Below are 60948 nucleotides of genomic sequence, written 5' to 3'. Positions count from 1 at the left end.
AAAAGGTGATATTGATATTTAGAAGATACATTCATGTGAAAATTTAGCAGATCTATTCACTAAAACGCTTCCAACTACAACATTCAAGAAGCTGGTGCACAACATTTGAATGCGTCAACTAAATGATCTTCAGGGTTAAACTAATGAGGGGAAGCAATTGATCAAAGAGGTATTGACATGCTGTACTCTTTTTCCTTCGTCCAGGTTTTGTCCCTGGGTTTTTCTGGCAAAGTTTTAATGAGACAGTTTTAAACTATGCAATACCATTTTTAGATACACAAGGATACTGTATTCTTTTTCCTTCGCTAAGGTTTTGTCCCACTGGGTTTTCCTTAGCAAGGTTTTAACGAGGCATATTCTTAGTGTAATTCAGTGGACCCCAAGGGGGGTGTTGTATATATATTTTGGTATGAGGTCCACTTGCAATAAGTATATATGTTATCATTTTATGTGTCAATATTATCAACAATAAACATATGTGCCAGTTGTCAGAGCAAAATGAACCACACATGGCAATGCAGCTTATGCAAGAAGCTGCTTGTTGTTCACGACAGCCACGCCTATAAATAGGTTTGCAATGTATACAATTTATGGTGTAGTGAAAATTAATAAAATTATCAGCTCTCCCACTCTCTTTCTTAGCACTCTCTTTCTAATCTGTTCATTTTGTCGTAGTTGTTTGTATCAATTTCAATATCATAATTCATATCAGTTAAGAAATTCTTACAATTTTAGAATAGCATATATAGATATAGATATAGATTAATGAATTTTTATATATATATAAAAAAAATTAAAGTGTTAAAGAAATTCCTTAAACTTTTAGAATACTATGTATAGATTATATATAGATATAGATAGACATAGATAAGATACAGGACGACCATACGATCCATACCCTCCATCTATAGTTTTGGAGGTGATTCAATGTTATATTGAAGGCTAATTTTAGATTATAGGGTATGGTCGTTTACAAACTTGAACAATGAGACCCCATTCTATAAAAAAAAAGCCAAACACAGCTTTAATTGACATGAAATATCTAATATGTATATATTTTAATTCTCTCATAAATGACCAAACTACCCTCTTTTTATCTTTCTCTTTTCAATACTATTTTTGCCAAACACGAATTCTCGTCCCTCTCTTTCAACCCTTTTATCTCGCTCTAAATTTTCTTTGTGCAACTTCACATACATGTCAAGAATGGTGAGATATTCAAGGTTATTCCATATGCTCGCCATGGCTTTGTAAAGATCCAGAGGGTTCATGCCCGGTATTTGACCTAGTCTCACCACTTTAACCTCTTTTTAGTAAAGCCCTCTCTCGTTAGTCGCAATGCTTGTTCCAAATAGATTTCTTGGACATAGGGCTGCAACTCGAGCGGGCCCAACCAGGAATAACCCAAGCCCAGCCCGAAAATTTGTGGGCTTGGACAATGTTTGTCTAATTTCGGTTTGGCCCTGGGCTATATATTTTGAGCTCGAATTCAATTCGGACTGGGCTTAGGTTGATATGGAAGAAGCCTGAAGCCCAACCCGAGCCCAAAAATATTATATATATATTGATAATCATACTTAAGTCGCAAGAGTGGAGTAGTCAAGTTGGTAGTGTGGTTGAAATTTATGTTGAAAGTTTTAGGTTTAAGTCATTGGTGTAGCATTAATTGATTTTTTTTTTTACACAAATTCTTCTGAGGTGGGCTTAGTGTGGGCTCGGACTGGACAAATTATATATGGGCCGGGCTCGGGCAGCTCAGTTCGGGCTAAGCTTGGGCTGAATATTTTCTATATGGGCCTAACCTGAGATGAGTGCCAAGCCCGCTTAACCCACCCGAATTGCAGCCCTACTTGGATATGAGGTGTTTTGCTTCTCTTATTTGGTCGGGGATTGTAGATATAATTTTCTGATCTCTATCTCAAATCACTCAACATTATAAGCTAGCATTATTCCTTCTCTAAAAACAAGAGACGGATCATATTGCGTCTTACCGACCACTGTGTTTGGCTCCTTTTTTTATAGAATGAGGTGTCATTATTCAAGTTTACAAACCTGAGGGTGTCATTGTCACAAAAATGGTCCAGTTGTATTTTTTAATCAAACCTAAGGGAGTTATCACTGCAATTTAGCCTTAAAAGGATCACTAATTCAATTCCCTTTCCTTCCAAAGCTATCCCTCCAAATAGTTCGTAATCCTTTCTTTCCTCCTAAATTCCTATCATCCAAACACAACCTTCCTTTATCATTTTTTTTTGGGTAAATTACACCGACACCCCCTGAGATTGGGTCATATTTCAGCTAGATGAAGATTTTGATTTTAACTTTCACTTAGACCCCAATCATGCGAATTGACCATTTTACCCTCAAAATTTTAATACAAAATATATATAATCGTAAATGACAAAAAAACCCCTATCCCTATCCCACACCACCGCCACCAGTTCTTGATGAAATAACTGGTGCAAATGCGCCGCCGAAATAGTCGGGAAATTGCATAAATTGTATATCCTGCTGCGATTCATAAGAAGCCTACACAAACCATAACGGAATTCAAATTTTTGAACACAACAAACGCAAAATTGAATTCAAATACAATTTCAAACAACAGATCAGAGTCCACCGAATCAAATTGATACAATATAGAGAGAGAATCGTAAACTCACATATATTTCATCAAGAAAAACAGAAAGAATTAATTAAAGAAAAAAAACTTATCAAAAAAGAAAAACAGAAAGATCAGAGGCATTGATCTTCACGCTGCATCGGATACAGAAAACTTTGGTTTCTTCGGCTTCAACTTCTTCGTCATTGTACCGCCATTTTCAACGCTGTCGGAGACTTCGACATCATTGCCGTCTTCTCAGCCGTCTTCGCCGTTTGATTTGACAAATTGTCGTCATCGGTGAATCAATCCCTTCCGTCTCTCCCGCCGTCACAGCAACCACTTCTACCACCGCTGCGACTGTAGCTGCCTCTCTCCATTTTCTCAAACCCTCGACGAAGGATCTGTGTGTGAGGGTTTGTGACCTGTGAGAGTGGGGCTTCTTCGGCTTCAACTTCTTCGCCTTTGTACCACCATTTTCAACGCCGCCGGAGGCTTCGACATCATTGTCGTCTTTTTCGCTGTCGTCGCCGTTTGATTTGACAAACTGTCGTCATCGGCGAATCAATCACTTCCATCTTTCTCGCCGCCACCGCAACCACCTTCACCACGACCTCTTTCACCACCGCCGCCACTGTAGCTACCTCTCTCCATTTTCTCAAACCCTCAACAAAGGATCTGTGTGTAAGGGTTTGTGACCTGTGAAAGAAGGGGTTTTTTATATAGGGGAAAAGAGCTGTGGGGGTAAAAAATGAGGAGGAGGAGGAGGAGGAGGAGGGAGAGGGAGAAGGAGAAGGGAAATAGAGGCAAAAAAGAGAGGCAGAGAGGGAAAGAGGAAGGTTTACAGAGAGAGGGGCGGTGGTGAATGTGATGGGTAGTTTGGTCACAAAAAAATAGTCAATATGAGGTCAAAGGGTAATATAATCCTTTAACACCTTAGAGTACTCTGACCCAGTCAAAAATTGACATTTGGGGTGTGAGTAAAATGTTAAACCACTAATTTAAATATATGTGAAATCTAAAACCAAAATATTAATATAGGTATAATATGACCTAATTACGTGGGGTGTAAGTGTAATTTACTCTTTTTTTTCTTCTTTTCTTTCCGTATTCCCTGAATCCTCCCATCCAAAGGAGGCCTAAGAAAAAAGGGGGGCGCCTTCCCAATAGTCAAGACGAAATCCTAACACGATAACAAGATCGATTGTGGGTTACAAGTTACAACCGATTTATAAAAAATTGTCTCATTGTTTAGCAATCCGCGTATCCTCCACTCAAAGAGTCACTTTCTCAGCAGATTTTTTCTGCCTTTTCTTTCCTTGATCGAGCAGTTTTTCTGAGCACCGATTATAATAGGTGAATTATCTTCCTCGTTATACTCAAAATATCACTCGGTCCCTTACTTAATGACAGATTATATTTACTTTTTAATTATTATTTTTCTGTGTTTGATGTTTCTTTATTTCTCATTGTGCACGTTTCAGTCGACGATTTAGGGCTCTCTTTCTCTGGTCTGCGACTGCGATTCCAGACTTCCAGCGGCAATCCAACTTCTCTCTGGTATGTTCTCTCTCCTCTCTTCTTCTCCTACAATTTAGGGCTGTTTTTTTTCCCTCTTTTCTTCTTCACAGATTCTTTTTTTCCCAGTTTTCCTCTCTCTTTTCCCCCTTTCTTTTTCCTCTCTCATTTTCTTCCCCGTAGGCAGTTTCCTATAAACCTTTCACTTTCCGGCAACATCTCCGTCCAAATGCATCTCCTATTATGTTTGTTGTTGTTTGATGAAAATTCGTCAGGAAGAAAACAAACAGATTTTTATGTAAAGAGATGGATAGATAGATGCACATGGTTATTTGGTTAATCTGTGCTTAATTTGCTCATCAATTTTATTGGAAAATTGATCAGCCTAGATTATGTATCGACGATAGAGTTAGTTTTGTTTAATTTAGTTAAATAATTGCATTTGAAATTGGACTGGTGTTTCGTTATTGCATGTTTCATTCTCGTCTGGACAATTCTAATAGAGGGTTGTTTGGTTTTCTCTTTTACATGGTTTGTTTTGACAAATCAGTGAAAAAATGTCTACATCGGAAGAAGAGATCACGCGGCTTTATAGAATCCGGAAAACGGTAATGCAAATGCTGAGGGACCGAGGGTACTTTGTGACGGATTATGAGATAGAGATGACTAAACCACAGTTTGTTCAGAAATATGGTGAAAACATGAAAAGAGAGGACCTTGTCATCAGCAAAAACAAGCGCACCGAAAGCGGTGATCAGGTTTATTTATTTAGATATCTTTAAGTTTAAAGGAATATTATTTTCATCTCAATTGTTCCTTTTTTTTTATTTTATTTTATTTAATTTTATTTATTTTGGAAGTTGAATTAATTGTATTGATTTATAGTAAATGTACAGGGCCTATAAAAAGAGGCAAAAAAGGGGCCTGAGGACATACAAAAACAGGTCCTAGCAGTAAAAGCCAATATCTAATTCATGAAACAAATGAGGCCCAAGATCAAACCATTTTAAAATTGAAAGCCAATATCTTAGGGTGCCTTTGGTTTTGTGGAATTGGAATCAAAATGGAATTTTATTGGAATTGGAATATAACGAATTCAATTCCTAGTCTGTTGTTGGGATCAACTTTGGAAATAATTTATAATTGAATTCCAATTCAAATTCTTTTGTTTGGTTAACCCATATATTTGGGTATTGAAATTAGAAATAATTGTCATATAAATGAATATTTATATATGACTAGTAAATATTCACGTAATTAAAAAGCATAATCTTAAAACGTGATTTCTGTGAAACATAAATTTATATATATATATATATATATATATATATATTAATATCTATATGTATTAAGAGTGAAGATTCACGGATTTTACTTTTTAGTAAACGACGATGAAATTAAAGAAAGATTGAAAAGTTATTTTGAGAAGTGCTAAATGAAAACCATATAGGAAGTCTAGGTTTAGAAGAATATGTTAGAGAGAACATATTTTTACGTAGGGTCAAGGAGTGAGAGGTTAGGAATGCCTTAAGGGAGATGAAATCGTGGAGTTCTTTAGGACCCGATGGCATTGAGATGTAGAAGTGTTTAGGGGAAGTTGGCTTGCCTTGGTTAACAAAATTGTTTAATTAGATAATAACAATTAGGTGAATGTCGGATGAGTGGTGCCAAAGTATTCTAATCCCTATATATAAAAATTAAGGAGATGTACAAAGCTGTAATAATTACCGTGGTTTTAAATTAGAGATTCACGCTATGAAACTTTGGGAGAGAGTGATTGAACAACGTCTGAGATGAGAGACAAAAGTGTCGGAGAGTCAATTTGAATTCACGCTGGATAGGTCAACGATGGAGGCTTTTTACGTATTGAGGAGACTAATGGAAAAATAAAGAGAGTAGAAGATAGATCTCCATATACATTTTGTTGATTTGGAGCAAGCCTATCATAGAGTACCTAGAGACCTAATAGTGAGGGTTTTAGAAAAGAATGGAGTCACAAAGGGATGCATTGACACACTAAAAGACTTGTATGATGGTTGTGTGACTAAAGGCAGAACGCCTATAGGGGAAACAAATGAATACTCAATTACCTTGTGCTTACACCAAGGGTTAGCATTAAGTCCATACTTTCTTACCTTCGTTATGGATTGATCTAACAAGACACATCCAAGATGAGATTTCGTATTAATGATATTTTTTTAGTTGATGAGATTAGAGAAAGTGCCAAATTGGAGATTTGGGGAGAAGCTTCAGAACTAAAAGGGTTTAAGATAAATTGAAATAATGCTCTGCATATACGGATAGTAACTTTAGTAAATCTTGAAAGACAAATGAGGATCTAGTGAGGATTGAGAATCAAGAGATACAAAAAAGTGAACATATTTAGGCTCAATTATTCATAATGAGGGAGAAATTGGAGATGACGTTAATAATAGAATCAAGACAGGATGAGTTAAATGGAGAATTGCATCTGGTATATTGTTTGATAGGTAAACGGCGGTTGGAACAAAGACACATTTGAAAGGGGATCTCTATTGAACAATTATAGACCAACCATACTTCATGGTACTGAAAGTTGGGCAGCTAGGAAACAACATTTGCATACAGTGAATGTGGCGGAAATGCGAATGTTGAGATGGATGTGTTGTAAGACTTGAAAGGACACAATTATAAATTATCACAGTTATAGTAGCACCAATTGTAGATAAATTGAGAGAAAATTGGATGACAAGTGCAAAGAACTTTAAGTGCGCCGGTTATGAAAAGTGACATAGTCCACATTGAGGGTAACACTAGGGAAAGAAGATAGTTAACGTGTGTAGAGTTGTTAAAGAAAAATATGATAACATGTGGATTTATTGAGATTATGACCTCAAACAGAGCGGAATGGAAACATGTGATTCATATAGTCGACCCCAAGTAATTGGGAAAGGTAGTTGTTGTGTGTGTATATATGTATATTAACAGATGCTTTTCAACCAATAATCAATTTTAGGAGGGCTGCCTCAATATAGTTGGAGGCATAAGGCAAAAATCTCAAACTAAAGGCCTTTAATAATTACACGCAAGTCTATGATTCAAACCCCTTGTTTTCTAAACTTTCATGTATTTTATTTCCCATCTTCTCAATAATAAAAAAATCATAAAACATATACAAGAGGTTGATTATACATATCAAGCATATATCTTTTATTTCACTTGAATGGTTTTTATCAAATTATTAGATTTTAATTATTTAATAGCTTGTAAACTTATTAGATTTCATAGCAGAGAACAAAACATGAGAACTTATGGCAGATTTGGCTCCTCATATATTGAAAACATAATGCTATGATTCGTAATATTTTTATTTCAACCTTCGCACAGTTGCATTGAAAACATAGGAAATTTGCATTTGGTCTATCCTCCTGTTTAGTCTATTAAGAATTTGGATGTTACCTTAGGGCTTTAAAGTTTTTCTTGCTGGTGCAAATAAATTGTTATTTCATTGTGGAGTTGAGTTTGTGTTTTGTGGTTTACGAGAATAAGTGCAAAATAGAAAAGGGAAAAAGAGAAAAAAAAATTATTACAACTTTCTTCCCCATGGTATTGGATGCCGAGATGATGTTCTTTTGTTGGATATCTGCACTGAAACTACAATCCAATAAACAGTGAATTATTCATTCCCTGACAGAATTTTGTGGACCAGTGTATATACAGTTATCAGACGGAACAGTTTAACACACCATGTCTTCTCTTGTCATTTTAAGGAACTATATATTTTGATTATTGACTTTGACACTGAACCCTATAATCCTTAACATTAAGGTATTTATACTCTCAACTGTCAGTTCATCTTCCCATTTCAATGTTACATGGAAAATTTAGTAATTTTTCGTCTATAGAGAGAAGTCCTTAAATCTGATTTATCATGTCACAAAGGCAATTACTTGTCTTTTGAAATTGAGTTTGAACTCTATTCCGAAAGTGATAAAATTATATTTAGAAATAGAGAAGGGCAAAGGGATTGAATTCTAAATTTGAAATGGTTTCAGTTAGCGAGACCATCTTTCTTTTGTGAAGAGTCCTTTCATGGCAAATGGCAATCGGTGCCAGTGGCACGAGTTCTCCCTCCCGAGGACCATCCCATGGCAAGACCATAACAGGTTAATATTCCTTTATTTTAGGAGAAGCTAGGAGAAAAAAAATAAATAATAAAAATCCCAAACCGACATAACAAGAACCAATTAAGGGCGAATTAATCCTGTATGGCCTTCCATCAATGTTTCCAGCGAGTGAGAACCCTTCTTGGCTAAAGATTCTGTCTCTGCAATTGCAGAGCAAAGCAATGGGCTGTATGAATGAATATACCCTTGTTTCTGAACTAATCAATAACCTAATTGAGGGAGAGTATAGGGATGGCAACCATACTTCTTTCTGATAAAATATAGAGTTATTATAAAGTTGAATAAGGACATTGTGCCATTCTGGCACGAGTGTCTTGTGCTGAATATTACATGTCTTATCGCCATCCTCTTAATACTTGCCTCACATTCTCGACCAAAAGACTTGCACTATAATGATTTCGCCTTGCATTAATAATTTTCTTTGGAAATAGTTAATTCGGTTTCAAATTTTCAATATTGATTCTGGAGGATATTGATTCTGGAGGCTATCTGTATGGATATCAATCAATTTCACATACCATTTTATTTATTTATTTTATAATTAATCAATTTAACATACCTTGGGGCATATCCTGATGCCATATCCTTTGACATAATATTTTACTTCTCAATATAGTCATAGATGAGGACTATTTCATTTTATTTTTCATTTATTTTCCTTTCTGTATGGAAAGTATGCCACATGATACATGCCTATTCCACATTACGTTCTTTGGTTTGTTCACTTATTGTATTTTCTCCCCCCATCCCCCGATCAGATTTATGTTTTTTTCCCTGAGGAACCGAAGGTTGGTGTAAAGACAATGAAGACTTATACCAATCGCATGAAATCAGAGAATGTTTTTCGAGCAATCTTGGTCGTTCAACAGAATCTGACTCCTTTTGCTCGTACGTGCATAAGCGAAATATCTGCAAAATTCCACTTAGAGGTTTTCCAGGTATTTTAATGCTTGCATGATATATACTCTTCATCTTTCTTTTAGCCAATTTATAGACCAAATTAAAAGACGAAGTGAAAAGCTGTCATCATTTTACTGAATGTCTTTTTGAAGCAAGTAATATTGCACCAACTTAAAAGGAGTCTCTTGGGATGGGAAAGTTCAAATCAAATGCATGTAATTGTTTGTTAATATTGATATTAATGTTGATTAAACTGGGATGGTTTAATTTGTGGCAGCCATGGTTGAACTCTGTGTGTGAAATCGGTACTAAAACAAAATAATAATTTTCAAATATTGATATTCATTTAACTTATTCAAGATAGTTTTAGTTTAGCAAAGTCGTTTGGTGCTCTGTTGAAAGTTGGAATTAAGCATTTGGTCTGTTATGGGTTTATGAAAAGTTTTACTTTCAATAAGTTGTAATCTAAGAAGCACGGACATTGACACGGGATACGGGTACGATACGACACTGATATGGCGATACGTCAAATTTCAAAAAAATAGGACACGGATACGGCGATACATCAAATTTCAAAAAAATAGGACACAGACACGTCAAGGATACAACAATAAAATAAAATAATTAATTATTATATATATATATAAATAATACTAGTAATTGTGTTTTTTCAATTTCTCCGCTATTTTTAACCCTTTTAAATTAGGCTCACTAAATATTTCGATTCTAAAGCCCAAATTCTATTAATATATAAACAAAGAAATAAATATCTGTATATTCAAAAGGGCTAAGTTTTTTCCGTAACCAAACAAGGGATAAAAGTAGATAAGGTTTACCTTTTATTCTTATCCACTCTCTCCTTTACTCTCTTTATCTCTCTTCAGCCGTTCTTTTCCCATAACACCACTCTTCTCATCTTCTCCTTTCTTTCCGATCCTCTCACTGGTAGTCATCCTCGACTCATCCCTATGTTATAACCTTATACGTCTCTGCATCAAGTGATTTTAAAGAGTCATCTACCGAAAATTTCAGATCAGGTGTGTCCGACACTGTTACGTTGTACCTTGGTAACGTGTCGGTGCTTCCTTGGTTGTAATGCTGTACTAGATGGTGGCATTAATGGCTAACTCTTTATGGTATCCTTATTTTATTTTGGATTCATCAGTAAATGTCAGATGTCAGTGGGATGATTTCTTTTTTTTAACCCACTCCATTGATACAGGAGGCAGAGTTGTTGGTCAACATTAAAGAACATGTTCTTGTTCCCGAGCACCAGATGCTCACAGATGAAGAGAAGAAGACTCTGTTGAAGAGATATACTGTGAAAGAAACACAGGTCAAGTATCAGCAATTTTGATGTTTAGATTTGTTATATTAAAATATTTAAATTCTTGATCAACGCATCATGTTTATAATTTTAGTTGTTTATGATTATATTTAATTTTACATATTGCCACCTTACCTAGAAACAATCCAATATCCAATTATAGAAATATTTCTGTTTAATATAATTATTAAAATGCTGGAATAGAAGAAAAAGGGGGGTGGGGGGGTTCACAGCTTCATTCGAAATAAATGAAAGCCTCTGTGATTCATACTAGGGTAGGGAATGAGCATAACTGAACCTATCTCTTTGGTCCCACAAAATAAGAGCAAAAGTGTTATTCTTTATTATATAAACATATAATTGTGAAATAAACAACTTCGCTTTCCTTTGGGAGGGAAAGTCAGATTCCCTTTGTCAGGGATATTTTTTCAGTTAACTTTTTCCTTCTAGTTTGGATGTTTGAACCAGTGCTTTGTTAACTTGTGGCGACGACATTGCTTTGTGGACTCATTGTTATACTTGCTGTTAATGATTTGGTGTTATTGTAGTTTAGAATGTCAGCATTGTGCATGAATTTATCATTTTGCTTTTTTTACTGTGAATCATACATGATACTGAAGTTCTAATGTTTTTGCTATCATTCGATGGATGGAGTCCAGCTACCTCGAATACAAGTGACTGATCCAATCGCCAGGTATTATGGGATGAAGCGCGGACAAGTTGTGAAGATTATCCGGCCAAGTGAGACTGCTGGCCGTTACGTCACTTACAGATATGTTGTTTGATTTTATTTCATATCATATTTTGTTTTATGAAACTCTTAGGAAACTGGGCTTTTTGATTTTTGTTTTTGGTGTTATGTGTTTGTCAATTATCTTGAGACTCTGTAATTGAGGGGCTGATACATTTCTCAGTTACTGAAATTTTGAATTCATTTGGGTTTAAGTTAAAACTGTTGTGCCCTAATGATGCATGAGGCTAACTTCTCCGTGGACAATTTTAATACCAAAGGATGCTGAGTAATCTACATTTTCAGTAGTGTTCTAATAGTATTTCAACGAGCTTCTTGATGGGATAATATGCTGTTTGAATTCAGATGGGGCTTAGGCTTGGTCATCCAAGCTCAACACTGTTTCAAGTATTTGGGATTCAGAATCTAGGCATGCGCCGGAAAATATCTTGTTATCTGCATGCAGCGGCTCAATTGAACTCAGGTCTTTAACAACCTTTTTAGTGCAATGACGAATTTTGTAAAATTGAGACTATTGCCAGACTTTTGACTTCTTATACCAAATATAGAGTTATTAGCGTTAGTGTTTTGACAAAAAAAATACACCACAGGTTCCACAGGCCATCCCAACAATTTAGATTTCGGGCAAGCCTTCCCGAACATGGCTACAATTGTGTTGAGTTCTGTCAAGTAGAATTGATTCTTTTGTCTTTTATTTTCATCTAAAGGATAAGCAAGGATGGGTGAATGAAAATGGGGGCCAAGCTCAAGGAGACTTGAAGATGGCATATGACCATGAATTGCTTAATTCATACAACCAGTGCTGAGACTGCATCTAGGGATGTCCAAGATGCATTGGCCATTGTCTTTCATTTTTTCAAGTCAATTATGTCCAGGTCATGCAGAAGGGAGCAAAATCTGATGGAAAAGTTGCGCAGATTTAAAAGTAAAAATTGGAGACCATGACAATGATTATATAAAATAATGAATAATGATACGCGAGTCGAAAGTTGGATGTATCATGTGATTCGTGGTGTGGGTTTTCCCTTATTAACTGTTTTATGGAGACGGAGAACTTAAATTTTGCCTTCAAATGTAAGATATAATATGGAACTAAGTAGCAATGGTTCGTATACATATGAAGGAAGAACACGTCTGGTTTGATCATATTTTTTCCCAGTTCACTTCCCCACTTTCTGATTAACACAAATAAATAGAGGTGAAAGAATATGAATTAGTACCATGTAATTATTTATTCTACTATCTTTTTAACAAAATAGAATTTGTTTTTCTTTTCGTTTTTCCTCTCTTTTGTGAACTCCAGCATATTAAAAAGGGAGTTTTACATTTAAATATTAAATTATTTATTTGACCTTTCATATATGTTAAAAAATTGTCTTAATTTGTAGAGAGCTCGTGACCCAACATTACTCTTTTAAGGCTACGTGAGAAAAAAAAAAAAAAATACTAATAACATGTATTTATATCTGAATAAATTATTAAGAAAATAATAAAATTTTTATTTGGAAAAGATGAAAAAAAAAAAATTTTAACTAATTTACGATAACACTCTGAGAGCATCTCCATTCATTGTGTATATATATATTTTGTGTAAATCTGATGTGTCATAATTGATTTAGACAAAAAATTTGAATTATTTATTTTTAGCTCCAATGGTTGTTTTATATCATTTTTGTAAAACATATTCCTTAATAACAATCAACCACGTGTCATACCAGGATCCACATAATTTTTACAAACTTACTTAATATAGGGTTAATTATTTAATGAAATGAGAGAGAAGGAGAATAAAAGAAATATGCTGATGTGGCGGTGTAAAAAGGTTGTGTAACACTATAATTTTATACATTTGTGTATCTTAACAGACTGCTGAAAATAAAAAAAAATTTATACATATGTGAACTGTTTATATTTTATACAAAAGAATATTTTAACATCTCCATTGAGACTAATATTAAAAAAGAGCTTAAATGTCTTTTTAAAATTTTTTCACTAAAATATTAAAATTATTTTTAGAAAGTACCACTTATTTTTATAAAATCCTTACCACGCTGAATCACCTAATCAAATAGACCTTTTATAAAAGAATTTGAGTATTTTCTCACTTGTTTTTTTTCCTTTCAATTCCATCAACCCAAACGAACGTAACAAATTCTTTTCTACTCGGTAAGAACTAACTCTTCTCTTTCTTTTCGTGTTCTTTTTTCGCTTCCACACTTTGAATCTTTTTTTTTTATTTATACACTATAAAATTATGCAAACAAAAACAAGACGTTGACAAAATATATAAGGTTATATGGTAAATTCCAGTATATACCATTAATTATGGAATTAGGGCTTTAGAAAGAAATCCTTCCTTTTCAAACTGATTCTCTCTCGTCCGAGGATTCCCAACTGAAGATGAAGCTCAAGCAATTAGAAAGCCTCCTTGGCAGTCTTCAACAGTTCTCTAGCCCAAAGGTCTCTTTCATATATATATATGTATGTATATATAACTTATAGCGTCTATGTTAGATTCTCTAACTGAATTGGATGTTATGGTGTGCTATTACTACAGATTGAACTAGAACAATATCCAACTGGTCCCCACATCGCTTCTCGGATGTTATATACAGTATAATTCTCTTTACCCCATATTTTCCCTTTCCTTTTCCTTCTTACTAGTTGTGTTTGGTATTTGATTGTGATAGTTTGTTTATTCCATCGTCTTCTGCATTTGTGAAAACTTGGTTTTGAAATGAATAAGGCTGCGAATACGTTTGGGGATGTGAACAACAAGGTTGTGGCAGATTTTGGTTGTGGTTGTGGTACATTAGGTCTTGCAGCTACTCTATTGGATGCAGAGTGAGTTCTCCCTTTTGTTTGTTTCTACTTATTACACATTGTTTCTTCAAATCCAACTAATTCTTCTTACTTTATACATAATACATAGGTCGTCAATTCAGCATTGGATAAAAAGGGGTGAAATAACCATTTTTCCAATAAATGGTTCAAATCATTTTATCGATTTGAGTGTTCTAGACCAAAAAAATATTCATTTTGAAACCATCTCTGTATTAACATAGTGGTAGAAAGAGTACCATGCTGCGTTTAGACTTTGTTGTTAAACTTCAGCTAGAAGTTATAATAATTCAATTTCATCTCTCTACTGATGAATAATTATTGGCTTCTTAGAATATATGGATTTCCATAGATATATGTATATCTATAATATACATCCAAACACGTTTTTCTAAATTTAGTATTGTATTTCTCTTGCTTGGTTTGAACAGGCATGTAATTGGCCTTGATATTGATCCCCAATCTCTTGAAATTGCAGCAATAAACGCTGAGGATCTTGAGGTACTTCCTTATATTGATTACCACCAATTACTGTTTCTATTTTGGAAAACTATTCTCAAGCCGATTCAGCTTGAGCCGAGTGGAAACAAACTTCATGGTTTCCACTTGGCTCAGGCTGAATTTGGTCCGAAAAGCTTGGTCCTTCTATTAAAGAACTTCTTTCGTTGGCTTGGTTAATGTGTGAATCCGAGTGTTTTTTCATAAAAAAATTTCAGTTATCATATATATTGTTTTCTTTTTGGAACTATCAAATGCATGTGATTAAGGACTCGATGTGTTGATCATTCCATGTGTTAATGGTGGTTAATTGATGTATTGTTGCTTTGATTGATAATTGCACATGCAGGTTGACTTGAATCTAGTGCAGTGTGACATCAGGAACTTAGGATGGAGAGGTAATCTCTCTCTCTTTCTCAAAATGAGAAGTCACCTAATGTCCCTCTGTTTCTATTGCAATAAGCCTCCAGCTGAACTTCACAATCTCTAAGCGTATTTGCTGTGCTCGTAATACATTGGATCAACATAAGCACAAATCTCTCTCTCTGTCTCTCTCACACACACACACACACATGAACACGCGCAAACGCATGTTCAGTATGCTTCTTTTTTTTTTTTCTAGTTGGTACTCACACACGTATGCCTCCACTGAACCTGACCTCCCTTTGGGAAGTAGGGGCCTAGTACCGCTAGGCCACAGGCCTGTTGGTTGTTTAGTATGCTTGTATTATATGCAGTTCTATTATATGCAGTTAGAAGCAGGGCTCCACTCAAGAATTTGTAATTATAAACCTTATCAAAAGAAAAAAAAAAAAGAATTTGTAATTATAACGTTGAGTGATTTTCCTTCACTGAAATTCACCTCTCAAATACTGAAGAAATATGTGGGCTTCCTTATATTCTCTGTTAAATGTGATAATCAGGCATGGTAGGAACTTATACTGAGGAGAGCTTTTGAACTACTAATTGTGCTATATGAGACATCACTATGTAATGAAGGTGCCTGAGGAGAGCTGGACTAGCTTGAAAAAATGTTTTTTTTATTGAAGGAATTCCTGGGCCATTGAACTTCCATTTTATTGTTTTTCACTTTTCAGTGAGTATTGAATGGATGTATGCAAGGAATGGTTCTTCTTTCTTCGTGATGTTTGATTGAGATTCAATAATTGGCCCATCAATTTTCTTTTAAGGCATATTTCAAGTTCCTATGTTTACGTAGGTTTTGGAGGAATTCTCTTTCTAGGTGATGTATGGGTGCTAGTTTATCTGTTGGGTGCTTATACAGAGTGATAAACAGCATGGATGTAACTTTTGACGTATTTGTTTGTCTACTGAAGTAGTGATCTTGATACTTTTATAGGTCCAATCATTGATACTGTTGTCATGAATCCTCCATTTGGAACCCGGAAAAAGGGGGCTGACATGGATTTTCTTTTTGTAGCTCTGAAGGTAAGATGTTAACTATGTTTAGACATTTTGAATGTGTGTGTCCTGTCTTTTTTGTTCTAATAAATATCTATTTTCTCAGGTCGCTTCTCAAGCAGTTTATTCCTTGCACAAGACAACAACAAGAGATGTAAGTCGTTTGGCCTTGGAAGCTACAACCCTTGGGCATTTTAAAAAAAGAAAAAGAAAAAGAAAAAGGGTGATGGTAACATTAAAATGGCTTAATTAGATTTTCTTTTCAGTTTTCACTATCATCTTTCACAATGTGCCAATGTTCTTCTAAAGATGCTAAATCACAAACTACCAAGTGAATCATTATATTTCTTATACAAGAATTTTAGATCTCTTACAGAGGTTTGGGTAGTTGTGGTACTATTTTTGGCAGGTCATTCTAGGGCATGTGAAGAGCTTATTAGTGCAAACATTTCTTCAATATTTCCTCCCTCACATGCATGTTGGACAACTTGTCATCTGTAGCTAGTTTTGCAACACGAAGTACTTGAATTGACACTCAAATGCCAATAATAGATTTGTAAAATGCTCTAGTTACATTTGACATGCTTGTGAGTAGAGGAGTCAAAGCATGGCAAGCCTTATTTGTGATATTGTCATTGCTGAAACATCTTCGTCAACTAATTTTGGACCATATGATTTGCTATATTGGGTTCTCTTAGAAGTCTTTTCCTTAGTTCAGAGTTCATGTTTAATTGTCTCCGTCTCGAATTCATAATAGGTAGATATCTGTTCTGTGACATGTTTATTTCTAGCTCTAGATTTTCATTAGCAGTAGTTAATTAAATTAGAGTAGTTACGGAGCTTTAGGTCCTTGTGTATTAATTCATCTTTAGCCCGGGTTTCATCTTTTAAGATTTTGTTGCTTAATGTTCTTATTTTGTCTGATATTGCGGGCATTAATTCAGTCTTACTTCTTGTTGGATTGTATTGAGCTTGAGAAGCTCTTTCCAATTGTTCCTTTTTGGTTCCTTTTAGTGCAAAGGCATGTTGTTTGCCTCGTTTATGTTATTCACCTAGTAATTATGCTTCCAATGAATGGCTTGGAGGATGTTTATTGTGGGCTTGTGATTACAGCATGTGAAAAGGACAGCCTTGCGGGATTACAATGCTAGCAGTGCTGAGGTTATATGTGAGGTACCTGAGGTCTTTTTAGTATTATGTATGTGTACTACGTTTCTCCATGCCAAATTGCTCTCACTACTGTATTCTAAGTTTTATTGCTTCAATTTTTGTTACATTGATAGTGTATTGAGTGAGCACGATTTGGTTGCATAGATATTTTGGATTTTCTATCCACACAGATCTTCCGCAGTTTGGTTCCTTAACATATCCCCATTTTTTTTACCAGCTTCGATTTGATGTCCCACAACTGTACAAATTTCATAAGAAAAGGGAGGTGGATATTGCTGTGGACTTATGGCGTTTTGTTCCGCGGAGAAATCAAGGAAAGTGTTTATGACAGCATATCAAGACTGTGTGTATTAAAAGTGAGCGAATTCATGTGATATTTAGCGAAATGGAACTGTATCTTTTCGGCATAGTGGAGTAAATCCGTGATCGATTCCTACCTGTTCTCAGGTCTGAATAATTAATTATGGGCAAGTATAGCCATGTCATGTCCTACTTTTTCAATCACATTTACAGCGATTCCAGTGCATTGATTATTAGCGATTCTACCTACTGGTATCAGTGCGAATATATATCATTGGGTAAAAACGGTGACAGATGGTACTTGTGGAGGAAAAGGCAACTTTTTTTCAGTTTTGGCGATTTGTTGCAAAAGAACTATGCTCAACTGACTTTTACGACGAAATATGGTCGTCATAAAAATTTATATACGGAAAATAGCTGGTCGTAAAAACATTATATATATAACTGATTTTGTTACAAAAGTATTTGTGTAATTAGTTACTTGCGACAAAGCAAAAACTTTATATATATAACTGATTTTGCCACGAAACTATTTGTGTAATTAGTTACTTGCGGCAAAAATTATATATATAACAGATTTTGCCATGAAACTATTTGTGTAATTAGTTACTTGCCGCAAAAATTAATTCATCGCAAAAAAATTAACTTGCTAGTTTTTTCCCCCACAAGCCACGTGCATGGGCAGGTCAAGGGCTACACCTGACTAGAACTTAACCCTGGGTATTCTCATTGAGACACCAAGGCCTAAGTTTTCACCCGTCAAAAGCATCATTTTGCTATAACCATTTAAAATTTATCCCATAAACCTCAATTGCTAATTTATATTGATATTACCATCAAAAGAGCCCCTGCTAATCTATATTACAATAAGTTTATCATGAACTTAATGAAGGATTTGAGGCTCAGGCTCAAGCCCAGTGGGCTTTGACAAGTCAATGAATCAGACTGGCTAAGAAGATGCAAAGCCTAGGCCCGGCCCTTGTGGCGTTGTTATTCGTCTTACAGCCTAATTTGGGCTGGGCTTGGGCCAGCAATTCAGGTTTCATTCGAGTCCGTTTTAGGCTTGATTAAGATGTCTTGTACTAATAACACTATCCTTTTTATGTTTCCATTCCTTTCCCTCCAGTCTACTCAAATGCACCGTCAGTTTGACAATTTGTTTCAAAGCGACCTTATAGTGCTGAAATTTTATTTGGTTTCTAGAATTAATTGCAGATCTTGTAAAAACATTAGATATCTAACCCTTTTTTTTTTAATTAATTTTTCTTTTGATTTTTTCTTTAAATCGACCTCCCCAGTAACCACTTCATGGGCAAAAAGCAATATAATATCCACTTCTACATCAACCCCACCTGATCACCTTAAGATGACTAGCTCTGTTCTCATTCACAACGCCTATTGATGCATAATTGCATATAAGTGCCATTTATTATTCCGAACATGTCAAATATTGTTCGATACCCTGTCAATATTGGCTAAATAAAGGAAATGATTACCTGAAAATATTTCCCAAAATTGTTTTTTTTCTTCATCTTTCCATTTTACAGAATATAACATGAACAGCCAAAGGTAAATACCCTACATTTGCTATAGGAGACAATATAACACAAGTCAATCTACATAAAATAATCTAACTTGCTTTCACCACAACAAAAAGAATTAGATTATATTATAATCGAAAAATGGCTTTAGCCTCAACAGATTTGCCATTTTTTAGCAGCTTCTATTCAAAATAACGCCCTCATTTGATCCTATGCACCTCCTCAAGTCCTTGCTTTTCTTGTGACTCATGCTTCACTTTCTGTTTTTGCACTCTCAATTGTCTCCCCAAGAGTAAATCGGATGAACCTCCTAACTTTTATGTTCTCCCCTAGAGCAGCAACAGTTTGCGTTACCAGTTCCTTCACCAAAATGCTATCGTTTTTAATGAAGGGCTGCTCCAAAAGAGCAAGTTCTCCAAGCCTCTTGGAGATTCTTCCCTCGACAATTCTCTCTCTTATATTCTCAGGTTTGGACAGAAGGTCCTCCCTCTGCATCTCCAGTTCTTTTTCCTTGCTCACAATGGTCTCTGGAATATCCTCAATGGATACATACTGCACCTGTGGACTGGCCACAACTTGCATTGCAAGATCATCAACCAACTCCTTGAATTTTTCACTTCTACCAACAAAGTCAGTTTCACAGTTGACTTCAATTAGAACTCCAATGCGGGAATCATGGATGTAGGATCCAATCCTGCCTTCAGCTGCAAGCCGGCTGGACTTTTTGTCAGCAGCTGAAAGACCCTTCTTCCTGAGGTACTCTTGTGCCTTCTCAAGATCACCCCCAGTTTCAGATAAAGCTTTCTTGCAGTCCATCATGCCAGCTCCAGTTTCTTCCCGCAGTTGTTTAACCAATGCAGCTGAAACTGTTGCTTTCGGTCTGTAAATAGAGGTTGAACATATTAATCACCAGCAAGATGCCCATCCATGTATGTATGCAAGACACAATCATAAAGCTGTAATAAAAATGTGCATAAAAACAAACAAGATATTTTTGCTTCTTGAGGGGATTAAACTATTTCAGGACATGGACAAATAGTCAAAGGACATTTAAATTGTCGTGGACAGGAACTTAAATAATATTTATTTTTGAAATTTCTTTATGCTCTGCGTGTCTCTACTGCTATAATACAACAGGCGTAAAGATATCACTAATAATGGCAACGATTAACGAAATATGCAACTAATATATTCTATACATATATATATATATTTTTTCACTTACTGAAAAGTCTAAATTATCAACAGGTAAAGACATATTAGTGGCGAAGATACCCTGGAGAAGCAGACAATTTAATTATGTTAAAAGAGTATTGTTTAATATGTTAAGTACTGTTTACCCAGCTCCCACTGGTACCAAACCAACATATTGACTTTGAAACCGTGTTAATTATGCAAAAGTACTGCCCAATTTACCATCCTTCTAATTCATACGAAAGCATTTGCCACTATGATAATAATTCAACAAAGCAGTAACTTACTTTTCAACAGTTTCCTTGGCTTCAACTGCAGCGGGCTGATTCCCTGTAGCAGAGACTGCTTTTGCAGCAGTTTGGGCAGCCACCTCTGCAGCAAAATCCTGGCTTTTCTTTTCTAAGCCTTCTCCAAGGTTGTAGCGCACAAACCTTTTCACTTTTATGTTTTCTCCAATGGTTGCAATTGTCTGCTTCACCCAGTCCTTCACCACCATCTTATCATTTTTAATGTAAGGCTGCTCAAGCAATGCCACCTCCTCAAGCCTCTTCCTGATCCGTCCTTCAACAATCTTGGACCTGATCTGCTCTGGTTTTGACAAGAGATCTTCCTTCTGCATTTCAATCTCTCTTTCCTTGTCCACAATTTCGTGGGGGACATCTTCTGTAACAAGATACTGTACTTGAGGGCATGCAGCTACTTGCATGGCTAGATCATCAACCAGCTCCTTGAAAATGTCACCTCGAGATACAAAATCTGTCTCACAGTTCACCTCCAATAGGACACCAATCCTACTATCGTGAATGTATGAACCAATTCTTCCTTCAGCTGTTGCCCTACTGGCCTTCTTATCTGCACTTGCCAACCCTTTCTTCCTGAGGAACTCCTGAGCTTTAACTATGTCCCCTCCAGCTTCCGAGAGAGCTTTCTTGCAATCCATCATTCCAGCACCTGTTTCTTCACGCAGCTGCTTCACAAGAGCTGGTGATATGGCAGCTGTAGTCCACACAGAAGTAAAAATCAGTATTGAAAGAACTATATTCAGTTAAGGATCACAAATGATCACATATTTAGGGATGTCAACGGGGCGGAGTTGGGACGGATTTGGCTAAACCCTACTTCGCCCGTTAGAAAATCTATCACACCAACTCCGCCCTTACACCGAAACAAGTTTGTAATTGTTATACCATCTCCGCCCCTACTTCGATAGACAAAGTACCGACTCCGCCCCCATGTACTCCGTTTAATTGCGGGGCGCGGCGTGGGCTGGCCGGGTTATGCCACTTTATTACGTAGTAAAAAAAAAACTAGCCCAATGTGCTCAAATTGGACTGATAAATAAGTTAGCCCAACTTTTAAATTACTAAGTAGTAAATATTAATATATTAATTGATACTTCCAGCAAAGTAACAAGAGTCTTAAAAATATAAAATATATATTTTACATATATAAAAAAAAATTAAAAGGTACATATATAATCGGGGAGGGGTCATCACTAAATCCGCCCCCCCAAACCCGCTGCGGGTTTTCAATTATTTTACCATACCAGTCCCAAATCCATTTAGGGGCCACTAAATCCACCCCATTAGGGGCGGGGGTGGGGCAAAAACCCACCGGGTCGGAGGAAATTGCCATCCCTATACATATTCAGTTAAAATCACTATAAATCCATATGAAGTTATGAATCAATCTAAAACTAATATTATGACAAAATCTACACAGGGACAGTATCCAGCTTAGTTGATGAGGATGATATATGAATGGAGCTTCACCCTATTGAATGCTTATTTATGGAATCATACCTGAACCAAAGACATCAATAAAACAGAACCCTCATACAAGTCAAAGGAGAAGGGGATGAGGAAATAGATTTAATCATCTTATTGATACAATCCTTTTTTTTCATGCAGTCCACTCATTTTGGTAGACTCAAATTATAAAAATTTATTTGAGATAAAAATTTGACATTGTTGAAGAGAGGATATAAAAGAGTAGGTACCTCTGAAATGCTAAAAAGAAAAGCAAAAATGGGGAAAGAAGTCTTAGTCCACCTACCATGTGCTGCTTCTACTTACAGTACAAACCGGTCAGTGGTTCACCAATCTAATCATAAATAGGAAGAAGAGCCTAACAATCACACCTTGGTCTACATTGGTTTATTCCCAGTTGATTAATTCATTATCCACATATCTGTATATTTGGTGGTTGAGAAAGCTATGCAAACACAATCAAACATTTCATCTAATAGAGTGGATAAAGATTTGACGTGCTGGACAAAGAATTCATGATATAACATGTTACGTGTTGGCAAAGGTGCTAATACTAAGGGGGATCCCAGCATAAGAGGAGGAAACCATAGAAATGTGTGGGAAACCACGTCATTAAAATGGCAGGACACATTTATGCAGGTAAATATTTCATTTTACAGTCTTCCATTCCATTTATGAACACAGAGATGGAAACTTCACAACGTACTATTATGTTATGTTTGGGAGCACCGAATCAGTGCCTTGGATTTGTAATTGGAGGAAATTTGGTTCAAAATTTGTACTGAAATTTCTCCAATCCCAAATCCAAAGCGCCGATTCGGTGCTCCCAGTCATAGCATTAATTTAAATGGAAACTGAGATCTTATACACACACACACACATTGCACTTTTAAACACATTAAAACAACTGGATGTCAATGCGAAACCTTTTTGCATCACTTTTTAGGTTTAACCAAATACATTTTATCAAGCATTCATTTAAAAACAACCACATTACCCTTTATTATCACTGCCTTTGTGTAAACTAAGAACAAATAACCATAACCTATGTCTATATTTCACCAGGGAAACTTTGGTTTCAACATAGGCATTTCAATTCATGTATTTGTCACTTATGCATCCTGTTTTAAAAGATCATAATGTCAAAATAATTGCAGAGGTCTGTGTGTTCAGTGTTATCAAAGGCTCAAGGCCCACTAAGGCGCTAGAGGTCATTTGGAGCCTAGGCACAAGGCGAGGCGTGCACCTGAGTGAAGTGAGGCGCACAATTGAAAAATTAAATTGCTATTAAAGCATATTCATATTCCATATAAAAAGCGCAAATGTTGTCAAAGGTGCACCTGGGCACAACAGGCGCGCCTTTAACAACACTGCGTGTGTTGTAGTTTCGAGTCGCCATCTTCAATGTGATACAATGCCTCCCTAGATGCATTAAAAAAAATCATGAAGAACAGCCATATAAAGTAAGGTATCAACCTTTAGTTGTGCTTTCCTTGGGGGAAGAAGCACCAGCTTGTGCATTAGAGATGGTAACACTACCATTTTTCTCAGGGACAGGTTCCACCTTCTCATCTTCAACAGTTGTGGCACAAGGAATTTTACTTTCCACATCAGGAGCTTGTATCTGCACGTCATCCTTGACAACGCTATTGTCAACTTGGCTCTCTGCAACTTCTTCACTGAGACGACTTTCTGAAGACAAAAATTGATCATCAGCTATTCTCCAAATATGTCAGATTTTCTTGCTTGAATTTCCGAACATATATATATATATGTCAAATTTTCCATCATTTTCCACTTCATATGTGCATCCAACTCTCACTTTAGTACATAAACAAATACTATAGTTCCCTGAATTTTTAAGAGCAAGAAAACTAAAATGATAAGAAGTAGAACAATTAACCACTATACACATGATAATGTAATTCATAGTTTCAAAGATTATATTTATTAAGCTAATCACAGTGTGTAACAAGATTTGACAGAGGAGGGACAAAAGGTGAACGAGAAAGGCATTACTAGCACAATTGCTAAGTATTGGAATGGCATCAAAATGGGAGGGGTTGTTATGGTTGATTGTTGCAGTTGATATAGAAAAAGGCAACTGAATAATCCCAATAGTGACCGTGCTAGAGACATGCTCAATAGATGGAGCCTTATTCCTGTCTACAGTAACATTTATGGAAATTACACAAAATAACAACTTCCCTCATAGAGTTTAGATTGCATGAGCAACAGGATTAACCACCCTGGAGAGGTGGACTGGTAGCAGGTGCAGAACTAGGAAGTTTGATTTGGTGGTTGGGAAGAGAGAAGGGGAGGAGGGGGGGGGGGGGGGGGGGGGGGTTGCATAACCATTAAGTGCTTACGAATGACATAAAGGTGTAAAAATAATTAGAAACCAAGTTTAAAAGGATAAAATAAATATGTTTTTAAGTTATGGTATCAGGTAACGTAATGCCAATGTAATTGTATCAAAAATATTGGCCAAAGTATATTTGAAATCAGTTACCACAACCGTGATATTTTTTTTTAATACTTGGTAAATAAATCAAATTTAGTCAATGAAATATTAAATTGATTATAAATGAATTTTAATCAATTAAACATCTTAATTATGACCATATGATAACCAATTCAACAAAAAAAATAGTATAAATTTATCCACAACAAATATATTGAGTTGCCTGATCCATTAACTGGAATTTCGATTTGTCAAAAGGGAAGATAGAACTTAACTCACTTGGCCAACGAGAGTTACATTCTAACAACACGAAGAAGTCCCAATATAAGATGTCAACAAGTTCCTATTAAAATTATTTTTGGGGAGCCAAATGTCAAGTTTGTTTCATATAATTTTTAAATTAATTTTTCATATGCATGTGTATTAAGGTTTTTCAAAAAATTTGAGGGGGGCAAATGTCAAGTTTTCTTTAGATATATTTTTAAAATTAATTTTTTATATGCATTTGTATTAATGGTTTTCAAAAAATATTTGAGGGGGAAGGGGGTGGCATGGCCCCCCTTGGTCCTCACTATAGTCCGCCCTGGACTGGTAAGTTAGAACAATAGACCCATAAATAGTTCCGTCCTCTCTAAACTACAGAGTGTTGGGACAAGCACCGGGTAATGCAAATGTAAAAAGTTCTAAAAATCATCAGGTTTTATTATCTTTTCATACATTACAGTACATCTATTGTTATAGGTTCAAATTCTCATATTTTAGAAATGAATCCTAAATATTCCCAGAATGTAGTAATGGAAGCATGAGTGGCCAAACAGTAACACTACAAACCTTCCCTAGTGCTTTCAGGGGTTGGAGTATCTATCTGTCCATTTGAGCTGGTAATACTGCCATTTTTTAGGGGGTTAGCTCCTGCTTTTTCATCTTCAACTGGTGTGATCTCCTCAGTAGGTGTTTGTACCTGCACTTTATCTTCTTCTGCTACAGCATCATCAGCTAGCCTCTCTGTTACTTCTTTGCTATCCAGACTTTCTGATGACAAAAATTGATCAGTTACTTGTCTAGGTAAGCTAGATTTTTCATCATCTTCCAAGGCCTCCTCATTTATCTGATCTGCAGGAGATATGCTTCCTTCTGGAGCCAAGGATTCGGAACTCACTTCTGCCTCCTCTATGGTTTGGATGGCATCATCTTCACTTTGTGATGAATTAGAAACTATTGTTTCTGGGTCCTCATCTTGCTTAGTAGTTTCAGTCAGCGCATCATCTACTGTTCTGGCTCCCACATCCAATTCCTTTGAAGAGGTTCCATCATCTTCTACTATTTCATCCATTGCAAAAGGGGCACTGACCGACTCTCCATCACGACTTGCTGGTTGATCCTGCACCTTGAGGTTATCGAGCCCGGTATCAAACTGATCTACCTTCCCTTCCATCTTTTCAGAAGTTCTTGGTGTTAAATTAGCTGGTTCCTCCTCTTTCTCCCTCTCATCTAAAAATGCAGCAATATCCTTATTTTTACGGAAAGCCAGCAGAAAAGGGTTTGTTGCCCCATGGACAACCCCCTGAGTGACCTTCGAGTCTAACTGTCCAACATCTTCTTTTTTCATTGTCAAAGTTACCTGTCCTCTTGAGATACGCAAAACTCTGACGCTAATTTCTTGATCAACCTGCAGCGAGGTGCCCCCCATCATATTTCCATACCCGTCATCAGATTCCTCTGATTTGGGCAAGAATCCTTCCTCCCCATCAGGAAGAGATATAAAAGCACCAGCTCTGGTTAAATTCTTTACTTTGCCTTCAAGATCCTGTCCCTTCACAAACTTTGAACTTTTCTTCCCCTCATCTCTCTTCTGATTGGACTTCGGACTGCTCCTTCTGCTGGGTCTGGCTTTGTCACTACTGGCATCGTCGCTTTCACGCATAGTAAGAGATATTCGTCCTGTCTCAGTGTTTGCTTCCACCAATCTTACCTTCACCTCTTGTCCAATGGAAACAATGCTACCAACATCCTTAACAAAGCTATCGCTCAACCTGGAAACATGCACCAGGCCATCTGTAAAAGCTCCAAAATCAACAAAAGCACCAAATGGCTGGATTGATCTTACTTTCCCAGTAAAAATGGCACCAGGAACCAGATCCTCATTCTTGACTGGTGGCATCTCACTCTTCCGAGTGGTTCTTGAACGTTTAGATTGAACTGGTGGGGCACTGGCATCTGATCTGACAGATGATTCATCGCTTGTTCCCTCTGCATTCGATTGCATTCCTGAATCTTCCCCAGTATCTTTATCAGAAACCACGGAATCTGGTTCTTCTACTGCCACATCAGTCCCAGTGGCTAATACCATATGCATTCTTGATTTATGATGTAAAGCACATCCAAATCTGAATTGTGGAAATAACCTTACAGATGTTGACAGAGGCAAGATATATTTTTGTGGGGATAATGTTTGTTTTGTAGAATTTCCCAAGAGTCTGCATCCTGTTACAGAATTTTTCTTCCTTGTTATAAAAGCAGTTCCAGGGATATGTGAAATATTGCTTACAGAACTCGGAATTGTGGGGGTCATGTTGACTTAAAAAATGCAGAAGTTGTGGTGCAGTCAGCAAACTACAATTATTTTGTCATCACTTCCGCCACCTGAACAAACAAAATCGATCGTGAGATTGAAAAATAGTATAAAAATCTTGTGGGACCAATACTTTAAAATAAGGGTAAAATGGTGTGTCCAAAAGCTATACAAACAAGTTAGTAACTTGGTTCAGCAAGCTGTATCTTGCACTAACCAATTCTCTGTAACTAACATGAAAGATACTCCACAAATCGGCTTGAATTTGAGTTAAACATATCTCAAGTTAAATTGTTGCAATTGAAACATAGAAAATTTTAAAAGACGACTTATTTCAAACCAAAGGAGTAAACTAATCAATGGATATAGAAATGGGTTGTATAATCAGTTCACGTGCTGGGACCTAATTTTTCCCAACTATGATGCTTAAGCACAACATCGCTTCAACACTAAACAAACAATACTAATAGCCATGTTAAGGAAGAGACTTCCACCAACATTCTCCTGAAAATCTATAGTGATTTAAATGTCATTCATAAGAATGTAAGCTCTTCAGTCTTTATTCAGTCCCATTAAACAAGATAACTTGATGGTGTGCTCATCTATCTCAATGGTCAACCTGAAAACAGCGAGGGCCTTATGAGCATTAAAACTTCCAGGTGTGCTAAGGTACCAAGATTTCCAACAGCTTAAGCACAAGGTGGAGCATAAAGCGTGAAAATGCCCAATAAGGTGCATGTGTAATAAAAATATATACCACATAATCTTATACTTGGTATTACTGTATAAGCCGCATAATTCAAAATATGCAACACAAATTGATCAAAAGTTAAACATGAGAAATTTTGTGCAATATTAATAAATTGGGTTAGCAAAACAATGTTACACTATTATCAAAATGGGGTTTAGCCACCATTAATAAATGCATTGCACAATGATTTTTTTGGATGAACTTTTCTTATTTGTTTACTGAACTTGTTTGGGTAGTTGAATTTATGGTGAAATTCTGACAACAAAAACCCCCAAACATATTTGCCTACTCAAAACGAAATTTATCCAATATTACATCCAAAATTTCTTCTACTTCAATTTGAACACCCTGTCTGAATTCAGGTTTAGTCAAATTTTGTGCGACCAAGTCCAAGGCTCCAATCCAACCAATAAAATAATATTATAATTACTTCGTTTTTTAAATGAAAAAATTTACTTGAACAAAGAAGTGCATTGCAAAGTAGAGTACACTCAAAACAATTATCTATCCCCAGTTCGGGTCTTCAGAGTCCAGGCAACAAAGAAGCAACTCCATAACACTCGGGAAAAAAGAAATATGAGAACTTGAAACAAGTGCAAACCAAGCAACCACAGAGTTCTGAACGAATAATTAAATTAAAAAAAACACAGTAGCTCAAAGTAGCAGAAAAATATATATAAACCCTTAAAAATTGAAGGAGTCAATTAATGGGAAGCTACAATTACACATAACACCACCAAAAATCAATGACCCACAATACATGAACAGTATGTAATCACGTTGAGTGATCATACCTTTAAACTCTCTAGAGAGCCTTGAAATTTTCTGAAGAAATAAAATTAAGAAATTAGGGAAACCCTACAATTCGGTGCAGTCCTTATGAAGCTTTGTTCTCTGTTGCGAGCCCTCTGTGTTTGTGACTGATGAAAGAAGAGGGAAATGAATGGTGGGGCTTCAAATCCTTATCTCATCATCTATCTCTTTCTCTATATAAATCTCTTTTACTGTATTTATTGCACTTGAGAGAGAGAGAGAGAGAGAGAGAGGAGAACTCTTACTGGATTCGGCATAGCCAAGCCGAATTTTGATGAGAAGGTCACTTGTCGACTTGTCGCATGGCAGATATTCTTCGGCCTAGAGGCCAAAGCCTCAAACAAAGATGTTCAAATAATTTATGCAAATTGGGCTGGTCCTACTTGGACAAAAGCCCTACAGGCCTATAGAACTTGTCCAAGCCCACGCAATAGGCCTATAGAACGTTTGGGCTAATGAAAGTTACTTTCTCGTCTGTAGCTGAGTCTACATTAGAGTCCCGTGTCCCCCCATTTTCAGTGTGATGGAAACTGAGCTAAGCTCAAAGTTGCGGCCCATCAAGGACATTATTAGCCACTATCACGTGATATTATCTCAATTGCAACTAAATTAATATTATATAAATATTGAAATTAAATTAATTTGTATTAGAGAATATAATTTTCCTAATTTTTTTTTTTTTAATTTTAAGCTATTCTCCTAGTGTGGGGATGAACTTGATAGCCCAGTTGGTAGATGCACTCGCTTGAATTGTGCTTGGAGTCCAAGTTTTACCCATTCCTTTCCCTCGTTGCAAGGATAAAAAAAAATTATAAAAAGAAAAAAGAAAAAGTTCCATAGGAGTGCCACACTAGTTGGAATTTTTATTTATTTATTTTTTTTTGGGGGGGGGGGGGGGATGGAATATTGGAAACTCTATTTGATGGAATATTCTATTAAATATTGAATAATTAAATTACACTAACCTCTCTTGAAGTTTGAAAAAATTACACTCGAATATACCTTGATGCGTTTGTTTAATGACACTCCTATGGAATGCATGTGGAAATGGAATGAAATGGTCATTTTCATTCTATTGTTTGGTTGCAAATATGAAACGTGTAGGAATGAAATAATTATTTTGTTTGTTTGGATCAATTTAAAATTTAGAATGGATTGAATTTCAAATTAAATTATCCAAAATATCCCTTTTAGTGACAAATAAATTAAATTAACAAAATAACATTCTTCTATATTTTAAAAAAAAGAAATGACGGTGGTGGTAGATAGCAGTGACAATGGTGGTAGAGATAGAAAACGGTAGTGGTGTAGGCGGTGGCGTTGAAAGGCGGTGGCGGAAGGTGGCAGTAGTGTTAGTAAAAGGCGGAGATAGTGGCAGTGGTGAAAGTGTAGGTGATGACGGTGGGAAGTAATGGTGTGGTAGTGGTGGAAAGTAGTGGAGGTGACGGTGGTGATGGTGGTGGAAGGAGGTGGAGATTAGCGGTAATGGTGGAAGGTGGTGGCGATGGCGGTGGTAGAAGGTTGTGGAAGCGACGATGGTGTGGTGATAGTGGAATGCATCAACAGTTGTAGAGGTGATGATGGTGGTGGAGGTGACAGTGGTGGTGGAAGTTAGTGGCGGTGGCAGTGAAGGTGGAGGTTGCAGTGGTAGAAGATGGTAGTGGCGGTAGTGGTGGAGGTGTGTAATACCCCTAATTTCAAAAGAATAGTCCTGGTATTTAATTTATTGTTTAACTTGCATTTTTAATTGTTTAGGTGCATATGTGTTTATTTAATAGTTTAATTGACTTAATTGTAATTGTGAAGTAATTGTTTCTTTAAATAGTATTACTTGTTTCTGTAAATAAAATTAATTGTTTTGTAGAAATTATTGTTTCCTGCAATTGAATTAATTGTAATATGGTTTAGTTAGGTATTAATTAATTTATTATACTGGTTTAATTGTGAATTACGTTAGTGGGATTTCCTTAGGGTTTCTGTATTAACTTAGCCGACTTAGTCTCTGTATTACATCACACTTAGGGTTAGGTTTATGGGTGGCTTATAAATACATCTTTAGGGGTCTGCCTAGGGTTTTAGAACCATATACACGATATAGTAAAGGTAGAGAGAAGTTTGGAGAAGTCTGGGAAGAAACAGAGAGGGCAAACAGAGATTTCACCGGAGAATTGAGGAAGACGTCGGTGTAAGGCAAGTTCTAATCCTAACTCTATTCCGTTGACTCATGTTCTTTGCATGTCTAATGCAACTCCAGGAATGTACAATGATTAAAAGTAAACTGGTTTTCATGTCTCTGTTGTTTAAATTGACCGTAGCCATGAGTTGTACTGCTTGATTTATAATCTTTCGTTATGTAACTCATAAAATAATTCACGTAACTGGATGTATAATTCATGTAAATTACTATATAAAGAGTTGAGTTAGTTTGTAACACACTGGAAAGTATTAATGTTAAACTGGTTTGCATGTTTAGGTTCGTTTGCAACTGTACATGTTTGCATGTTTCGAATTGGCTTGTTTTACTTCTTTCTTGAATTTATTTATTTATTTTTATTTATTTATTTTTTTTCTATTCTAATTAGAGTGGATTTAAGATTAAAGGTTTTAAAATATCTGGGGCATTGGAAACTTAATTTTAATCAGTAGAAACCATTAAAGTTGAGGACTGATAAAACTAGACGTCACCGGAGGGGACGCAGTTGAAGAAAACAAGCAGATAGGAAGAGAGGAGGAAAGAGGTGGCTCTATGGAATCATGGAGCTGGCTCTAAAGGTCTTGGAGGCGGCTCCTTCAGGGTTTTTCAAATTTTTTTGGTTTTCTGCGAGTTCTGGACTACTGTGGTTGGGTTTTTAAAAATTCAGGTTGAATTAGGAGTTGTTCTAGGGGAGTACAGTGATGTTTAAACTCTTATTAAAGTTTCAGAAGGCATGGTAATACGTAAGATACCATAGGAAGCCAATATAGAAAACAGTAGAAAATTCTACAGAAAGTTTGAATGTTGGCTTGGATGTGGATGATTCAAGTTGCTCATGTTTAAATTAGCAACTGACTTAAGGAATTCATGGTTTAAATCATGTTACAGCGTTATAAAAATAAGCATGCCAATTATGATAATGCTCTATTATACTTAATGGGAACTTAGTTGCTAACTGTACAGTATTGTATTTTATCAACTTACTGGGTATCGTGGAATAGTTTAAAGTGAGCATGTTAATTCTGATATTGTTATTATTATGCTTACAGTGGATTACAAGATGGATTATACCTATTCTCTGTGGTTTAAACTTATTGGAGAATCATGTATTAGTAGTACAGAACAAACATGTTATATACATAATTCTTGTTATACTTGTGATGGATTCTTATTATATGGGCTATGGATTAGTTGGTATTGACTTTCGTTATTAGTATTATCAATTGTCGGATGGTATGGGATGTATGCACCGGTATGGGACGGTGGCATACTGGATTTGGGTTAGCTTGAAACGCTAAGTCCTACCTATATTGGAATAAGGGAACGGATTATTAAGATAAAATCCTACTTATATCTAAGTCAAAGAAGCTGCACAAGCTGAATGACTAATTAGACTACTTGTCAATTATGTTAAGTCAAAGAAACTGCACAAGCTGAATGACTAACTGGACTTACTATGGACAGGACGGATTTTAAATATATGTTATGGTACTGCGATCTGAGCTTGAGTCTTAGAGTCGTTGGTTAGGGAGCGTATATGCAATAGGATGCGTAGCTGGATATGAGAGGTTGAGGTATACCCTGTTAGGTCTAGGTATTCATGCCCACCTTTGGGGGCGTTTTCGCATGTTGCCTTCTTTACAGGTTAAGACCCTCTCCATAGTCCAGTGAGAGTCCTGTAGTGTGGATATACTTACGTACGGACTATTAGCTATTGTTGAGTTGCTTAGGATGTATATGTGTATCGAGTCTCTGCTTGGATTGTAGTAGGTTAGAACTTGTTCGTGGGCCTGACCCACTTTTATTTTTTAGGTACTCGTCAGTTTCAGACTTAGACCTGATCGTGCTGAGCAGAGATTACTACTCACTCTTCCGACGACGTAGGACTTCTCTCTATGGTTTAACTTTGGATGTCTTTTGGCTATTTATTCTTCAGTTTGGATTTTCGTATTAGGGGTCCAATGGATGGATTCCCAAGTTGTTAAACTGTTGGAGGTTTCAGATTTTAAGTATTTAATGATTAAAGGATTTTATTTGTTTAGAACTCGTTCACCTTTTATTTATTTCTTATTTCATTTTGTATTCCTTGTTCGTTTTAAATATTAATTGTTAGATATTCCCTCGGGTTCGGGCTTGGGCTTGATCAACCTGTGCCTCAGATCCGAGGGGTATCACAAGGTAGCTGCGGGTGTGGAAGGCAATGGTAAAGGTGTGATATGGTGGTGGTGGAAAGTGGTAGTGGAAGACAGTTGAGGTGACGGTGACTGTGATACCCCTAATTTCAAAAGCATAGTCCTGGTATTTTATAAATTGTTTAAATTGCATTTATATTTGTTTAATTGTTTATTTGTTAATTTAATGGAGTTATATGATTTATTTGTTTGTTTTTATTTGTTTTTTTTTTTTTAATTTTATTTAACTGACATTTGTTTAGTTAGTACTGATTGAATTATGTGCTTATGTGGCTATTTAAATATATAGTTTTTTTAATTTAACTGTGGTCCGTGTTTTGGTTTCCATGTATATTAGTATTAGGGTTTTAGTTTTCTTTTAGGATTCACGTTGAGCCGACTTGTAGTTGGTTTATGTGATACCCCTCGATTCTAGAGTCACGGGTGATCAAGTCCGAGTACAGATCCGAGGGATATCAAACAATTAATATGTAACCAAGCAAGAATAAAACTGAATTAAGAATAAAATAATAATGCGCTGAAAGAAATTAAAATGAAAATCCTCGAACCTTAAATAATAAATTAATATAATTTAAATCCGTACAACTCGGGAATCCACCTAGTGGACCCCTAATTCCAAAACTTTAAATAAATTTACAGAATTAAAATCCAAAACCAAAATAGAAAGGAAATCCTATGTAACCGGAAGAGTGAGTGTCTGTATCTGCATCAACACGATCAAACTCTAAGTCTGGTACTGGCGAATACCTGAAAAATAGAAGTGGGTCAGGTCCACATGCAAGTTCCAATCTACTACAATCCGTACATAAACCCGATACGCAGATACATCCTTGATAGCTCGGCAATATCTACAATAGTCCATATATATATATACACACTATAGGATGCTCACTAGCCTATAACATAGTTCAGCTTGGGTAGAAGGTGACATATAAAATACGCTTTTCAGCGGCCAAGTACCTAAACCTACCAGGGAACATTAGCTATATCTAGCTACCCAACCTTTGCAATATATGCACCCTAACCGTGATCAAGAGACTCAAGCTCGTATCACGGTACCATAAATATATATATAAATTCCTTCCTAATGCAGAAAGATAAAACAAACATCCGTTATGTCGTTCAACTGTTTTAGTTGATAGGACATACATCCATGTAGGATTTAACTGTTTTAGTTAATCCATTCCATATGTATGAAGGGGTAGGACTTAGCTTTTTAATCTAATCCATCCCTGATATGTCACCGTCCCATACCGGTACATATAATGCAAATGATCCTTGAATGATGCAACATTTTACGCAGTTCATCAAATCATATCCACGTAATCCAAGTAGTTCATCAACTTGAAAATTCAGAATCCATCCATATAATTAACGAGACAAAGTTTAATAGTTCATCAAGTTAAGATCCAGTATCCATCAATGTTATTGAAAATTTAATTCATTTAATTAAATTTCAACTAACCCATAGTATAGTCCAGCAGTTGACAATATTAACAATAGTAAGAGTCAATTATAAAGCTGAGAATGACAAACTATAACTCAGAAAATCCACACTACTAACCAATAGTTGCTGAAACATTTAGAACAGTTTAACCATTAAAATAACAATCTCAATTTAATTATTGAAACCTAATTTATTAGTTCCTTAATTAAAATCCAACCTATGCACAAATAAGGTCCAAAAGATACATAACCCTATTCTGTATCTAACATAGATTTCAAAACCATCCTCCAGTCATCTAAGTTGCTAAATTAAATTCACACAATTAGATACTTTACAATCGCCAACAAAGTGCGTCATTACTTAAAACTCCTACACTATGAAAACCCTTAGCATATTAGGATAAATTATGCATTGTGGGTCCTAATATAGCATAATATCATGTTTAGATTCCATGCAACAGTCCGTTAAATTTTTAAAACAAAACTTAGTGCACTAGTCCTTCCTATCCGCTAGCGGCGTACAAAGTCGCTTATTTTTACACTGTTTATTCCATTTGCCCTACGGACCAAAATATACAATTAGAGGAACTAAAATCCCTTGAAATTACTTTTAGAATCCTCATTCCAATCCCTGAAACCATTTAGAATTTCAAACATGGACCAAACAGCGCCCAAACAGCTCAAGAATGCATCCAAACGTGACTTAACCAAGGGAGCCTGCTCTAAAATCAAAGAGTAGGCTCTTTCTCACTTAGAGCCGGCTCCCTAACCCCTTGGAGCCGGCTCTTTGAAGGTGGAGATGGCTCCCACAAATCTGGAGCCTTCTCCCCCCACTTTGAGCCTTCTCCACTCATCTGCTTCACCTTCTTCTTCCACGGTGATCTTCAACCTTCTGTTCCCAGTTTTTTCTAAAGTTTTTAGAGTTCAAACAAGGTCTAAACAGCCCTAGAAACTCTTTGAATTCCATTATAAATTGATTTACAGAGGTTTAAATCCAAATCGAAGTAGTCTATACAAGGAAGCAACCAAAGTTATACACAAAACGTAGAACAGATTTCAATTTGATTCATTACGCATAAACACTTGTTTTAAAGTTTATTACATCCCTGGAGTTTATTTAGAATGCACAGAACACAAGTTTATAGGAAAGGAATAGACTGAAACTTGCCTCACGATTCCAGTTTGAAACCTTAAGCGTCGTCTCTAAGTTTCAGAATTCTCCAAGTCTGTTTCCCCTCTGCTCTGCTCACAGTTCCCTTCCTCTATTGCTTCTTGGTTCCATCCAGAAGCAACCCCTCTGTTCTTCCTCCAGTCTTCCTCCTTTAGCCTCACAGAAAATCACCCGAGACCCTCTATGTTTCTCTCAAGACCAGTCTAGAGCTTCTGTTTTCCTTCTCATAAATATTACGTGAGTAGGATTGTTCCCAACCCTAGCAGACTTAAAAAATATATATATATAGACGTCCCAAACCCTAATCTACGTAACTCTATATTTACTGGGTTTAATTTAAAACCTAATATAAGTCTGCGTACATACTATATAAAAAATAAAACCCTAATCCTATATTATATACAAGACCAAATAAAACAATTAATTTAGACAACTAAATAATTAAAATTAAACAATTACTTTAAAACAAATACACTATTAAAATTAAACAATTACTTTAAAACAAATAAACAAGTAATTTAGAATCAAGAACAAATACACAATTAATTTAAAATAAAGAAACAATTAAACAATTACGCAAATGAGCACATAAATCACATAATGAAATAAAAATGCAATAAAATCAAATTTAAATTCCCATTGTATCCTTTTGAAAACTAGGGGTATTACATTCTTCCCCCCTAACAAAAAGGAATTCCGTCCTCGGAATTTACGAAACTCTGAACTAATGCCCTTGCAAAATTCATTTCCGTTTTCATGTGGCACAGCCTTTTGAGATAAGCCCCACCAAATTCCAACATGTCTAACCATGTACTAAGTGTTTATGTATAAGCAATAGCATAAATGTACAACTCTTAGGTTGTATCGATCAACGATCCAATCTTACCCAATAATTAACGAAGGGTAACTATCCATGTTCCTCCAAGTTCCATAGAACAGACACATAAAATTCCCATGCATCCAGCGCTAGTTATTTAGTAATGTTAAACAATAGGCTACAGCCTAACTTGAGAGACAACATCTTGGAAAAGTCAGTGTAATACATAAAACTGACCTTCCTCTAAAAACATTGTTTCCAATACGAAAGTCCTCCCAACAACCATTTCCTGATAGAAAACGCTCATGTACGAGTTCAACTATCTACAAAATCTGACTGCCGCCTCCAAACCGTGCGCAATCATTACCAAAAGAGAGTATTTATCTCCAATGTACCCTTACTAAAAACAAGGTATTATTATATAACCTTGCTTCCATGCCAGACCAACCCGGACGAGATCTGTACAACATACTATCCAAAATTCCAAACATTGTCGCACTAACCTCCTTGTGCCGACAATAGCACGGATAATACGGAAAAGCTAAGTACCGCTTTCAATTATCCGTGCCATCCTAAGATATATATCCTAAGCATATTTGCCATGATTAAATAGAATATCACGATCCCATTTCCCGTCTAGAGATGCGAAGCATAGTTGTTGCTCCAACACCTTCAGAAAGCTCCTTTGACATAGCACCGGTTATCTTCCATATTGAATAACCACATGCTATAACTTCGTTATCAGCGCAATGTACAACTGATAAGAAATGCCAAAGTAAACTCCACTAAAGTATAGTCCACAAGCGAACTTGCTCTATCCACTACTCTTAAACCATATGGAATTAAAATTCCAACAAATGTCAGTAATTCCTACCAACCATCCCCTCCTGATTAGTCCTACTCCCATTTCGATATAAGAAAGGACTAAAACTTCTAGTGATATCCAAGTATCAATTTTCCACCTTACTAACAGATGATACTCTTAGAGACAGTTATGTACATGTCCCTATCCGTACCGCACCAAAACTAACATTGTATGTCGAGATGCAAACCATAACCAGTTGACTGCACCGTAAAATTTATGAATTTTACAGCTCAGTCACTCCGATCTTCCTAGAAGCAGAAAGATAACTACCAATCTTCCTTCAGTACCTTAAACTCATCTGAGTAAGGTACTACCTCCTGTGGGGTCAGCTCAAATATTCTAAGTTAACCACTTCCATTTCCCTGGTAACAACAGGTGTTATAATTTCCATATGTTAAACCACAACGGATTGTGCAATAACCATCGAAGGTTCAATTACCATACCGGTTGATAAGATCATCCTCTTCCCTATTACTTCCACCAGACGAAGCTTAACGCAAAGTGTGAATCACCACATCTATCCATCTAAGCCATCTCGTGATCCGCGCTATTCGTAGGAACTGATATCTTACTAGTTCCCAAAATAGACAAAATGAAACTGATTTAATTTTATCAGTCAACGATCTCCAAACCAGAATCCTGACCCTTGTGTAAAATCAGTAATCCCTCATCTAAATCCGTGGAAACTACTTTGTCAGTCCCGCTCTAGCATGAGAAGTGGCCGCAAGGATCTAATGATCTCTGACGGTCCATCTAGATTATTTACCAAACATCAGACTTTGAGACAGATATTAGATGTTCGGTCTCATCTTCAAGTCTTTGACATCTTACTTTTTTAACACAAGTAAGTGTCTATTAGACATCCCGTTTAACTGTAACCGCATATGGAAATCTTTTCATCCTCTAAATAGTCAAAAATTTCGAGCAACAACTACTTGTTGCGAATGGTAAACTAAAAAAATTTCCATATTATTTGTGCAAATGAGTGACTCCGCCTCCTCCTTGATATGCATCGCCAGCACCTCCTCCTAATGACACCCCCTGATGAGAATAAAATTCTTGATTAAGAATTGACTGATGACTAGTAAATTCGTCTACTATCCTCAGTCGGTGTCATTCCAACAAGTACTTAAACCAGTACCAAAATCCTCTTACTGACTTAGGAACACCTGTTTAAAATTTTCCTAGAAGATATTCAGCCAAGCTAGTTCCTTCGATAAACCAGCATGACGTTACAGCTTATCCAATGAATCTATATCATTTGACTTTAAACTGCTGGTTTTTCTTATCCTATCCTGAACACATACTACAACCACGCATGTCTAGGTTCATTTGATTGACTAAAGTTAGATATACTAACCAAATCCTATGATCACATGCCTACAATCCTAGCGTAATTAACGTTATTCCTCCAAAACGGTAATTAACTGATAGTTGACGAAAAAGAAACACATAAAGCATACACAATAAAACACAATAAACTCCTACGTAAAACATCGTTCCTCCTAGTAAAGAAAATCTCTTTTAGAAATCAACTTTACCCGATTAGTTCACAATCTCCTTTTTACAGTTTCGGAGGTAATCACCCAACCTCGAAACATAGCCCAAAACCAACTCTATTTGCCTCAGCAAATGCCAAAGGCTTAACCTTCATCCTCCTTATACACAGGATACAAACCGTCTAATGCAGCTGTATAAAGCAACTTAGATCGTCACAACCTAATCCCCATACTCCCCGGAACGTGCTATATAATATTTGCTTCGTTCTGAGAAGAACTTCATCCGATTCCTGAACCTCTAAAGAGTTTCCTTTATTTACCTCATTTAAAGGTAATACACAAGGTTAACTATCCACCTCAACTCTATGAGTATCGTTTACTATACTATTAGCGAACAAGATCACTTTCACGTGATCCTTGATTTTCAACATTTAATACCCTATTTCATGGGTTTGTTGAAATCTCCTTCACTAGAATCCTCTTTGGACTCCTATTCCTCGGTTGTCTCCTTTATGAGAATAACTAAAATCGTGTTAGTCCCTTTATACGGGGACCTAAAACACACTCCTATATCCCGCATTGGCTTATACTTTTAAAAGTAGTACCAACCGGAACTAAACCTTAAATCCCAAGTTCTGCTTCTGATAGAGAACTCGATAACGTACTCCTCTACTCCTTCGGTCTGATTTGCTGTCACCGCAGACCCCATCCTCCTTCTAGTGTCAACCATTCCATAATTATGGAATATAATTGACATCAGGAGCTCCTCCTAATGAACCGTAAAAGAGTACAACGAATCCTAATATGGCTCTAAGTTTTTAAGAGATGCAACACGGAAGACTTCTAACAAAAGACACTCCTAAGGACACTAGAACCTGGAGTGCTTTGATACCAACTGTGATACCCCTCGATTCTAGAGCCACGGGTGATCAAGTCCGAGCACAGATCCGAGGGATATCAGACAATTAATATGTAACCAAGCAAGAATAAAACTGAATTAAGAATAAAATAATAATGTGCTGAAAGAAACTAAAATGAAAATCCTCGAACCTTAAATAATAAATTAAAATAATTTAAATCCGTACAACTCGGGAATCTACCTAGTGGACCCCTAATTACAAAACTTTAAATAAATTTACAGAATTAAAATCCAAAACCAAAATAGAAAGTAAATCCTATGTAACCGGAAGAGTGAGTGTCTGTATCTGCATCAACACGATCAAACTCTAAGCCTGGTACTGGCGAATACCTGAAAAATAGAAGTGGGTCAGGCCCACATGCAAGTTCCAATCTACTACAATCCGTACATAAACCCGATACGCAGATACATCCTTGATAGCTCGGCAATATCTACAATAGTCCATATATATATATACACACTATAGGATGCTCACTAGCCTATAACATAGTTCAGCTTGGGTAGAAGGTGACATATAAAATACGTTTTTCAGCGGCCAAGTACCTAGGCCTACCAGGGAACATTAGCAATATCTAGCTACCCAACCTTTGCAATATATGTACCCTAACCGTGATCAAGAGACTCAAACTCGTATCACGGTACCATAAATATATATATAAATTCCTTCCTAATGCAGAAAGATAAAACAAACATCCGTTATATCGTTCAACTGTTTTAGTTGATAGGACATGCATCCATGTAGGATTTAACTGTTTTAGTTAATCCATTCCATATGTATGAAGGGGTAAGACTTAACTTTTTGATCTAATCCATCCCTGATATGTCACCGTCCCATACCGGTATATATAATGCAAATGATCCTTGAATGATGCAACATTTTACGCAGTTCATCAAATCATATCCACGTAATCCAAGTAGTTCATCAACTTGAAAATTCAGAATCCATCCATATAATTAACGAGACAAAGTTTAATAGTTCATCAAGTTAAGATCCAGTATCCATCCATGTCATTGAAAATTTAATTCATTTAATTAAATTTCAACTAACCCATAGTACAGTCCAGCAGTTGACAATATTAACAATAGTAAGAGTCAATTATAAAGCTGAGAATGACAAACTATAACTCAGAAAATCCACACTACTAACCAATAGTTGCTGAAACATATAGAACAGTTTAACCATTAAAATAACAATCTCAATTTAATTATTGAAACCTAATTTATTAGTTCCTTAATTAAAATCCAACCTATGCACAAATAAGGTCCAAAAGATACATAACCCTATTCTGTATCTAACATAGATTTCAAAACCATCCTCCAGTCATCTAAGTTGCTAAATTAAATTCACACAATTAGATACTTTACAATCGCCAACAAAGTGCGTCATTACTTAAAACTCCTACACTATGAAAACCCTTAGCATATTAGGATAAATTATGCATTGTGGGTCCTAATATAGCATAATATCATGTTTAGATTCCATGCAACAGTCCGTTAAATTTTTAAAACAAAACTTAGTGCACTAGTCCTTCCTATCCGCTAGCGGCGTACAAAGTCGCTTATTTTTACACTGTTTATTCCATTTGCTCTACGAACCAAAATATACAATTAGAGGAACTAAAATCCCTTGAAATTACTTTTAGAATCCTCATTCCAGTCCCTGGAACCATTTAGAATTGCAAACATGGCCCAAACAGCGCCCAAACAGCTCAAGAATGCATCCAAACGTGACTTAACCAAGGGAGCCTGCTCTAAAATCAAAGAGCAGGCTCTTTCTCACTTAGAGCTGGCTCCCTAACCCCTTGGAGCCGGCTCTTTGAAGGTGGAGATGGCTCCCACAAATCTGGAGCCTTCTCCTCCCACTTTGAGCCTTCTCCACTCCTCTGCTTCACCTTCTTCTTCCACGGTGATCTTCAACCTTCTGTTCCCAGTTCTTTCTAAAGTTTTTGGAGTTCAAACAAGGTCTAAACAGCCCTAGAAACTCTTTGAATTCCATTATAAATTGATTTACAGAGGTTTAAATCCAAATCGAAGAAGTCTATACAAGGAAGCAACCAAAGTTATACACAAAACATAGAACAGATTTCAATTTGATTCATTACGCATAAACACTTGTTTTAAAGTTTATTACATCCCTGGAGTCTATTTAGAATGCACAGAACACAAGTTTATAGGAAAGGAATAGACTGAAACTTGCCTCACGATTCCAGTTTGAAACCTTAAGCGTCGTCTCTAAGTTTCAGAATTCTCCAAGTCTGTTTCCCCTCTGCTCTGCTCACAGTTCCCTTCCTCTATTGCTTCTTGGTTCCATCCAGAAGCAACCCCTCTGTTCTTCCTCCAGTCTTCCTTCTTTAGCCTCACAGAAAATCACCCGAGACCCTCTATGTTTCTCTCAAGACCAGTCTACAGCCTCTGTTTTCCTTCTCATAAATATTACGTGAGTAGGATTGTTCCCAACCCTAGCAGACTTAAAAGAAAAATCAAATAGACGTCCCAAACCCTAATCTACGTAACTCTATATTTACCGGGTTTAATTTAAAACATAATATAAGTCTGCGTCCATACTATATAAAAAATAAAACCCTAATCCTATATCATATACAAGACCAAATAAAACAATTAATTTAGACAACTAAATAATTAAAATTAAACAATTACTTTAAAACAAATACACTATTAAAATTAAACAATTACTTTAAAACAAATAAACAAGTAATTTAGAATCAAGAACAAATACACAATTAATTTAAAATAAAGAAACAATTAAACAATTACGCAAATGAGCACATAAATCACATAATGAAATAAAAATGCAATAAAATCAAATTTAAATTCCCATTGTATCCTTTTGAAAACTAGGGGTATTACAGTTTAAGATTTAATTTAGGGTTTCAAATAAAACCTATAAATACATAAGTATACGTCCGCCAAAGGTTTTGTTAATCCTATTCACATAACAAAGAGATACAGAGAGTTGTGATGGCAGAGAAACAGAGAGGGAGCTTGAGTAATTGTGATACCCCTCGGATCCGAGACACGGGTTGATCAGGCCCAGGCCCAAATCTGAGGGAATATCAAACAATTAATATTTTATAATGAACACGGAATACAAAATAAATTAAGAAATGAAATTAAAGCTGGAAGGAACTAAAAATAGAATCCGCAAAATATTATAATTATTAAAATCCATCAAACCCAAACTCCAAAACTCCATCAGTTTACAACTTGGGAATCCATCTCTAGTGGACCCCTATTAAACTTCCAAACGAAAGATAGAACAACTGTAATAAACGTCCAGAAATAAAACTATAGAGAGAGCTCTACATCGTCGGAAGAGTAAATAGAGACCTCTGCTCAGCACGAACACGTCTAAGCCTGGAACTGTCGTGTACCTGAAAAATAGAAGTGGGTCAGGCCCACGCGTAAGTTCTATACTACTACAATCCAAACAGAGGCCCGATACGCATGTACATCCTAAACAATTCAACAATAGCTAATAGTCCATAAATATATATAGTCACATTAAAGGACTCTCACTGGACTACAAGCCGGTCTCAACCTGAAGAGATTTAACATGCTAAAACGCACACGAAGTGGGCATATGTACCTATACCTAAACAGGGTATACCTCTAACCATCGTAGCCACCTACACATCCCGATGCATATACGCTCCCTAGCCATCGGTCCTGAGGCTCAAGCTCATACCGAGGCACCATAACAGTACATATATAAAATCCATCCAAAATCCCTGGTATTGCCGCTCAACAAGTAGTTACCATGACAATACAAATCCACGGGACTTAACTTTAAGTTAATCCCACCCTTATTCCAAGTAGGTGGGTAATGGTATTGTTTTAAAAACCAAACCCATCCTTAGTATGCCACCGTCCCATACCGGTGCCTACTTTCCAATCCTCCAGTAGTCAATAATAACAATAAATCAAGTATATATCAACTAAATTCCAACATCCAACATTCAATGTTAGCAGTGATAAAATAAGCATTGATAAACAGGGTCACAACAACAACATATACATGGTCAATTTAAGTTGTTCCCTTTAGTCTGATATAAAGACAGAATTAATTAAAACTTCCATTTAACACCTTACAAATGACATACAGATATGTAGGGTATGTATCACAAAATCCTAACCTCCACAGTTGATACTAACTGTGATAATGTAAGCATCAAAACAATATTCACAGTATGTATGTAGACATGCTCAAATTATAGTGTTCCACAAAACCGATCTAGTGTTAAACTCAAATCCTCCTAGTATTTAAATTCCAACAGTTGCTATTACAGAAGTTAAGATAGCTATCATCTAGACCCATCCTTCCAATAATTTATACTAGCAGTGGTAAGAAAAAACGTGAACCACAGAACCACAATGCATCCACAAACATGCTTAGTCTAGGTTGAACAAGCATACAACACTACTATAACTACCAGTTTCATAGCAAAACAGATATCATTTTAGTTTGGTTTAATCTTCATTAATCCTGGAATCATTTAAGAGTGCAAAGAGTATGAAGCCTAAGGGAAAGAGTAAGGATAGAATCTTGCCTCAGAAACTTTTGTTCAAAGTTTCAACATCGTCTTCTTAAAAAAATCCCAGCGAGTTCCAAAACCCGGTTACTATTCACGGATACGAAACACTATTCCCGAACTCAAAATCTGATCTCCCGTTCAGATTGTGCGACACTGAGTCATGAACCTATCCTCCAAATTTCAGCTCGATCGGACCACGGACGAAGCGGGATCGGATGTTTGATGAAATCTGGGCAGAATGGAAAAAACCTGTGCGACCCAGTTACTATTCATGAGTACGAATCACTGTTCCCGAGGTTAAACTCTGATCTCCACCATTCAGATTGTGCATCACTGAGTCGTGAACCTCTCCTCCAAAATTCAGCTCGATCGGACCACGGACGAAGCGGGATCGGATGTTTGACGAAATCTAGGCAGAATGGAAAAAAACCTGTGCGACCCAGTTACTGTTCACGAGTACGAATCACTGTTCCCAAGGTCTAACTCTGATCTCCACCGTTCAGATTGTGCGTCACTGAGTCGTAAACCTCTCCTCTAAAATTCAGCTCGATCGGACCACAGACGAAGCGGGATCGGAGTTTTGATCAAACCTTGGCAGAATGTGAAAAACTGCGTTTTTCCTTCTCCACTTCCACAAAACGTGTGCTTTGTTTAAAAAAAACCCTACACAGACGTCTACCTTATACTTATAGAGTTTTCCTAAACCCTAGGTTCATTTAAGTCCAACTCACAATCCTAACCGGCCCATCCAATTAACGTAGAAACCTACGACGGCTATAATATAAAACCCTAATTTATATTGTAATTAAAACCCTAATTAGATGTATTTACCTAATTACCCTATTCACCATTAAATACTTAACAAATAATCTAATTGAACAAAATAATAATTAGTAAACCTAATTAAACCAAATAAGACACACATAAAATAAGACACACATAGAATAATTAAACCAATTACACTTAAACCATTAATGCCAATTAAATAATTAAAACACTAACAAGTAATTCTAATCAAATAACTAAACCAATTACACTTAAACCATTAATGCCAATTAAATAATTAAAACACTAACAAGTAATTCCAATCAAATAAATAAAAATAAATATCATTTAAATAAATTAAATCACCACAAAAGAAATAAATTAAATCACCACAAAAGAAAATAATTAAGCACCTAATAAAAAAAATAATGACACATAATCAAATAAAATGCACTTAAATAATAAATTAAATACCATTAAATATCAGGAATATCCTTTTTAAAATTAGGGGTAATACATTCTCCCCCCCTAACAAAAGGAATTCCGTCCTCGGAATTCACTCTTACCTTCTTCCAATATTTCAGGAAACCGTGAGCGAATGATATCCTCTCGTTCCCAAGTGGACTCAGACTCATTGTGATGACTCCACTGAATACGAACCAAAGGAATAACCTTATTACGAAGAATCCTTCAGATTATTCAGTGATCACAAGAGTTTGCAGTACTTGTTCACTCAGCGGGAGCTAAATATGAGACAGCGCAGGTGGTTGGAGTTTGTAAAAGACTATCATTTTTCTATACAGTACCATCCAGGGAAAGCGAATGTAGTGATGACACAAATCCATACACGCCCTCACGAATAAAATTCTTGATTAAGAATAGACTGATGAATATTTATTCAGTCTACTATCCTCAATCGGTGTCATTCTAATAAGTACCTAAACCCGTACTAAATCCTCCTTTCGACTTAGTAACAACTTCCGGAATTTTTCAAGAAGATATTCAGCAAATCCGGCACCTCAGATAAATCATCGTGGCGTTACAGTGATCTTTATTTACCACCATCTCACGCATCCCAAAATATTAACAACCATCATTATCATGGCGTTGTAATATGACACAAATCCATACCTAGAGCAAAGTAAATCAAACTAGATTATTTGACTCACAGTGATGGTTTAACTATCCCATCCCAAACAATATACTAGAATGACGCATGTCCAGGTCTAATAGATTGGCTAGAATTATGTGTATCTACCATATCCTACGACCGCATGCTCACAAATCTAGCGTAAATACCGCTATTACTCCATATTATTAAAAACAATAGTTAGCTGATCACATACTTGTGTCCCCAACTAAACCATATACCATTAACCGAAATAATCAACGAAAATAAAACACGTATGACAAACACACTAGCACAAAATATACTCCTACTTAGGACATCGTTCTTTCTAGAAAAAAAAATCTCATTTGAAATCAACACTACCAAATTGTTTCACAATTTCCTTTTATAGTTTCGTAGGTAATCATCCAACCTCGAAACATATCCTTTAAACAGAGCATAAAAGCAACATATGTTTGCTTAAGCAAATACTAAGGGCTTAACCCTCATCCTCCCTACACGCTGAATGTAAACTATCTAATTTGGCTTTATAAAGCGAATTAGAACGTCATAACATAACACCAATACCTTCCTGAATGTGATACAAAATCATACGTTTCGTTCTGATAAGAACTCCATCAAATCCCCAATCTTCTGAAGAGTACTTCTTATATATCTCTTTTAGAGATGATAAGACAGTTTAATTATAGTAGATTAATCAATACCAATTCTACAAATAACATTAGCTATACTACTAGCAATTCAGATCACCTCGCGCGATCATCCATCTTCAAGATTTAGTACCCTCTGTATTGGATGCACATAAATCTCCTCCATTTGGATCCTCTTCAGCTCCTGCTCCTTGCTTGTCTCCTTTTTGAGATCAACTGAAGTCGTGTTGGTCCCGATATGCGCTGACCTATCACGTACACCTAAATCCTTCATTGGCTTATACTTTTAAAGTAACGCCAAATGAACCTAAACCGTCAATCCTTAACTCTGCCTTCTGGCAACAAAATCGATAACATACTCATCTACTCCTTTGGGTCTTTATTGCTTTCTCCTTGAACCCATCCTTTTTCTAGTGCCAACCATTCTATGACTACAGAATATAATTCACATCAGCTCCTCCTAACAAACCGTAAATAAAGTGCAATGTATCCTAATATGGGCTCTAAGTTTTAAGAGACGCAACGCGGAAGTCACATAACGAAAGACACTCCTAAGGACACTTGAACCTGGAGTGCTCTGATACCAACTGTGATACCCCCGAATTTCCGAATGCGGGTTAGCCAGGCCCACGCCCGAATACCCGAAGATATCAAAACAAATTGATAATAAATGAACACAAAGTACAAAAGAATAAAATAAAATAAAATAAAATGCTGACAAGAAACTAAAATGATAATCTAATAATAAACCTCATAATATATTTTCATTAATTAATAAACTCTTCTGATACAACTGATCCTCCAAAATACAACTCGGGAATCCATACTGTGTGAACCCCTAGAAAATCCAAACTAAACAAATGACAGTAATCTAAAACAGGAAACTGAATCATAAAGGAACTCCTGTGTAGCATCGGAAGAATGAAATAACACGAACAACCTCTACTCGTGACGAACACCAGAAAAATAATTGTGGGTCAGGCCCACAAATAAGTTCTACTCTATTACAGTCCAAGCAGAGATCCGATACACGTATACATCCTAGTCAATCCAACAGTAACTAGTAGTCCGTATATATACATACACACACTAAAGGAACCTCACTAGACTATAGGGTTGTCTCAACCTGAATAGTAGGCAACATACAAAATGCACATATAGTGGGCATGAGTACCTAGACCTACCAGGGTACACAACTACACTATATCTAGCTACACATCCCTAGCGATATACGCGCCCTAACCATTGATCCTGAGACTCAAGCTCATATCATGGCACCATACTTATATATATATATAATCTAGTAATCATCCTATCCAGTATAAATTAATCCTCCATAAGTCATTCAACTTGTTCAGCTGACCTGACTTGAATATAAGTAGGACTTAACATTTTAGTTAATCCATTCCCTTATATAATAAATTAATCCTCCATAAGTCATTTAACTTGTTCAGCTGACCTGACTTGAATATAAGTAGGACTTAACATTTTTGTTAATCCATTCCCTTATATAAAATAGGTAGGACTTAACTGATAAGTTAATCCATCCCTAGAATGCCACCGTCCCATACCGGTGCATTAAACCACACAATCCAACAATTGATGTAACAATTAAGGAAATACATCAAACATTTCATAAATAACTATGATAAATATGATATCAAGTTAGCACATAATAGGAATGACTTATTATTTCTTTAAACTTCCTATATCATATGTCCTACACAAACTGAATCTTATACATGATGATATTTTATTATACCGTTAAATAAGGATTCTCTATGTCCAATTCATCCTACACATTTAATCTCAATTGCTAAAATATTTTAAAGGATTAAATCCATTCATTTGTTTAAACATTCAAATAGCAAACATCGTTATGATTGAGTGTATTTAAAATTATTTAAACCCAAACCTAGTCCCTATTTAATGTTCAGGAATCCTAGGCATGTTTCTACGTTCCATCATTTCACAGATATGAAAAATACATAATTCAAACATGTAAAAATTCACACCAGAAATCAAATCAAAATCATGCATTTTATCAATTCATAACACAAGAACAGATATAAACCAATTTCATAAAAACCTATGCTTTAATCCAATTAAACATGCATAATTATTTAATTTTATGTGTTTAATAAATCTTGAAATTTCCTAGGCATGTACAGAAACACGAATCAAAGGGAAAGAGATAGAAGAAGAACTTGCCTTAAACTTTCGGATCGAAAGTTAAACTTTTTCTTTCTTGATCTTCTCTCTACAGGATTTTTCTCCTCATTCCTTCTTTTTCCTCCTTCCCTCTCTAACACTATCTCTCTAGTATATCTCATGTGAATATTTCTAACCCCCTTTTACAACCTATAACTATACATTTATGGGCTAAATAAAATAACCCTAACCCTTTTCCCAATCCAGTCAACTAAAAAAAAAATAAAAATAAAAATATTAAAAAGGTAAGTAAGATATGTTACGTATATAATTTATGTATATGTTTATTAAATAAATAAATTATACACATTCCATTATTTATTAATGGATTATCCAATAATATTTAAGTTACCATAATATTATAAAGTAACTTAAAACATAACACGTATCAAATCTATATATATTTTTATTATTTAAATAAATATATACATCAGATTAAATATTACTACCCAAATTACCATAAAAGTAATTAATAAATTACTTTCTCTTTTATATATATATATTAAAAAGGTAAGTAAAATATGTTGCGTATATAATTTATGTATATGTTTATTAAATAAATAAATTATACACATTTCATTATTTATTAATGGATTATCCAATAATACTTAAGTTACCATAATATTATAAAGTAACTTAAAACATAACACGTATCAAATCTATGTATATTTTTATTATTTAAATACAAAACATATACATCAGATTAAATATTACTACCCAAGTTACCATAAAAATAATTAATAAATTACTTTCCTTTTTATATATGTATATAATATATATCTATATATATACATACATTATTCATGGGTAATAATCCATACACATCCAACCTCCTATCCAAGTAGTCCATGGGACCCAATTGGTTGGCCCATTACTACTAAACATAACCATAAAAGAAAAATAAAATAAAATAATAAAAGAAAAGAAAACATTTAATTTACAATTTATCAAAACACCATTTAAGTACATAATCTAATTAAACAATTAACACATAGACAAATACAAATAATACATAGACACATAATCAAATAATCAAGTAATACCTAATTCAATTAAACACATAAGCAATTAGTCAAATAATTAATTAAATAATTAAAAAAATACAATTAAAACAAATAAATAAATACCGAGACTATCCTTTTAAAATTAGGGGTATTACATTACCGTGATACCCCCGAATTTCCGAAAGCGGGTTGGCCAGGCCCACGCCCGAATACCCGAGGATATCAAAATAAATTAATAATAAACGAACACAGAGCACAAAAGAATAAAGAAGAATAAATAAAATGCTGACAAGAAACTAAAATGATAATCTAATAATAAACATCATAATATATTTCCATTAATTAATAAACTCTTCTGATGCAACTGATCCTCCAAAATACAACTCGGGAATCCATACTGTGTGGACCCCTAGAAAATACAAACTAAACAAATGACAGTAATCTAAAACAGGAAACTGAATCATAAAGGAACTCCTGTGTAGCATCGGAAGAATGAAGTAGACTGATCCACGCTCAACACGAACAACCTCTACTCGTGACGAACACCTGAAAAATAATTGTGGGTCAGGCCCACAAATAAGTTCTACTCTATTACAGTCTAAGCAGAGATCCGATACACGTATACATCTTAGTCAATCCAACAGTAACTAGTAGTCCGTATATATACATACACACACTAAAGGAACCTTACTAGACTATAGGGTTGTCTCAACTTGAATAGTAGGCAACATGCAAAACGCACATATAGTGGGCATGAGTACCTAGACCTACCAGGGTACACAACTACACTATATCTAGCTACACATCCCTAGCGATATACGCGCCCTAACCATTGATCCTGTGACTCAAGCTCATATCATGACACCATACTTATATATATATAAACTAGTAACCATCCTATCCAGTGTAAATTAATTCTCCATAAGTCATTCAACTTATTCAGCTGACCTGACTTGAATATAAGTAGGACTTAACATTTTAGTTAATCCATTCCCCTATATAATAAATTAATCCTCCTTAAGTCATTCAACTTGTTCAGCTGACCTGACTTGAATATAAGTAGGACTTAACATTTTTGTTAATCCATTCCCTTATATAAAATAGGTAGGACTTAACTGATAAGTTAATCCATCCCTAGAATGCCACCGTCCCATACCGGTGCATTAAACCCCACAATCCAACAATTGATGTAACAATTAAGGAAATACATCAAACATTTCATAAATAACTATGATAAATATGATATCAAGTTATCACATAATAGGAATGACTTATTATTTCTTTAAACTTCCTATATCATATGTCCTACACAAACTGAATCTTATACATGATGATATTTTATTATACCGTTAAATAAGGATTCTCTATGTCCAATTCATCCTACACATTTAATCTCAATTGCTAAAATATTTTAAAGGATTAAATCCATTCGTTTGTTTAAACATTCAAATAGCAAACATCGTTATGATTGAGTGTATTTAAATTTATTTAAACCCAAACCTAGTCCCTATTTAATGTTCAGGAATCCTAGGCATGTTTCTACGTTCCATCATTTCACAGATATGAAAAATACATAATTCAAATATGTAAAAATTCACACCAGAAATCAAATCAAAATCATGCATTTTATCAATTCATAACACAAGAACATATATGAACCAATTTCATAAAAACCTATGCTTTAATCCAATTAAACATGTATAATTATTTAATTTTATGTGTTTAATAAATCCTGAAATTTCCTAGGCATGTACAGAAACACGAATCAAAGGGAAAGAGATAGAAGAAGAACTTACCTTAAACTTTCGGATCGAAAGTTAAACTTCTTCTTCCTTGATCTTCTCTCTACAGGATTTTTCTCCACATTCCTTCCTTTTCCTCCTTCCCTCTCTAACACTATCTCTCTAGTATATATCACGTGAATATTTCTAACTCCCTTTTACAACCTATAGCTATATATTTATAGGCTAAATGAAATAATCCTAACCCTTTTTTCCCAATCCAAGTCAACTAAAAAAATAAATGAAAATAAAAATATTAAAAAGGTAAGTAAGATATGTTACGTATATAATTTATGTATATGTTTATTAAATAAATAAGTTATACACATTCCATTATTTATTAATGGATTATCCAATAATATTTAAGTTACCATAATATTATAAAGTAACTTAAAACATAACACGTATCAAATCTATGTATATTTTTATTATTTAAATAAATATATACATCAGATTAAATATTACTACCCAAATTACCATAAAAGTAATTAATAAATTACTTTCTCTTTTATATATATATTAAAAAGGTAAGTAAAATATGTTGCGTATATAATTTATGTATATGTTTATTAGATAAATAAATTATACACATTCCATTATTTATTAATGGATTATCCAATAATACTTAAGTTACCATAATATTATAAAGTAACTTAAAACATAACACGTATCAAATCTATGTATATTTTTATTATTTAAATATAAAACATATACATCAGATTAAATATTACTACCCAAGTTACTATAAAAATAATTAATAAATTACTTTCCTTTTTATATATGTATATAATAAATATCTATATATATACATACATTATCCATGGGTAATAATCCATACACATCCAACCTCCTATCCAAGTAGTCCATGGGACCCAATTGGTTGGCCCATTACTACTAACATAACCATAAAAGAAAAATAAAATAAAATAATAAAAGAAAATAAAACATTTAATTTACAATTTATCAAAACACCATTTAAGTACATAATCTAATTAAACAATTAACACATAGACAAATACAGATAATACATAGACACATAATCAAATAATCAAGTAATACCTAATTCAATTAAACACATAAGCAATTAGTCAAATAATTAATTAAATAATTAAAAAAATACAATTAAAACAAATAAATAAATACCGAGACTATCCTTTTAAAATTAGGGGTATTACATTCTTTCCCCCTAATAAAAGGAATTCCGTCTTCGGAATTCGCCCTTACTTTCTTCCATTATGCTTGGAAACTGTGAGCGAAAAACATCCTCATATTCCCAAATAGACGCAACCTCACTATAAGGCCTCCACTTAACTCCAATATACCAAGTGGTATACAGAGTTCCTATATTTTAAGAAACACAATAATCATACAATGCGTAGGTTGTATCAAATAACAACGTAATCCTCCTATGTCGACAAGGGAATGATCTACGTACCTCCAAGTGCCATAGAATATACGCACAAACTCATATGCACCCAACGCTAATAATTTGGGAACGAGAGGATGTCATTCGCTCACGGTTTCCTAAAATATTGGAAGAAGGTAAGAGTGAATTCCGAGGACGGAATTCCTTTTCTTAGGGGGGAAGAATGTAATACCCCTAATTTTAAAAAGGATATTCCTGGTATTTAATGGTATTTAATTTATTATTTAAGTGCATTTTATTTGATTATGTGTCATTATTTTTTTTATTAGGTGCTTAATTGTTTTCTTTTGTGGTGATTTAATTTATTTCTTTTGTGGTGATTTAATTTATTTAAATGATATTTATTTTTAGTTATTTGATTGGAATTACTTGTTAGTGTTTTAATTATTTAATTGGCATTAATGGTTTAAGTGTAATTGGTTTAGTTATTTGATTAGAATTACTTGTTAGTGTTTTAATTATTTAATTGGCATTAATGGTTTAAGTGTAATTGGTTTAATTATTCTATGTGTGTCTTATTTTATGTGTGTCTTATTTGGTTTAATTGGGTTTACTAATTATTATTTTGTTCAATTAGATTATTTGTTAAGTATTTAATGGTGAATAGGGTAATTAGGTAAATACATCTAACTAGGGTTTTAATTACAGTATAAATTAAGGTTTTATATTATAGCCGTCGTAGGTTTCTACGTTAATTGGATGGGCCGGTTAGGATTGTGAGTTGGACTTAAATGAACCTAGGGTTTAGGAAAACTCTATAAGTATAAGGTAGACGTCTGTGTAGTTTTTTTTAAACAAAGCACACGTTTTGTGGAAGTGGAGAAGGAAAAACGCAGTTTTTCACATTCTGCCAAGGTTTGATCAAAGCTCTGATCCTGCTTCGTCCGTGGTCCGATCGAGCTGAATTTTGGAGGAGAGGTTCATGACTCAGTGACGCACAATCTGAACGGTGGAGATTAGAGTTTGACCTCGGGAACAGTGATTCGTACTCGTGAACAGTAACTGGGTCGCACAGGTTTTTTTTCCATTCTGCTCATATTTCATCAAACATCCGATCCCGCTTCGTCCGTGGTACGATCGAGTTGAATTTTGGAGGAGAGGTTCACGACTCAGTGACGCACAATCTGAACGGTGGAGATCAGAGTTTGACCTCAGGAACAGTGATTCGTACTCGTGAACAGTAACTGGGTCGCACAGGTTTTTTTCCATTCTGCCCAGATTTCATAAAACATCCGATCCCGCTTCGTCCGTGGTCCGATCGAGCTGAAATTTGGAGGATAGGTTCATGACTCAGTGTCGCACAATCTGAAGTAGCCAAAACCAATGCAGAAGTCAGCTTCCTTTTCAGCTCATTAAAAGCTCGCTGACAATGTTCATCCCACACGAACTGTACACCCTTCTTGGTCAGATGAGTGAGTGGTCCTGCTATCTTGGATAACCCCTGGATGAATCTCCTGTAATATCCTGCCAGACCGAGAAAACTCCGAATCTCAGTAGGTGATGTAGGCTGTCCCCACTTAACCACCGCTGAAACCTTGGCCGGATCCACTGCTATCCCCTTTTCTGACACCACGTGACCCAGAAATTTCACCTCCTGCTGCCAAAATTCACACTTCTCGAACTTGGCATATAATTGGTGCTCACGAAGCGTCTGCAAGATTATGCGAAGATGTCTAACATGATCGTCCTCCGACCGAGAATAGATCAAGATGTCATCAATAAAGACAATAACAAACTGATCCAATAAGCCCGGAAGACTCTATTCATTAAGTCCATGAATACTGCAGGTGCATTAGTCGTCCCAAACGGCATAACTCAAAACTCATAAGAACCATATCACGTGAGAAATGCTGTCTTAGGAACATTCTGCTCCCTGACCCTCAGCTGATGATACCCAGAACGCAGATCAATCTTGGAGAAATATGTGGCTCCCCTTAACTGATCAAACAAGTTATCAATCCTGGGCAAAGGATACTTGTTACGAATCGTAACCTTGTTCAACTCCCTGTAATCTATACACAGACGAAGCGAACCATCCTTCTTCTTTACAAACAGAACCGGTGCTCCCCAAGGTGATGTACTCCTACGAATAAAACCCTGGTTGAGTAACTGCTGAATCTGATCCCTCAGCTCTCTTATCTCTACCGGTGCCATCCTATAGGGTGCCCTAGCAATAGGCGCAGTGCCTGGAGCTAAGTCTATCATAAAATCGATCTCGCGACTAGGTGGCAACCCTGGAATCTCCTGAAATACATCTAGGAAATCCTGTACAATCGGTATGTTATCCAATGACACAGTAATCCCCTCCTCATTTTCCTCCTCCACATGGAACAAATAGGTGCTACCGCCCCCTTTAGAACGTGGCATAGCTACTACATACATATCCTGACCAGGTATGGTAAAAATAATAGATCTATCAAAACAAACAACTTGGGCATGGTAGTGAGACAACCAATCCATCCCAAGTATCACATCATAAGTGTGCATGTCCAGGACCAATAGATTGGCTAGAAATCTGAATCTGCCAATATCTAGTGTCACAAGCCCATCAATCTCATGTATAATAGCTGTATCACCCAATGGTGTAGAAATACCCTGAGGTCTAGTGCATACCTTCGTCCTCATTCCAGACAAAGCAACAAAAGTCCTAGCTACAAATGAGTGTGTAGCACCCATATCAAATAAAACACGTCCATGCAAACTATGAATAAGAAACTTACCCTCAATAGTCTGAGGTGCCTGAACATCCTGTGGCATGGGGTTATACACCCTGCCATAGTGCAACTGCTGTGGTGCCTGTCCCTGAGTCTGCGGCGGTGCCGGTAAAGCCAGATGTGTCTGTCCCTGAATCCGTGGAACCTGTGGAGCTGGTAGAGGCACTAGCGCCCTCTGTCCCTGCTGCACATACTGTCTCTGTCCCTATCCTTGTCCTGCTTTAGGACACTGCCTGGTGGTATGACCATACTCTCCACAAGTGTAACAACTACCCTGGAAAGTACCAAATGGCCTCCTCTGTCGGTTAGCCTGTGGCTGACCCTGTCCTGCCTGTGGTCCCCCATTCTGTTGCCTCTGAATAGGTGCCCCATTCCGGTGAGCATCTGAACCTCCTTTGTGCTTCTTCCAAGGCTGTTGTCCTTGGAACTTGCCTTTGTCATTCTGCCGGTGACCATTGCCATTCCCCTTTTCAGCTGACTGACTAGTAGAGTCTTTATCTCCCCGCTTCTCACCACGAGCCTGTCTGATATCCACAGTCAACTGATACTGTTGTAGAGCGGCGTCTACCACCTGAGCATAGGTAGTATAGGCTGGACTACCTGTAATAGCTCTCTTGATAGACCACATCAGTCCCTTGACAAAACTGTTGCGCTTCTTCTCCTCTGTATCCACCTCATCCGGTGTAAAGAGAGACAAGCGTGTGAACTACTGTTCATACTCCGCCACTGTCATGTTTCCCTGCTGCAGACTTAGAAACTCGGTCTTCATAGCTGCCCTGACTGCATAAGGAAAATATTTCTCATCAAAGCGAGCACTGAACTCATCATAAGACAATGTCATCCTCTCCTCTGAGGTGGTAACTGACTCCCACCACTGTAGTGCATCCCCAACTAACTTGAAAGTAGCAAGCATCTGCTTCTGAACCTCCGTGCACTGAACCAAACGAAGATGACGCTCAATGTCCTGTTTCCATTGGTGAGCTGCTCTCGCATCGGTTGAGCCTGAGAACACAGGCGGATTCCCCTTTGTGAAAGAGCTCCTAGCATTTCCCCAAGAATCCGTCTGAACCACTGGTGCTGGTACAGGTGCCGGCTGTACCTGAGGCTGATTTCGAAGTGCAACTGTTACCCCATCCTCTATAGCCCGAGCAACAAGGTCATTGAGGTGAGGAGGAATCTCTGGATCTCTGACCTGGTCCAGAGTCCGTTGAACATTCTCTTGTTCCTCCTAAAACTGATCCATGTCATCATGAAACCCAAGCCTTTGCTGCTCTTCCTCCATTTGCTGACGCCGTAGGAGATATTGTTGCCTACGTGCCGTTCTCCTTTCCTTCCTAGTTCCTTGCATGTTCTGTCCATTTCTAGTGTTAACCATCTGTTAACACGAAAAGAAAGACGTCAGTACCCTTTCTATACGAACCATAAGGAATACAATGAATCCTAACTTAAGCTTTATTCAAGAGAAAACGCTACGCGGAAGATTTAATACGAAAACATCCTAGAGACACTTGAACCTGGAGTGCTCTGATACCAACTGTGATACCCCTCGGATCCGAGACACGGGTTGATCAGGCCCAGGCCCAAACCCGATGGAATATCAAACAATTAATATTTTATAATGAACACGGAATACAAAATAAATTAAGAAATGAAATTAAAGCTGGAAGGAACTAAAAATAGAATCCGTAAAATATTATAATTATTAAAATCCATCAAACCCAAACTCCAGTAATATCCTTCTTGGTCAGATGAGTGAGTGGTCTTGCTATCTTGGAGAACCCCTGGATGAATCTCCTGTAATATCCTGCCAGACCGAGAAAACTCCGAATCTCTGTAGGTGATGTAGGCTGTCCCCACTCAACCACCGCCGAAACCTTGGCCGGATCCACTACGATCCCCTTTTCTGACACCACGTGACCCAGAAATTTCACCTCCCGCTGCCAAAATTCACACTTCTCGAACTTGGCATATAACTGGTGTTTACGAAGCGTCTGCAAGACTATGCAAAGATGTCTAGCATGATCGTCCTCCGACCGAGAATAGATCAAGATGTCATCAATAAAGACAATAACAAACTGATCCAAACAAGCCCGGAAGACTCTATTCATTAAGTCCATGAACACTGCAGGTGCATTAGTCGTCCCAAACGGCATAACACGAAACTCATAAGAACCATATCTCGTGAGAAACGCTGTCTTAGGAACATCCTACTCCCTAACCCTCAGCTGATGATACCCAGAACGCAGATCAATCTTGGAGAAGTATGTGGCTCCCCTTAACTGATCAAACAAGTCATCAATCCTGGGCAAAGGATACTTGTTACGAATCGTAACCTTGTTCAACCCCCTGTAATCTATACATAGACGAAGCGAACCATCCTTCTTCTTCACAAACAGAACCGGTGCTCCCCAAGGTGATGTACTCCTACGAATAAAACCCTGGCTAAGTAACTGCTGAATCTGATCCCTCAGCTCTCTCATCTCTACCGGTGCCATCCTATAGGGTGCCCTAGCAATAGGCGCAGTGCCTGGAGCTAAGTCTATCACAAAATTGATCCCGTGACTAGGTGGCAACCCTGGAATTTCCTGAAATACATTCGGGAAATCCTGTACAATTAGTATGTTAATCAATGGCACAGTAATCCCCTCCTTATTTTCCTCCTCCACATGGAACAAATAGGTGCTACCGCACCCTTTAGAACGTGGCATAGCTACTACATACATATCCTGACCAGGTATGGTAAAAATAATAGATCTATCAAAACAATCAACTTGGGCATGGTAGTGAGACAACCAATATATCCCAAGTATCACATCATAAGTGTGCATGTCTAGGACCAGTAGATTGGCTAGAAATCTGAGTCTGCCAATATCTAGTGTCACAGGCCCATCACTCTCATGTACAATAGCTGTATCACCCAATGGTGTAGAAATACCCTGAGGTCTAGTGCATACCCTCGTCCTCATCCCAGATAAAGCAACAAAAGTCTTAGCTACAAATGAGTGTGTAGCACCCATATCAAATAAAACACGTCCATGTAAACCATGAATAGGAAACTTACCCTCAATAGTCTGAGGTGCCTGAACATCATGTGGCTTGGGGTTATATACCCTGCCATAATGCAACTGCTGTGGTGCCTGTCCTTGAGTTTGCGGCGGTGCCGGTAAAGCCAGATGTGTCTGTCCCTGAATCTGTGGAACTTGTGGAGCTGGTAGAGGCACTGGCGCCCTCTGTCCCTGCTACACATACTGTCCCTGTCCCTGTCCTGCTTTAGGACACTGCCTGGTGGTATGACTATACTCTCCACAAGTGTAACAACTACCCTGGAAAGTACCAAATGGCCTCCTCTGTCGGTTAGCCTGTGGCTGACCCTGTCCTGCCTGTGGTCCCCCATTCTGTTGTCTCTGAATAGGTGCCCCATTCCAATGAGCATCTGAACCACCCTTGTGCTTCTTCCAAGGCTGTTGTCCTTGGAACTTGCCTTTGTCATTCTGCCGGTGACCATTGCCATTCCCCTTTTCAGCTGACTGATTAGTAGAGTCTTTATCTCCCCGCTTCTCACCACGAGCCTGTCTGATGTCCACAGTCAACTGATACTGTTGTAGAGCGGCGTCTACCACCTGAGCATAGGTAGTATAGGCTGGACTACCTGTAATAGCTCTCTTGATAGACCACATCAGTCCCTTGACAAAATTGTTACGCTTCTTCTCCTCTGTATCCACCTCTTCCGGTGTAAAGAGAGACAAGCGTGTGAACTGCTGCTCATACTCCGCCACTGTCATGTTTCCCTACTGCAGATTTAGAAACTCGGTCTTCATAGCTGCCCTGACTGCATAGGGAAAATATTTCTCATCAAAGCGAGCACTGAAGTCATCATAAGACAATGTCATCCTCTCCTCTGAGGTGGTAACTGACTCCCACCACTGTAGTGCATCCCCAACTAACTTGAAAGTAGCAAGCATTTGCTTCTGAACCTTCGTGCACTGGACCAAACGAAGATGACGCTCAATGTCCTGTTTCCACTGGTGAGCTGCTCTCGCATCGGTTGAGCCTGAGAATACAGGTGGACTCCCCTTTGTGAAAGAGCTCCTAGCCTTTCCCCAAGAATCCGTCTGAACCACTGGTGCTGGTACAGGTGCCTGCTGAACCTGTGGTTGGTTTCGGAGTGCAGCTGTTACCCCAGCCTCTATAGCCCGAGCAACGAGGTCATTGAGGTGAGGTGGAATCTCTGAATCTCTGACCTGGTCCAGAGTCTGTTGAACATTCTCCTGTTCCTCCTGAAACTGATCCATGTCATATTGAAACCCAAGCCTTTGTTGCTCTTCCTCCATTTGCTGACGCTGTAGGAGATATTGTTGCCTACGTGCCGCTCTCCTTTCCTTCCTAGTTCCTTGCATGTTCTGTCCATTTCTAGCGTTAACCATCTGTTAACACGAAAAGACAGACATCAGTACCATTTCTGTACGAACCATAAGGAATACAATGAATCCTAACTTAAGCTCTATTCAAGAGAACGCTACGCGGAAGACTTAATACGAAAACATCCTAGAGACACTTGAACCTGGAGTGCTCTGATACCAACTGTGATACCCCTCGGATCCGAGACACGGGTTGATCAGGCCCAGGCCCAAACCCGAGGGAATATCAAACAATTAATATTTTATAACGAACACGGAATACAAAATGAATTAAGAAATGAAAGGTTAAAGCTGAAAAGAAAACTAAAAGATAATCCTTAAATAATTAAATACTTAAATTTGATAAACCAAATATCCATAATTTGAACAACTCGGGAATCCATCTCTAGTGGACCCCTAATAAAAATCTCACACTGAATGAAAGTAAAATGGAAGATAAAATCCAAATCCAAGATCTGGAAAGAAACCCTACATCGTCGATAGAATGGAAGATCGTCTCTGCTCAGCACGAACAAACTCAAGCCTGGAATTGACGTACACCTGAAAAATAGGAGTGGGTCAGGCCCACGAACAAGTTCTATCCTACTACAATCCA

At 36.5% G+C, this 60948-nt stretch overlaps 3 protein-coding genes across 3 annotated transcripts; 2 read left to right on the top strand and 1 right to left on the bottom strand.

Moving 5' to 3' along the window:
- Positions 1 to 3713: 3713 nt before the first annotated feature.
- On the top strand, positions 3714 to 11465 carry LOC132277184 (DNA-directed RNA polymerases II and IV subunit 5A). Its single transcript, XM_059778959.1, has 6 exons — positions 3714 to 3958; positions 4087 to 4162; positions 4671 to 4878; positions 9045 to 9224; positions 10409 to 10522; positions 11173 to 11465. Exons 3-6 carry the CDS (start codon positions 4678 to 4680, stop codon positions 11296 to 11298), a joined length of 621 nt encoding a protein of 206 aa, XP_059634942.1. The 5' UTR covers positions 3714 to 3958; positions 4087 to 4162; positions 4671 to 4677; the 3' UTR covers positions 11299 to 11465.
- Positions 11466 to 13565: 2100 nt separating this feature from the next.
- LOC132277183 (uncharacterized) lies at positions 13566 to 17669 on the top strand. Its single transcript, XM_059778958.1, has 9 exons — positions 13566 to 13724; positions 13822 to 13878; positions 14011 to 14108; positions 14537 to 14606; positions 14953 to 15001; positions 15964 to 16052; positions 16132 to 16179; positions 17139 to 17198; positions 17413 to 17669. The coding sequence occupies exons 1-9, from the start codon at positions 13665 to 13667 to the stop codon at positions 17521 to 17523; spliced, it is 642 nt and encodes a 213-aa protein (XP_059634941.1). The 5' UTR covers positions 13566 to 13664; the 3' UTR covers positions 17524 to 17669.
- Positions 17670 to 18966: 1297 nt separating this feature from the next.
- Positions 18967 to 28773, bottom strand: LOC132277182 (polyprotein of EF-Ts, chloroplastic). The gene is made up of 5 exons (XM_059778957.1): positions 28581 to 28773; positions 25295 to 27106; positions 23476 to 23691; positions 20518 to 21226; positions 18967 to 19916 (listed from the first exon to the last, which is right to left on the bottom strand). Exons 2-5 carry the CDS (start codon positions 27033 to 27035, stop codon positions 19283 to 19285), a joined length of 3300 nt encoding a protein of 1099 aa, XP_059634940.1. The 5' UTR covers positions 27036 to 27106; positions 28581 to 28773; the 3' UTR covers positions 18967 to 19282.
- Positions 28774 to 60948: the final 32175 nt, after the last annotated feature.

This window comes from Cornus florida, unplaced genomic scaffold (genome assembly GCF_030987335.1).
Source record: "Cornus florida cultivar Cherokee Brave unplaced genomic scaffold, ASM3098733v1 CherokeeBrave_3.0.0_Hap2_Chr10, whole genome shotgun sequence".
Classification (NCBI taxonomy): domain Eukaryota; kingdom Viridiplantae; phylum Streptophyta; class Magnoliopsida; order Cornales; family Cornaceae; genus Cornus; species Cornus florida.
This window is presented reverse-complemented; position numbering and strand designations above follow the sequence as displayed.

What these genes read in the sequence shown, in the direction of transcription:
- LOC132277184 (XM_059778959.1), top strand. Translation starts at nt 4,678, where the DNA reads ATGTCTACATCGGAAGAAGAGATCACGCGGCTTTATAGAATCCGGAAA. An exon ending in TCCACTTAGAGGTTTTCCAG is followed by an intron (nt 9,225 to 10,408) that starts GTATTTTAATGC and finishes CCATTGATACAG; the next exon opens with GAGGCAGAGTTGTTGGTCAA. An exon ending in ATACTGTGAAAGAAACACAG is followed by an intron (nt 10,523 to 11,172) that starts GTCAAGTATCAG and finishes GATGGAGTCCAG; the next exon opens with CTACCTCGAATACAAGTGAC.
- LOC132277183 (XM_059778958.1), top strand. Translation starts at nt 13,665, where the DNA reads ATGAAGCTCAAGCAATTAGAAAGCCTCCTTGGCAGTCTTCAACAGTTC. An exon ending in CTTCTCGGATGTTATATACA is followed by an intron (nt 13,879 to 14,010) that starts GTATAATTCTCT and finishes GAAATGAATAAG; the next exon opens with GCTGCGAATACGTTTGGGGA. An exon ending in TAAACGCTGAGGATCTTGAG is followed by an intron (nt 14,607 to 14,952) that starts GTACTTCCTTAT and finishes TTGCACATGCAG; the next exon opens with GTTGACTTGAATCTAGTGCA.
- LOC132277182 (XM_059778957.1), bottom strand. Translation starts at nt 27,035, where the DNA reads ATGACCCCCACAATTCCGAGTTCTGTAAGCAATATTTCACATATCCCT. An exon ending in CCCTGAAAGCACTAGGGAAG is followed by an intron (nt 23,692 to 25,294) that starts GTTTGTAGTGTT and finishes TTTTGTCTTCAG; the next exon opens with AAAGTCGTCTCAGTGAAGAA. An exon ending in CAAGGAAAGCACAACTAAAG is followed by an intron (nt 21,227 to 23,475) that starts GTTGATACCTTA and finishes TGTGGACTACAG; the next exon opens with CTGCCATATCACCAGCTCTT.